This window comes from Camellia sinensis, chromosome 5 (assembly GCF_055761805.1).
Source record: "Camellia sinensis isolate YWXY chromosome 5, ASM5576180v1, whole genome shotgun sequence".
Taxonomy (NCBI): Eukaryota; Viridiplantae; Streptophyta; class Magnoliopsida; order Ericales; family Theaceae; genus Camellia; species Camellia sinensis.
This window is the reverse complement of record NC_138965.1, coordinates 85,421,210-85,493,298: the sequence shown is the minus strand read 5'-3', so window position 1 is coordinate 85,493,298 and position 72,089 is coordinate 85,421,210. Positions and strand designations below refer to the sequence as shown.

General features: G+C 44.6%; 1 protein-coding gene and 1 long non-coding RNA gene across 3 annotated transcripts; both read left to right on the top strand.

Annotated features, from left to right (window-relative positions):
- The first annotated feature begins 19,982 nt into the window (after positions 1 to 19,982).
- LOC145790135 (uncharacterized) lies at positions 19,983 to 23,798 on the top strand. 2 transcript variants are annotated; one of them, XR_014328784.1, is made up of 3 exons: positions 19,983 to 21,354; positions 22,434 to 22,542; positions 23,491 to 23,798. It is a non-coding gene; the product is annotated as an uncharacterized LOC145790135 (long non-coding RNA). The 2 variants fall into 2 exon arrangements; XR_014328785.1 differs by lacking the exon at positions 19,983 to 21,354 and adding an exon at positions 21,785 to 21,941.
- A 33,179-nt stretch (positions 23,799 to 56,977) lies between these two features.
- Positions 56,978 to 58,119, top strand: LOC145790134 (uncharacterized). Its single transcript, XM_082867967.1, has 3 exons — positions 56,978 to 57,206; positions 57,289 to 57,387; positions 57,597 to 58,119. The coding sequence occupies exons 1-3, from the start codon at positions 57,096 to 57,098 to the stop codon at positions 58,035 to 58,037; spliced, it is 651 nt and encodes a 216-aa protein (XP_082724093.1). The 5' UTR covers positions 56,978 to 57,095; the 3' UTR covers positions 58,038 to 58,119.
- The last annotated feature ends 13,970 nt before the right edge of the window (positions 58,120 to 72,089 follow it).

The window sequence follows — 72,089 nt, the reverse complement described above, 5'->3', positions numbered from 1 at the left end:
CTGTTTGCACCTGTTCTTGAAATGCGCGCCAAGCCTCGGAAAGTTGCTGATTCCTGATTTTGCTGCAACAGAGAGCAGGAAAGGGGCATAGCAATGTATTTTCACAAATGTATGCATGTCTCGATCCACGTGCCACCAATCACGCATACCGAGGCATGATGGCCGAGGAGTCGAAATGCACAACTCAATATAGAATGAATGCACATGAAAACACAACAAAACCTAACTCCATCATGGATGATCCGGAGTGTCGGTGACTGGGAAATTGAGACACATTCCGTCACTCAGAGTACGAAATGCACCTCGTTTCCCGTGCCCGGGCTAACTCCTATTCCGAACATGATGCAATATGCATGACATGCAACTAAGATGCAATCCTAACATACACCATGCTATGAAAGTGAGATGCCTCGAAATGCGTGCACGCGGGCATGCAAACCGAGAAAATGACATAATGCAATCTAAGATACAACCTAGTATGCACTATGCTATGAAAATGAGATGCCTCGAAGTGCGTGCACACGGGCACGCAAACCGAGAAAATGACAGAATGCAATCTAAGATACAACCTAGTATGCACTATGCTATGAAAATGAGATGCCTCGAAGTGCGTGCACACGGGCACGCAAACCGAGAAAATGACAGACACAATGCGAATGACATGAAAATGTGATATGGGCTTATACCAACATGAGAGAGCCTCAGCCACACTCACATAAGAGGCCGATAGATGAAAATGAAGTGCCTCGAAATGCGTGCACACGGGCACGCAAACCGAGGCAATGGCATGCGCAATGCAATGGCATGGAAATGACATATAGAATGCAACATGGACTTATACTAATATGAGAGAGCCTTAGCCACACTCACATAAGAGGCCGATGGATGAAAATGAAGTGCCTCGAAATGCGTGCACACGGGCATGCAAACCGAGGCATTGGCATATACAATGCGAATGACATGACAATGTGATATGGGCTTATACCAACATGAGTGAGCCTCAGCCACACTCACATAGGATGCCGGCGGATAAAAATGAAGTGCCTCGAAATGCGTGCACACGGGCACGCAAACCGAGGCAATGGCGGAATGTGATGTAATGACATGAAAACATGATATGGACTTATACCAACATGAGTGAGCCTCAGCCACACTCACATAGGATGCCGACGGATAAAAATGAAGTGCCTCGAAATGCGTGCACACGGGCACACAAACCGAGGCGATGACAAAATGCGATGCAATGACATGAAATGATGATGTGGGCTTATACCAACATGAGTGAGCCTCAGCCACACTCACATAGGATGCCGACGGATAAAAATGAAGTGCCTCGAAAAGCGTGCACACGGGCACGCAAAGCGAGGCATTGGCATACGCAATGGCATGGAAATGGCATGCAATCATTCTAATGGAATTTCAGCACTAAAATATGGGGGAAAACAATCCCGAAATGAGGCGAAATGACGCCAAATGCATGGAATTGTCCCGAAATGCGAATTTAGGCACCCGAAATGGCCTATAGCTATGCCAAACATGCACAATATGGACATGCAATGCAAAGACAGAAGCTAGACAGTCCCAAAAAGGCACTTTCACAGTTATAAACATGGCCAAACAGCAAGCATAGGTATGGCAAAAATGGCATGCAAGAATAGGGGCCAAGAGAGGGGTAATGAAGCAAGTGATATAAGCAAAATCCAAACTGAAAAATTCCCTTCTACAACACTGAAGAGGGACCAAAAATATGAATATTTACAGTATATGGAAGCCCCAAAATCAGTATACAAACATGATAGAAATGTGATGCAAAATGAGGTTCAAAAGTGGCTATAACATGAGGTATGCAAAATATTCACCAAACAGCCAAAGACCCTTAATAAAACATGTAGAATTGTCCAAAATAGGACTATTTTCAGAACTGTAAAATGGCCAAAAACAAAAGCATGATAGGCTAACTAAACATGCAAGAATGGGGAATAAAAGAGAGATATAACATGAAGTGGCATATGGAGGTCCCAAACCATGAAAGGACCTAAATGAAACATGAATAATGGACCAAAATAAGCACTTTTTCAGAACTGTAAAATGGCCAAAAACAAAAGCATGGTAGGCTGCCATTGCATGCAAGAATGGGGAAGAAAAGAGGAGTATAAAGGTAAGTACAACATGGAAGTCCCAAATGGTGTTGAGCCCTTCTTCAATGTTGAATAGGGGCTCAAAATAAGCCTAATATCAGTTTAAAACATGCTCAAAAACAGATTACTCATGGGCCAAAAATAGCATGCAAGATTATGACATATAAGAGGATCAATGAAGCAAGTGCATCATGGAGGGCTCAAACAGGGTTGAGCCCTTAATGAAAAGTGAAGATGAGCTCAAAAGAGGGCCCCTTTAAGTTAGGGCCGGAGCTTGAAACAAAAAGCATATAAGGCTTACAAATGGATCAAGAAAAAGGGTCAAAGAGGAGAAATGTTACTCACCCTTGAAGACTAAAGCTTTTGTTGCTTCTTGGACCAATTTGCAGCTCCTTTAGCCTTTGAGAAGCCTTCCTTGTTGCTGGAAATGAGGTGGTGATGGTAGAGCTTGGTGGTGTAGAAGAAATGGTGCTTAGGGACTTAGGAATTTTCAAGGAAATGAGAGGTATAGAAAGGGATTTGTGTATGGAAGCTTGAAGAACAATTTTCCTAACCCCTACAAGTGAAGCCACCAGCTGGTTATAAGGGCCAAAAAAGGGGGTGTAAAGGTGGGGGAAAAGGAGAGCAACTTTCCCCCACAAAATATCCCCCGGATATTGATATTTTCTGGGGGATAAAGCTCCACAGCTGTAAAGTGCACAGTGCAAGGAGCTCGGCCGGCCTGTTACTTTTGCTGCAGGTGGCCGGCCGGCCACACCCCCTAGCCGGCCGGCTAGGGGTCAAAAGGGTCAATCAGATTTAGTGGCCGACCACTAACTGATGGTGTCCTCCTATCTGTATACAACACAACCCTGTGGTTAACAGTCCAAGAAAGTGGGTCCAAGGGGTTCAACATTAGCTCGGAAAGAGGGGTTCAAAAGGGTCAGGTGGAATTACTGGCCGGCCACCAACTTTTAGGGTCCTCTCATGTGTGTACATCACAAATATGTGGTTCAAAGTTCAAGAAAATGGGCCCAAGGTGTTCAACATTAGCCCGGAAGTGTGAAAAACGGGCGCCGGAGGGCGTCGGAGGATGTATAACTGGTTGCTGCAACAATTGCTGGCCTCCCACCCTTCAGTGACCTCTCCGGTGATAAAACAGAGGTACCTGCCAAAAATGAACGAAAACCGTTGCAAAACGAAAGTTTGGGGGCCAAAACGCGCAGTTCGAGGTCCCGAAAATGGGCTGTTAAGCATCGAAAGTGGCATTTGGCCACGAAGTGGGTTTCTCAGACCCCAGTGTCCCTCAAAAGGGAGAAAATAAGGAGTATGCCAAAAATTAGAACAAACGGAGGTGGTTAGGCGGTCCCGAACCGAGGCACACAGCCAACGGTCCCGAAAAACCGGAAATCGGACTCCGAAATGGGCAAAATGGCCTACGGCCACAAAATACAGCCCACGGCCACTGAGAGATGGTCTACTGGACCTCTCCCTCCCCTCAGGAAAAGAAACAGAGAAAACCAAGTCTGGTTCGCAAACCGAGACAAGGCATAGAAGAGGGTTCGGAAGTCCGGAGGCAGGGCTCACGGCCGCAACTCTGAAACTTCTGAACGAGCACATTATGCAACATCACCAAGCGCTCAATCAGTGACATCTGAGTCTTAAGGTCGGTCAAAAATGGGGTGTCTACAATCGACAATGATAGAGAGCAGCCAAGGAGAATTTTCAACCGCAGTACGAATGCTGGCACAAGCAGTGCTGCAGCTGCCAGAGCTTCAGATGTGAGCATGGTCACCACTGCCCCCACAAGAACCCTTACAGCTACACCATTCACCGGTGCGTCCGGAAGCAACTCACAAACAACCAAGTACCAACCTCGAGGCCAAAGAACATTCACCCTATTATACATGCCCCTGTCCAAAGCTCTGAGGGTTTTAATCAGGAATGGGCACTTGTAGCCCCTAGAGCGGCAGCCATTGCCAGAAACACTTCCCCCTCCCATAAACCAGCCAAATATTGCGCTTTTCACCAGCAACATGGTCACGACACCAACCATTGCTTTAGATTGCATCACGAGATTCAGGATCTCGTCGACAACAGGGTGATCATGCCTCCGGAGAAGTCGAATGTCACAACCAACCCTCTCCCACCACATAACCAAGCCCTACCTCCCAAACGCATCCACTCAATCCAAACTGGGGCCGTGTCATATGACCCTAGCAGATGTATCACCCCATCTCACCTACCTAAGCCGGAGGTGTTCATTCCTGATAGCACTGACTTGTGCTTGTTGGACATCTCCCGAGCGCAACCTGAACCAATGGTGGTGATCATCGAAGATGGAACAGGGATGATTTGGGAGGAAAGTGGGACTGATGATTTAGGATTTGAGGAAATTGGGAGCTGCGCTGAGGAGGTATATGATCCGAGTGCCTACATTGCGTCAGCAGGCCAGGTTAGGCCGAACCTGGAATTGCCAATGGGGGTAGAAATTTGTGTAATACGGGTGAAGGGACTTGATCAGAGGATACAATCAACTTGTTTGATTTTGAGGAGTCAGCAGGGGTTACAGGGTGGCTTGACGACCAACCAGATATTGTTGAAGAATCTCAGCTGGAAAAGGGCCCGTCAAGGACATCAATTGTGGCCGGAAGGGCCGGGGATCAGAATGCATCACCGGAGAGCGCTGGTGCCAAGAATTTCGCTCGGGACTTGGGCATTTTGAATGCAGGAAATTTTGAACAGCAGGCTGCATTGACGCAGTTAGAACTGGAAGGGATCAAAGATTCTGAGAGAGCCAGGAAGGCCAAAGCTCCTATGGGGATTGAAGGTGCTGTGGGCATAAGAACAGAACGTGCTGTGAGTACAGGAACGCAAGGTGCTGTGGGCACAGGGACTATTGTAACGGAGCCGGACAGGTGTCTGTCGGTTGCCGAGGGCATGTGGTGGGAAGACGATGACCTATGTCTTGCCCACATCGATGAGGACTGGGGAAATAACCAGCCGGATGATACCTGGTACATTGGTGAAGTTGACCATATGACTAGGAGTGGGCGGTATTTCAAGCCCCCGTACCTAGATCAACCAGAGGCGTCCGGGAAGGACAAAGAGTCAGAGAAGTAGAAAGAGAAGCTACTTGAAGAAGAGGCCGTGCTGAAGCAGTTGAAAAAGATACAAGCAGACATCTCCATCTGGGGACTGCTTATGGCTTCACGTGTTCATAGACAAGCTGTCTTATCAACAATCGACAAGGCCAAACTCTCAATAGACACCACACCTGAACATCTAGTGGGATTGATTTTTCTGGGAGGGGCTTCCCCGATGTTGACCTTTTCCGACAAGGAACTGCCGCCTGAGGGCGCGATTCATACCAAATAGCTCTACATCTCTGTGGAATGTAGAATCAAATGGATACCGGTGGTTCTTGTCGACACAAGATTCGCTATTAACGTGTGCCCGTCAAGAATGACATATGCAATCGGGTTGAAGCCCGCGGATTTTGTGCCAACAACCCAAGTGATAAGGGCATATGATAACACAAGAAGAGAGGTGATGGGGACTGTGAAAATTCAGACTCAGGTTGGTCTAGGACAACACGAGATTGACTTTCATGTCTTGGACGTTCCCGCAACCTTTAATTTACTCCTAGGGCGGCCGTGGCTGCACCAGGTGAAGGCAATCTCTTCCACCCTTCATCAGATGTTGAAATACCCCCACGGGAAGGGGGTGGCTATTGTTTTTGGGAATTCGTCAATCCATCCGAGGCCAGAAGTGTCTACACCGGTTTTGGAAATCGAGCATGGCACGGAGGATGTGTTCCTATCGGGTTTTACCCTAGCCGAGGCCCGGGTCGTACAGAACATCTTAGCTGTTGATGAAGGGTTGTACGTTAGTGACCTTATGAACAAACTCCAGCACGTCCCTGCGATGGAACTAGGAAGAAGTGGCTGGAAGGGCATTGCAATATCGGCCGAAGTGCCGCACAACCCACATACCTTTGGTTTGGGTTATCTACCTACCAAAGAGGATTGGGTGAGGAAAGGCAAGGAAATAGTCAGGAGAGCCAGAGCAAAGCAAGCAGGGAAGCCTTATGAATTAATGCATCGACCCATCCAGGGTACCCTAAATGGACACTTTGTCCAGGAGGGGGAGGATTTTCCATTCCGCGGCTTCCCAGAGCCATGGTTGAATGCAGAGAAGCTGCGCTTGCCACGGTTTGAGACCTTCTTTGACTTGCAGTTATCCGGGGATGATGTTGCCAAGGAGCAGACAGACCCGTCAGCCGAAGTTGAGCAGTGTGGGAAAGTGGATTCTGAGAACACCGAGATTAAAATGGGGGTAGCACTGGCTTGTCTACTTTCAGATCCTCCGATCGTACAAAAGTGCTTGGGGGATAACTTCTCGATGTCCATGATCGAGAATGAAACGGCTGCGAGCCCACCTTCAAACATTTTGGATGCATCCATCGCGCCCTCCCTCATCTGGCAGTACGAGGAGGGATTTTTATCAAGCAGCACCGGGTCAGGTAGTGAGTCGAAATCTGATTCCACCGAGTCTGTGGAGTCGGAATCAGGTTCCAGCTCGTCTGAGTCTAAGTTCGGTATTCCTGGGGGTGACAACCCGGATGCCACAGTCCTGTCTAGGTTGTCTTTTTCTTTCTCTTTTGAGTCTGTTGTAACAGAGGAATCGGACGATTTGGAAGTAATTAAAGAGAATGGAATGGTTGTGGCTTCTGAGTACTTTTCTGTGCCTTTGATTTATTGTATTAATCAGGACTTTCAAAATTTTGATAAAGACGACGAGGAAGAAATTCCTCCGATTTTACAACATTTAATTGATCAAGAGCAGGAGAGATTTGTTAAACCCTTGGTTGATGAAATCACTATAGTTAATATTGGTACTGAGAAGGACCCACGGCTGGTCCAGATCGGGTCCACGTTGTCTTCGGAGGAACACGAGCGCTTAGTCGTTTTATTAAAAGATTTCAAAAATGTTTTCGCGTGGTCCTACGAAGACATGCCTGGAATCGATCCTGAGATTGCACAGCACCGGATCCCTCTTAACCCAGAGGCCAGACCCATTAAACAGAAACTCAGAAGGATTCGCCCAAACTGGGCTCTCAAGATTAAAGAAGAGGTCGCCAAGCAAATTGACGCAGGGTTCCTGCTAGTATCTGAGTACCCAACTTGGCTGGCCAACATAGTTTCGGTGCCAAAGAAGGATAGCAAGATTCGGGTATGCGTAGATTTCAAGGATCTGAACAAAGCCAGTCCGAAGGACGACTTTCCTCTACCATATATTGATGAGTTAGTGGACTTCACAGCGGGGCATGCATTGCTCTCATTTATGGATGGCTTTTCAAGCTACAATCAGATTGTGATGGCACCCGAAGACCGGGAGAAGACTGCTTTTACCACCCCATGGGGGACCTACTGTTATAGAGTGATGCCGTTTGGGCTGAAGAATGCTGGAGCTACATATCAACGGGCCGTGACCACAATATTACACGACATGGTCCACAAGGAGGTTGAGGTGTACGTGGACGACATGATTGTCAAGTCCAAAGAAAGAGAGGGTCACTACATCGCCTTGCAAAAGTTCTTCCAAAGGATCAGAGAATTCCGATTGCGGATGAATCCTCAAAAGTGCACGTTTGGTGTTACAACAGGAAAAATGCTGGGGTTCTTGATTACACAGAGAGGTATCGAAGTCGACCCTTCCAAAATCAAGGCCATCTTAGAAATGCCACCACCAGGGACTAAAAAGGAGGTGAGAGGCTTTCTGGGTAAAGTGCAATTCATAAGACGGCTTATTTCAAAACTAACCGTGACTTGTGAACCATTTTTTGGTCTCCTAAAGAATGGAAAGAAGTTCCAATGGGACGGCCGATGCCAAGCTGCTTTTGAACAGATCAAACAATACTTACAGAACCCACCTGTGTTGTCACTTCTTGAGCCGGGGAAACCGTTGATTTTGTACCTTTCAGTAACTAAAACTACAATGGGCTGCATGCTTGCACAGGAGTCTGAGGACAAGGTGGAGAGAGCTATCTACTCCTTAAGCAAGATGATGTTGGATTACGAAACCTGTTACACTCCGCTGGAAAAGGCTTGCTTCGCCATGGTATGGGCTACCAGGAAGCTGCGACACTACCTGTTAGCTCACTCTATAATGTTGGTTTCAAGATTAGATCCCATTAAATATCTGTTCGAGAAACCAGCGCTTACGGGTAGGCTAGCTCGTTGGTTGCTTCTGCGTTCAGAATTCGATCTGATGGATGTGACTCACAAGTCAGTAAAGGGGAGAGCGGTAGCGGAGTTCCTAGCCGATCACCCAGTTCAGGGGGATGAAACAGTTGAGTACTTATTCCCAGACGAGGCTATTTTGCATGTTGAAGATGAGTTTTGGACGATGTATTTTGACAGAGCATCAAACTAGTACAGGTATGGGATAAGGGTGTTGCTGATAGCACCCGACAATTTCCATATCCCTTTAGCATTTAAACTCTGGTTCAAAGTCTCGAACAACGAAGCAGAGTATGAAGCATGCATTGCTAGTTTAGAAGCCGCCCTAGAACTAGGGGTAAAATGGTTGGACGTCATCGGGGACTCGAACCTTATTGTATCTCAAGCTAAAGGACACTGGAAAGTCAAAGAAGAAAAGATGAGAATTTACCACCAGACCTTGGACTTGCTAATTCCTCGATTTGAGAAACTGAATTTCGCTCATCTGTTAAGAGAAAACAATAGGTTCGCAGATTCATTAGCAACTCTATCTTCTATGATAGACATCCCTTTTGGAGTCTGGATGCGTCCGATCATCATTGACCAGAAGTTTGCACCGGCTTACGAGTCGATTGCTACCATAGAAGAGATTTAAGATGAGAACCCCTAGTATTACGATTTCTGGAGCTTCTTGGAGAAAGAAGCGTATCCACCAGGGGCAAATGCCAAAGACAAGAGGGCAATCTGAAGAATGGCTACTCAATTCATCATATGCGGAGGAAAACTATATAAGAGAGGTCATCTGGGAATGCATAAGCTGTGTGTTGAGGTTGAAGAGTTGAAGCGCCTAACGGAGGCCATCCATGGAGGAGAGTGCGGAGCACACATGAACGAGGTGATGCTAGACCGAAAGATCCTTAGACAGGGTTACTACTGGTCCACCATGGAGGAGGATTGTATCGGTTTTGTTCGGCGATGCCACAAATGTCAGATCCATGCAAACCGCATGAACATCCCGCCATCAAAGTTGTATAATATGACTTCGCCATGGCCATTTTCAGTTTGGGAAATCGATGTGATCGGGGCTGTCACTCCAAAGGGGTCCAATGGGCATGAGTTCATTCTGGTCGCGATAGACTATTTCACAAAGTGGGTTAAGGCCCAATCTTATGCGGTGTTGAAGGCTTCACATGTTGCGAAGTTCATCAGGAACAATATCGTATGTCGCTATGGGGTCCCGAACGAGATCATTTCAGATAATGGTTCCCACTTCAAGAAGAAAGTGATCGACTTGTTGGAAAAATACACGTGGCTTTTCATAAGTCATCCACATATCGGCCGCAGACCAACGGAGCAGTTGAGGCCGCCAACAAGAACATTAAACATATTTTTTGAAAGATGGTGGAAACCTACCGCGACTGGCCAAATAAGCTACCATTTGCTCTGTGGAGCTACCGGACGTCAATTAGAACTTTTACTGGAGCGACTCCATATTTATTGGTTTATGGGATGGAAGTCGTTCTACCTATCAAAATTGAAGTTCCGTCATTACGAGTACTGGCTGAGTGTCAGATAGCTGAGGTAGATTGGCAGTAAAGCAGATTTGAGGAACTCATGCTCTTTGATGAGAGAAGGCTAAAAGCACTGTACCATGTTCAAGGTTATCAACGAAGAATCGCCAGGGCTTTCAACAAGAAGGTTAAGTCCAGAAATTTGATGGAAGGAGATTTGGTGCTCAAAGACAACTGAGCCCCCATCCATGACCCTAGGGGCAAGTTCAGACCCAATTGGACTAGTCCCTACATCATTAAGTCTTTCTGGTCGGGTAGAGCTGTCGTTTATATGGACCTAGGTGGCCTAGCGTTCTCCCAACTGATCAACATGGACAAATTGAAGAAATATTACCCCTGAGAGGCTCACTAGGCCGAAAACCCAAAAGGGAGACCTAGGTAAAAGTTAGAGCATAGAAAATTTAAAATTATAAAAACTGAGCTCGCAAGGTTGAAAATCCGTAAAGGGCGGCCTTAGCAAAAGTTAGAGCGTAAAAGGTGAGGGTTAATACACGAGTGAACCTGAGCCGAACTACGTAAGGCTTGATTCCCATCTTTGGGATACGTTGGCAACTTCATTCTGAAGTCCAGCCATAAACACTTCCCCGATCAACTTTGTCCATGTGATCATGTTTGGTCATCTTTGTCTATTAAGCATTCAAAAGCTCGGTCGTGATCTCCGGTGCAGTGTTATTTAGACTAGGGGTAACTTTCCAGTTGCTGGGATCCGGGGTTGTGCATCTCAGTGACAGATCTCAGGCGTGTCCAGTTCTGATCCATATCAAAAATGGTTCTGAAAAGTTTTAATAAAAGTTGATTTTGCTCAAATTAATCTTTTTACAACTTAGACCATTTTTGGACCAAGCGGAAAATTTTCAGTACCCACAACTTTCAATTTTATTGATTTCAATACAGAGTTCTCCTTCTCTTGCAAACAAATTGAAGTTGCTTTTGGTTACGTTCATAAAGAAAACTTAAAAATTCTGATTAAAGCAAACAAATCTGGGGCATAGTCAGGTGTTCCTGCGTCCCTTCCCAGAGCCAGTCGAAGCCTTTGATGCCAAGCTGGGCCCTATCTGTGCCTCTTCATTGAGCCAATCTATGCATTTATCAGAGAGGGTGCAACTGAAAGTGGGAGTGGGGGCCAGAAGCTCTCTCGTCCTCCATGCCGTGGCATACCGAGCTAGCTGTGCGTCTCAGACTGGAAATACAGCTGGGTACTCCATCCCCTCTGTCGGGCAAATCTGATCATGGCCGAACTGGCACTGGAACCGAAAAGGAAAGTAGAACACGCAGTGTGTCAGGGCAATCAACTGAATCCCGGCCTGCCGGGACATGCTGTAACTCATTGCCGATAAATTGAGCCAAGGACAACGCCACGCAATACGGTCTGCGGACAAACTGCACATCCAGTCGAACCACCATCCCTCATCAAGGGCATCGACTAGACGTCGCAAGAAGAAGTAGCCGTGAGCTGAGTATGCTGGGCAAGAGTCTACATCCTGCAACTTGTCCATCAACCTGACTTGGGGAGGGATTGAAAATGAAAGAATAAAGAATAGAGAGGTGTACGTTGAGAGAAAAGTGAGAAAAGGGTTTTGAGAGAAAAATCAAGCCTGAAGGCCGAGTGATGTGAGCAATATATATGTGAGGAAGGGTGGGAACATTACCTGTAGCAGTAGTGGACTCCCCGCAAATCTGGTCATTTCCCGGCAATGGAAAGCATCCAATCCTATCAACGTCTCGGCCAATGTCATGGCAATACAGCTCTTGCCCTCTTTCAAGGCTTGGGCAACTTCGATCAAACGAATGCTAGACCCTCCCGAGCCTGGGGCAAGCAAGAAATGGGACAGCATGCACAAGCAGAGCGCATGTCACCGAAAGCCCTGCCAATGATGGTCACCACGGTCACCAGCATTGGAAAACCGACGAATCCACCTCGGAATGTCTAGCATTCCATCACAAATCAATGACCGAGCATCACGCATAGTGAGCCCACATATTCGTCCTAAGGCTTGGGCGTGGCCGAAGCGAGCTAGGGCAAGATTTCTTCGTTGCGCTCGGATTCCATCAAAGCTTGGAAATCTTCGAAGGTAGGACACATCTCTTGCCCGCCAACACTAAAGACATGTGTTACCGGGTTCCAAAACCTCGCCGCGGCATGGAGAAACGGAAGGTGCAATGGAGTGCGACTCAGTGTGAATAGTGCATTTATGCCAAAGCCTCGGAAGTTTAACTTTTCCGAGCCGTCTAAGGTAGCAATCCAAGTTATGAGATTTTGGATGAGAAATGCCTCCATTTTGAGGTAAAACTGAGATGGAATGAGAGAACCACGAAGCTGGAACATTTATGGAGGATAAGGCACTGTTTGGGGGACAAGTGTCAAAAATCTAGAGGTCATCATGCCAACTGGTCGGCCGACCACTTTTTCTGGTCGGCTAGCCACTTTTGGTGGTCGACCATAGAGAAAAACTGGTTTTTGGCCTTTCCCTTGTCTCTTGAAGAGAGCTCCTAGCCTTTCCATGTGTTGGGAGTGTTGAAGGTCCGACTTCACCTCTGTTTCGGATGCGTTTCGTCGCCCCGTTTGTCTAAACTATATCTGCTTATCGAGTTATTAAGTTTTGTTTATCGAGTTGTTAAGTTTTGCTTATCGAGTTATTGAGTTTTGTTTATCGAGTTGTTAAGTTTTACTGAGTTGTCGAGTTTTGTTCATCAAATTGTTGCTCTTTGTTTATCAATAATTGTTGAAGTTTGCTTATCGAGTTATAAACTTGCTAAGGCTTTGTTGTTTCTTAGTGAGTTAAGCTGTTTAGTTTGCTATGTTGGCTCATTACCTGACTTGTTGATGTATGATGCTCCATTTCCATTCAATCTCATTTTTTGCAAAATGATGCAATGCGATGCTAAGAATGCAAAATACAACACTTTTTGAACAAAAAGCTATTTCATTCCATCATAGCTCCTTTTGTTACAACATTTTACAACGGGGTACAAGTTTTAAAGAAAATAAAACTGCCTAAAGCTGATGTGCTACAACTGCTAGTAAAACAAAAAAAGAAAATAAAGCAAGAACATCTGTATCAGTGTTGTCAGGCTCAAGATCGGGAGGCTCTCTTCATCCTCTTCGGCTGAGCAGCCTCTGCACCACCTCCACTAGCACCATCATCCGAATCAGAGCTGCCGTCCTCAGAAGCCTCCCCGGCATCACCTCCACTCTCAGAACCAGAGCCAAAGTCCTCCTCTCTACCTGCAGATGTCTCCGACTGAGGATGCATAGACTCCTTTTCCTCGCTGGACTCCTCATCATCTCTGATAGGCGCTCTACGCCTGCCTCAGCGGCGAGTCGAGCCCCCTCTCCCAGCTCCTCGAGAAGGACTGGATGGCCCAGCCTGTAGCGGTGGCATCTAAAAAACAAACAACAACAAAAGAGGGCAATTTGAATACATCAGCCAAAGTACGTACATCAGATGCAGATGCTGGAATGTTGCGTAGAGTGTGTGCTTGTAGATGTAGTATGTGAATGTGGTGTGTCAGATGTGCTCTACACATGCAGTCAACCAATGTAATGGAATGTTCAATTTCAGTATGTCATCAGAAGTATGATAAATGCAAAGAAATTGAAAAGTACCGAGATGCCGGCGATGAACAACTGCGTCCCTCTCCGCAGGACCATGCTCTCTAGTGAGGCCACCACTCCGAGTAACCCCTCGCAATACTCTCTGGGAGGCTGCAGATGTAAGTGCAAGTCATCAGTGAATGAATGAATGTCTAAATATCTGAGTGATAAATCAAAACTATAAAGCATACCGATGGTGAGTCAGGGTCACTGACGTATCAATGATCAGGCAATGAAAGCTCCAATGGAATCGGGTAGTATGTCCCATACCGCCAGCCTGTCAGCTCGGTCGGAAGATCTGGCCACCCAGCATACTGATATGTCGGGGGGATCTCTCTAGCCCCACCCCTCGATGTTCCGGCTCCGCTGGTCGAAGGAATGTCTCTAGCTCAAGTGCGACTCGAGGAAGTCACGTCAACAGCCCTTCTCCGGGGGACACGGACATCTGACAGCAGAGGCATTAAGTATGTATGGCGATAGGTCGCGTAATCTCCTTCCTCCAGCAACAGAACTGCGTCAGTACCCAACATAAGCTCCTCGACCTCCTGGGGAGTGAGTATCTCAGTGGATCGCATGTCATCTGGAGGTGCTAAAGGGATACCTTGATCAGGGTTGCCCATTGTCTGATGCATGAAGCGATCCCCCAGGAACCAGGCCCTGCCAACTGGCCCCTCAAATAAAGTCCTGTATCAAGAAGAGGCCCACGCCCCAGGGAATCGGTACCAGGCATCTCCTGGCAAAGGTGCCCAGGGCTGCCAAGAGATCTGCGGATAATAAGTGCATAAACTGATTAGATGTTGTAAATATGCAAGATGAACCAAAGTTGAAAACATGACGAACTGAGAGTTTTGGATTACCTCCGTCGGTCGTACAGTATCGAAGAACTGGCGGAGATAGGGCAAAGTCTACTGAGTCCTCGGTCGACACCGACCCTCAAATCTGTGAGAGTAGGGGATCTTAAGAGGTGCCTCCGCCTCGAGCTCAGGGGCCAGCGTCGGGAAGTATGCATAAACCCATAGCTGTTAAAGGCAAGACAGCGGCTATCAAAACACAAAATATACTGAAAATACTAAATACCGAGTGCAGAATGTGGATGCGAAAAATACAAAATGCTGAGTACGGAATGCAGAGTACATAATGTAATGTGTGCCGTGTGTATAGTGTACAAATAATGAAAAGCGGAAATGTAAATCAAGAGGGAAGAATGTACCTCCCAGGCTCTCCAGTAGCCACCCACTATTTTCCCTCGCAAGTGGGAGGTCGCGCTCATATAACAGTAAAGGGTAGCAAGGCCGACGCCACCCCAATCATACTGGTTGACCTGTGATAGGTGTACCAAAGCACTGAGCAGATAAAGTCCAACTGTGTTCCCTCTGTCGGAGAACAGAGCGGTCCTGATGAGGAACATCAAAAAACCCCGGGCATACTGCTCTATCTCCTCGACGGTCTCAAGCATAGTCCCCTTGAACCGCATAGAGAACCAGGTGTATCTGACTCTACCTGGCGATCTGTCTATTGGCAGGCGGGCTCCCAGCAAATAAATCCAAGTCGCCTCCCACTCACCCATGTCTGCGTCATAAGGGACCGGTCGGCCGACCACGTCAAGTCCCGTCAACATAGAAAAGTCATACGGGGTCATCGTCATGTCCCCAGTAGCTGAAAAGTGGAATGAGTTGGTGGTGTGCCACCATCTCTCCACAAGCGCCTCCATGAGGGTCCTACTCGCCGGGTAACGTGAAATCCCTGCGCGGAAAGGTCCAAATCCTGCCTCGTCCACAATGTGGCGTACAACATTTGAGAGCTTCGCATACCACTCCCTAGCAAGGATCGACCCATAGCCCTGTGTGGAACGGGAAGATACCTGCATTCGGAATGAACAGATGTGTTCAATTTCAGAATAAAATGTATGAGCTGCGTGCAAATGAAGTAAATGAACTGTGTGTTCAAAAATGAAGTAAATAAGCTGTGCGTTTAGAAATGGAGTAAATGGGCTGTGTGTTCAGAATTGAAAGGTTTGAGCTGCGTGCAAACAAAAATGTATGGGCTATGTGTTCAGGGTTGAAAGGTCTGAGCTGTGTGCAAATGAAATGTGTGAGCTGTGTGTTCAGCTGCGTGCAAATGAAATGTGTGAGTTGTGCGTTCAAACAGAAAAGTAAGCTGCGTACCCGGAAAAGAGCTGTGTGCCTGAAAACAAGCTGTGTGCCCAAAAACGAGCTGTGTGCCCGGGAAAAAGCTATGTGCCTGAAAATCTACTGTGTGCCTGAAAACGAGCTGTGTGCCCGAGAATGAGCTGCGTGCCTGAAAATGAGCTGTGTGCCCGAAAAACGAGCTGTGTGCCAGAAAAATGAGCTGTGTGCCAGAAGAACGAGCTGTGTGCCAGAAAAATGAGTTGTGAGCCAGAAGAACGAGCTGTGCACCCGAAGAACGAGCTGTGTGCTAGAAAAATGAGTTGTGTGCCCGAAAATGTGTTGTGTGCCTGAAAATGAGCTGCATGCCCAAAAATGTGCTGTGTGCCCGAGATAAACTGTGTGGTCAGGATGAACCATGTGTTGTGTTGTGAGTTGCGTGCCCAAATAGACAGAAAACTATGTTGTGAGCCACGTGCTAAAATGACCAGAGTATTTCTATGTATGATCTGTGTGCCAAATAGACCAGGTGATGTGTGAAGATGTTCGGAACGAACAGATAAAATACATAGCGAAAGCATGAAATGTGCAAGAAATACCGAATACATTGCAGAGAACGTGGAAGTAAGGTACGTACCTCTCGCGCCTGGTAGGATAAATGAGACGCTGGCTCCCGTACACTACAAGAAATTGCACTTTTGGCGACGACGTCAATTTTTCATCGCCAAAAGTATATTTTTGGCTACACAGTGATCAATTTCGTTGGTAAAAGTATACCTTTACCGACGCAATTTGTTGCCGTCGCTAAAAAGGCATAACATTATTTTAGCGCCAAATTTTTTGGTTGGCCCCAAAATTTCAAAACTTTTACCTACGAGACTTATGTTTTAGCAACACAATGAGCGTTGCTATTAGTGTGCTTACTTTTGGCGACGACAAGTTGGTGTGGGCAAAGAGTTAACCATTGAGCGACGATAACACTATTCGTCAGTAAAAGTTTTGCTAGTGGAATGATGTGATTTACTGATTTGTGTTTTTTATTATAATTTTTGAAAGAGTTTTAAATATTTTAGTTACTGAATTGTAAAATTAAAATGATCATTGAATTAGATCACAAAATGTACCCATTGAGCGCAAACGCACTCTTAAGTTGAGATGACTAATTTGAGATAATTTAAACTTTTTCAAAGAATATGGTTAGATTATCAATTTCAATACGTTTGTTTTTATTTTCAGAAACTAGTTTCAAATTTTTTTTCCTGAAAAACTAAAAAAAAAAATTGGGTGAAAAGAAAAACTTATTATTTTTGTATACTTTTATCTTTTAGGTTATAAATACATTTTAAAATTTTAAAAATATAATTTTGATTTTTATTGCTTTCAAATTATTTTTAATTTTTTCAAAAAAAAAACAAATCTAAAACTTTTTTTTTTTATTTTTTTAATGTTTTAGGTCATAAATACTTTTTAAAATTTTAAAAATATAATTTTGATTTTTATTGCTCTGAAATTATTTTTAATTTTTTTTTTAAAAAAACAAATCTAAAATTTGTTTTGAATATTTTATTTTATTTTGTTTTATTTATTTTTTTGGGGTAGAGCAGGTGCTGATCGGCAGTGGACAATTCCCTCTTAAAATTCCTTCCTTTTTTTTTCCCTCATCAAATCTCCCCAAATCAATCTCCACGATTTCACTCTTGCACATCCTTATCTTAGAATTCGTAGTTCTCTCTCCCTCACAATTTCACTCTTGATCGTAGGGTTTGTGCCATTTGTTGCTGCCGTGCGAGATCGGTGCTTCAGTCTGCCCTTACTAGTTTGTTCCCTTTTGCTTTGTATCTCAATGCCCCTACTTCTCTCTCTCAATTTCTTAAATGAATCTATGTTTGTCTATTTTCACTTCTTCTACTACTGGCTTGTGGAGATTTTGGGGTTCTCTGCAAAATGGCTTGCTGGCCCTCCAGCCAACAAAAAAAAAAAGCATAGAGTTATTGGCAGGTGGTTCTTTTTACCATATTTCTGTGTTTAGATTTTGAATTTGAGGATAGATACAATAATGTGATCAAGAAAAGTAACACCAATGACTCACTTAATTATTTGTTGGATTAATTTGATACATATAATTTAAGATATTCATGAATCGAGTTTTGGGAGTCTGACCTCTAGTGCATATATTAACCATCCATTTAGTCAAGTTATGTTAACACCAATTTAAAATGCAGTACCTATGGACTATTGATCCTTCGCATGCATTCCTGGTTCAATTCCTTATGGGTAATTTAACTAAATTTGACTTGAATTAGTTGAATAATTTTTTTTCTTCTTGTCCAATTCGTTATGTCTAATTGATGCATATGAACACAGACCCATGTAAGATTTTGCAATTTGCAGGGGGATATACTTAATGATTTATTTGGATTTTGAAGATTATTAGTAGTCCATAAATCCTGGATACAAAATGAAGTTATTTTATTTTATTTTTTTTACTATTAAGTTTCTCAAGCATGTGGTGGAAAGAACTTATATGTTATTTTATTTTATTTTCATAATTTTTTCTCCTTCCCATAATATTTGAAGAGTATATCAGGTTCTCCAGAACTGTTGAACTAATCTTTGCCAGTGACATGGAAAAGGAAGGTTCAAATTGGCAGTGAGGAAACAAAAGAAAAAAATATGATAAAAATTAGTGAGAAAACAAGTGATGAGTGGTATCCTAGTATGGTGTCCAGTACAAGAAGAAAAAAAAAAAGGGTGCGAAAACTGAGAAAACAAGTGGACAAAAAAAAAAGAAGAGAAAAATAAAAATATGATGGATGGTATCTTATCATGGTGTTTAGTAGCTTAATTTAGTCCTTGTGGAAAGTACTCATCTTCGAGTCAACTCTTCCCTAATTTTGTTTAACAAATTACCTTAAAAAATACGATAAACAAGCATGTGAGAAGGGATTGTAATAAAGATTAAAGACCATGAAATCCCAGAACAGTTGGATAAGTGATTACTTAGCTATGAAGCACCATACACTTCAACAAATGGGTATATACTTTTGGTTTTGGGGCTTATTGCTGGTTAAGATTATTTTTGCTAGGTATACCCATTTGTTGCTTCATCATATAGAAATAGTAGAAATGGAGATAAAGAAGAAAATTGTGCTGTAATAATGTAATTGACTTCTTTACAATGTTTTTGACATAAAAGACACCATAGTTGTAAGTTTCTCTGCAAGGAATTGTTAATCTTTATCTATCACATTGTTATTGCCATCAGACAACATATATTTTTTTTTATTTTGTTGTTTTCTGGAATTTATGAAGAACACCCAATTTGAAAATTAATGAGATATTGCATTGATATTTGGAGAGAAGAATTGGGAACTAAAATTTTGCTTATAAGTGGATTTAAACAAGCAAAACAATAAAATGCAAGAGTAGAACCAGAGTTTGTATTGATGGAAGTCATTTTGACAGAGAAACTCTTAACAGTAGGATCAGTCCATGCACAATAGGACCACTGACATACAAAAACAGATTCTTTTATTATTTTCGTAAAATTCTGTAACAGCTTGCATTGTTACATTGGTTGGTTGCATTATAAAGAGTAAGGTTCATCTTTTTGTGCGGTACTTGAATGTTAATGATACGGTTTTAAATAGGGAAAATTACATATACCCCCTCGAGGTTTAGCAAAATTACAAATACCCCCCTGAGGATATACTATCTACTCTAAAAAATTGCAATCATGAATCATGATGCTTTATTGAGTTGACTTGTTATTTTCATAACACACAGTAGTGGACTTCATGTCTCCCAATATTCCCATGTGCCTATTATATTTGATACTTAGTGGTTGATGCTTATCTTCTTGGTTTGATTTAAAGTCCTATTATGGGGCTTTTGTGGTTAATATGAGGACTTTTCCTTGGAATGACATTTAAGTTGTTGGGGCTCCATCCAAGGTGACCTTTTTCTTTGGAATGCAGTCTATAAGAATATTCTTATGATTGCCAATCTTATTAGGAGGTTACGGATTATTGTAATTTCTCTCTCATTTGACTTTATGCATTGTAATGTTGCTGGGGTTTTGTAGGGGCTGATTTTGGCTTTGTTTGGAATGGAGTGGGTTTTCCATAGAGATGTGGTAGGGATCATGCTTGGATGATGGCGGAAGGGTGTGGAAGTGTATGCAGGAGATGACATTTGGCTCCTCTGTGTTTGCTGTGGCTTTTATGGAGGGAGGTAAAAATGAGGGTGTTTCAACGTGTAAAAAACCTGTGTGGGATTACGAGTTTTTGTGTGTGTGTGTGTGTGTGTGTGTGTGTGTGCGACTATTTTGTTTAGTTGATTGAGTGGGAAAGTTTTTCTAACCTTGATCAATTTTGTAGATTTTGTGAATTTTCTTTACTTGTGTAAGAATTTAGCAGTTTTTCCTTTGTTTTTTTTTTGTTTTTTCTTTTTTGGGGGCGGGTTTGTTTTTTTGTTGTCTTTTATATCTATATGTCTACGATTATCATAGTTTAACCTTTCTAAACATGGCCAGTATCCCCTTTATTCTTATATTTAATACAACTTGCTTTACCTATCGTCATACAAAGGGGCCAGGTATTGTTGCGTGAACCTACTTGTCAACTTTATCTGGGGTTGCGGACTTCAAATGTTATCATGATTCATGAGTATAAATACTAAATCAACCCTTGCCATTGTTAAGAGTGATTGGTCTGTACACCCAGTTGTACTAATTTTTTCATCACCTTAGACGAATAACCAAAGACCTGGTATGGGTCAACCAAACAGTAAACAATCATATCAAGGAGTATGATAATTTATGTTATTTGTTTAGAGGGGTAATGGTCGAACACGAGTTCATCTTACTAACACTTTACAGTATAATTAACTTGTCTACACTTGTTTGCATATTTAATGATGCGAACTTTTACAGTAGTGTTTGTTAGTTTATTTTTCTATCTCGAAACTCTATTTGACTTTTTGTGAACCATGTTTGCTTTTTTGGTAGGTTCATCACACTGCTACTTATTTGCTACAAGTTGCACTTAAAATCAAATCAACCCATGAAAGGTTGAGTTAGTGGGAGGGAGCTCCAATGGAGAACAAGTGTGGGTGTTGGGCAGTTTTCAGGAAGAGTGTTAGAAGTACTTGCGAGCCTTCTGCTTCCAAAGACACTCCCAATACTATTCCTAGAACTAGTCTTGTTTATGATGCAAGTAATCATATGTAATTATATATATGTATGTATGTATACCTATGCAGATTCATTCACATATTGCAGGCATTTGGTGTTGCTCCGATTCTCAATTTTCTTCTGTTATTTTCAATTTTTACATGTTGGGTTTTTGCTAGTTGTTTGAACCAATAATTGATCCAATTCTTCTGGTGAGTACTCCATGTGTTTGTAGAAATGGTCAAAGCTATTTTCATTGTTCTGTTATGATATTTACTTCTTCTTTCTCCTTTTCCACTCTCTCTCTCTCTCTGTCTCTGATATCCTAACCAATCCAACAAAGCATTCTTGAAACCGTTATTAACGAATATATCAAGTCTTTTGCTTTACTGAAACTACTATTAAAAAGGATTTTTTTCCACAGGAGTATAATGTAAAGCTTTCAGATTTTGGTCTGGTAAAAGCCGGGCCCCAAGGAGACAAAACGCATGTTTCTACAAGGGTTGTTGGAACATATGGCTATGCTGCTCCAGAATATGTAATGACAGGTACAAAGTCATAACTATTTTAGATAACTTGAGCTAATTGATTCCTGAGATGGATCTTTTGTGACAAATCTACTTTATGTCAGAACAAGATTATATTTGAGTAGAAAAATACAATAGGATCAACAAGGGTGCAAATAAAAAATGTGCATCTAAGGTTTTAGTAGCAGTATTGGGAGATGAATCAGTATTGATCGCCGTCTAGCTATGTTAAGAGTCTTGAGTGAAACAAAACAAGAATTAGTTTGAATTTTAGCTCAGGTCATAGAGGAGCAGCATCCACAAAGTAACCACACTATCTTATTATTACCAAGTATTATCTGACATTCTAAGTTTTAGTCTTGTTACGACTAGATGAATTTATCATCAATTACAGGTATTTTTCGAAGGCTGGATATTCTGTTATCTTTCCGTTATCTTTTTTACCCTTTTTTTTTTGGTCCCCGAGAATGTCTTCTATACATTTCTGCTAGAGTAGTCGAGACTGTAGGGCTAGTTATGCAGGGGTTCCTTCCAGCCTTTTTGTAGATCTCTTCCGGAAGATCCATTGGTTGAATGTTTTGAGGTCAGCGAGGAGCTTAATATTCAAGGTCTGTTGTTTCTGAATCTCTTGGCTAAGATAATTCGTATGTAGTTTTCTGTTTGGCAAGTATGACATGTTCACAAAAAAACACCAAACATGCAACATCATGACACAAGAGCAATATAACTCATCATGCAGGCCTGTCCCATAACATATAACATAACTCTAATGCTTGATGTCTTTTTTCTGATCAACAATGAAAGAAAAAAAACAAATCCACAATATCTTTCATGGATGGTTAACAATCTCAATATTTTAATTGTGCATTACTCGGGTATTTTATTGTAGGAATGAATATATATATATATATATTTTTTCTTTTCTTTCCCCACTAGCAGATGGTGAGGGAAGGAGGTCAATGTTTCTGATCTTGTTTACTGGCACCTTCATTATAGAAGCATTTTGTTGACTTTCTCACGACTAATTTAATGATTTGAGTGTAATAAATTTTCCACTAATGGTTCTGAGTGAAATGATTCAACTTTGTTTCATATTTCAGTGCACCAGTCACATTCTAAAGCAGTGAAGAGAGCCATCAGTGAACATTGTGGTGTATGGACAATCTCAATGCTTAGTTACTTTTACTTTTTCCAGCGCATTGGTATAAGGTTAGCTTGGTAAACATTGTGGTGTACTTGAATTGAGTGTTTTTATATAACTTACTCTCCTAGTGTAAACATGACAACCAGTGAATTAGTTTGAATTTTTACTTAACTTCTGTTAACCTGATGGATTAAATGTTACTAAGAATTGTATAGTTTTGAGGGCTTTTTGAACAATTGATGGATGACAAACATGGTGACGGAAATTCCTATTGTTCTTAGATCCTGCTATTCTGATTAGGCAGGTTTCATGATACTTCTCAGCTCCACTTGGTGAATTTCTTTTAAAAACTCCCTAGTTTCCAATTAAAGGCTTGTTTTGATTCAGTATTAGTTCTCACAATAATTTGTTACCTATATATGGTTAAGCATTCTATCGGTTGAATTATTGGATAGTGGCCAATATGAGGACCGATATAGTTCAATGTCATTTGTTTTTCTGCCTATCATGGGCACTAGATCTCTAATACACCTCAGATGATATGAGTGCAATACTTGCTGTGAAACTAAGGAAGACAATGGGTCTCATAATGTGGGTGAAGTTGCACTTGTTAGGCATGCATGTTGAAGGGAAGGTAACAACTAGTATGTTCTTATTTTTAGACTAGACTGTGGTGTATTCATTTGACCTTCAAACATATTTAGGGGGATGTTCAATTCTCAAAATGTAACTTTTTACATTAGCAGTAGAGGATTTAGAAAAGGATAGATCTTGGTATTCTTCTCTCTCTCTCTCTCTCTCTCTCTCTCTCATTTTTTTGGGGTTGGATGAGCATAGTTCATAGTTTCTTTTGCTATTGCAACAAATTACTTTATTTGTGCAAGTTTCTTTGAAAATTGAACGTTCTGGTGTTGTTGCCTCTTATTACATGAGTTTGATAATTCTATGTTGTCATTTCTTTCTTTTCTAGATGCTTGAAGGTTTTCTAATCTTTCAATTATTTCATATGTTAGAAAACCCGTCCTGTGTGTATGAGGAGGAGCCAGTTGTTGCTTATGCCTTGGTGGAAGTTATCTCAGCAGCTGACCTCAAGCCTTCAGATTTAAATGGTTGGCTTAAGCTACAACATTTACCTTTATAAACCATAGCAAATATTCCAAGTATATGCATAATAACTGGAAGTCTGGAACTGTTTTTCAGGATTGGCTGATTCATATGTAAAACTTGGTCCTTACAGATTGAGGACTGACAGAAAGTGAACCAACATTTAGACAGAAACTAATTGTCGTCTCCAAATTTGATAATCGGCTCAAGGTACAAGTGCATAACTTTTCTTTAGTGGTTTTGTGGAGGTTGGGATACACACATTTAATGACTGATGTTTTGCAATACATAGCTTTGCGATTGGTCTTTTTAAAATTTTACAGCATTTGTCTTGATCTTAAAAGTTATGCCATCAAGCAATAGAAAGGCATGAATTCTCCACGGACAGCCCTGGCTACCGCAGTGAGCAGAAATCCTTGTTCTCTCATTCTTCTCCCGTACAAGCTGAAACCCTTCTTGAGCAACATAGTCCCGTAAGGCATCTCTAAACATGTCAATACTAGGAAATAGCATGCCAACCTCGTACTGTCTTTTCTTACCCTTACCCTTTCCCTTACCCTTACCAATAGATTGAGATCCATCACTATTATCAGATTCAGAATCTGATAACATATCATCACTTCCACAATTATCATCAGACAATGATTGACAATTATTGTGGCTATCATCATCAATACTTTGTTCATACATGGGAATCCCTTCTTGAGCAACATAGTCCTAGTAAAATGACAATTCCAATGGTTGAAGTCTTATCATATAGGGTGTTTCGACTCCATTCATGAGATTGTCTCAAATATAAAATGGGTGAGTCAAAATCTTTAAGGTGTGGAAATGGTTGGTGATTATTAAAGCTTGTTTGGTGGATACTTTTGGGCCATGATGCCGTGTTGCGTTGAATCTGGTGCTGATTGTCTCTGTTCTGTGTGCTCTACCTCTGATGCAGCTTTTGATTGCTGCGATCTGTTTGTCTTGATTTCTAATTTGGTTGAGTTGTTTTGTTGCTGGTTTTGTTTGATTTGTTTTCTGACTGTTCTGGTAAATGAGGTAAACTGCTGCATCAATTCTGATTTGGTTATATGATTTTGCTTGGGTTGCTGAATTGAAATGATTTTTTGAACTGGTGATGATTTGTGTTGAATCAGTTTGCTGATCTGCTTTACTAATCTGCTATTCTTCTGGTGCTGCTGTGATGTTGCTGCTGTTGCTGAGATGTTGTGGTGATGCTGCTGTGATGGTGTTTGTTACGATGAGGTGCTACTGTGTTGTTGTTGGATGTTTGCTGGTGTTGTTGATGTTTGGAAGGGTGCAGGACTTTTTGTCCAATCTATAATAGATCAAGTTTTCATTAATGGGGGTTGTCATTAGGTGTAAGTTCGGGCTACTGCTGGTGTTTTGGCTGGAAGGGTATGGAGCAGGTATGGAGGGGGTATTCTGTGTGATTTCATATCAATGTTATTAGTTTGTTATAGTGGTGCCTGGGGGATGCCTCTTGTAAATCTGTAAATCTTTTAAAAAATTATAAATGAGTTTCAATTATTTTTGCGACTGCAAATTTGTCGTTGTTAAAAAGTAAAGCTTTCTCCACAAATAACTTGTCGATAAATGTGTAGCCAAAAGTTTATTTTTTCCCACTCATATTGTGTTGCTAAAAGTGTATTTTTTGCCAATGCCAATTTGTCGTTCCCAAAATTAAAGCTTTATCGACAACCAAATCGTTGGCTAATGGAAACATTTACCAACATAAATGTGTCGCTAAAAGTTACTTTTCCCTCACTCATATTGTGTTGGTAGAAGTGTGTTTTTTGCCAATGCCAATTTGTCGTTGCCAAAAGTAAAGCTTTAGCAACAAACAAATCGTCGGCAAATGGCAACATTTACCGACGTAAATGTGTCGTCAAAAGTTTACTTTTGCCGACGCATATATTGTTGCTAAAAGTATATTTTTGCCCATGCAAATTTGTGTTGCGAAAAGTGCCACACAATCATCATATTTGAATGACTTTTACCAACGCAAGGTAAATTGCCGACGATGGATAGAGGCTTTTAGTGACGACTATGTTCGTCGCTAAAGGCATTACTTTTACCAACGCAATGATAATTTCGTCGGCAAAAACTTTTGCCAACTCACTTTTGCCTACGGGTTGCCAACGTAGCTTTGTGTGTCGGCAAAACTCTTTGCCAACGAATTTTCCCTTTTAGCAACATATTTTGTTGCGTTGCAAAAAATGCAATTTCTTGTAGTGGTAGCAGTAGGTCCACGGGTGCTCGCCGCTCGAAGTCGGTGAAGTGATAAAAGGTGGTAAGAGGTAGGACGTGCTCCTGAGGGTGGTATCTCTCCGGGTCGAAAGGCCGAATCCTCGGAGGCAGTGACATGATGTCCGGCTCATCCTTGGCATGTGGAGAACCTCCCCCATGATGGAAATGATCCGCCATCCAAAGAAATCTGCGAAAATGAGCAAAATGAGCCAAAATCGCAAAAAGTCAACTCTCGGGAAAGGAAAAAGTCAACAAAAGTCAACTCCTGAGAAAAATGTGTCAAACTTCGAGACAAACATAGCTCAAGTGGTGAAAATGGAGAAAGAAGCTCCGAAATCAAATTTTCATCGGTTCAAAGTGAAGAAAATCGAAAGTTTTCGCGAAATAACTTCGCGTGGGGCGTTGGAAAACGCATATAAAGTGCAGATTTGAGGGGGAAAATGGTCTAGGGAGCAAGAGGAGCTGATTTCAACAATGGGTGTGTGAGGAAAAGTGTTTTGGTGTTGAGTTCTTAAAGATCCGAACCTAAAAGGACAAAACTACCCCAATTTTTGTAAACTGGTCGGCCGACTAGTTTTTCTGGCTAGCCGACCACCTTGTGAGCAAAAATTGGTCGGTGGCCATTCTAGGTGGTCGCCCATCGCCCCTGGTTGGTCTCCAAGGTCCCTTGGTTCTTCCTGTGTATTTTGGTGATGATTGGAGTCCTCGGCTCTCGAGAAAGTACAAGAAAAGTGCACTTTTTGGCGCGAGATGTCTCTGCGGAAACTTCAATTCAAGTCTTCGACGTGTGGCTCGTCGTTACTCGCCAAGAGCAAGGTGTATCCTTTTTGAGTACGTTGCGACCCCTCCGAGAGGTAAATCATAGGTCACGTTTGAGTTGGTCTCTTTAAGGCTCGTACTTCTTTACTCAGCATTTTGTTTCGAGCATGCTTTTGAAGTTGTATTGTTATGCACACCACTTGCATTGTTGTGCACGTTCCACTGGTATTGTCATGCACCCATACTTCACTTACGTCATCATGCATGTTTCGCTTGCATTGCTATGCACTTTTCCATAGGCATTATACATATCCGCATTCGATATAGCGTTGAACATATGTTGCTAACTATGTTGTACCTGTTACGTTTCTCTTTTTTGCAGTCACAATATTGTATGTATAGTTCTTTCGAGGCTGGTGCGACTAGACGATATTGTATGTACGGATCATTTGAAGCTGGTGCGACCAGATGAACCGGACGGTATTGTATTGTCCGTGTGAGACGTAGCGAGAATTATACAATTCTCTCACATCCTTTCTGCATGCGATGTAGTTTGGTCTGTATTCGCTTGCTCAAACTGTCGCATTCATTGTGTATGATTGCTTCGCTACAGCTGTCTTTGCATAATCATAAGTTATGTTCGGCTTCTTGCATTGTCACTTGCATTTTGACCCTACCCGCAGGCACATTTCTTTGTTATCTTGCCTCTTGGTCTAAGTCTTCGGCCTTGTCAAAAATGAGTCGTCTCTGGACTTTGACATTCACTCCCGTCACTTATGACTTTCGAGTTCTGTCAAAGAGGGGCAACTGTAGACACCCCATTTTTGACCGACCTTAAGACTCATACGTCATCGATTGAGCGCTCGGTGATCGCGCATGTTGTGCTCGTTTTGAGGTTTCGGAGTTCTTGGCCGAGAGCCTCACCTCCGGACCCCAGGACCCTTTGTGCTTTGACTCGGTCTGCGGACTAAGTTTTGTTTTCTCTTCCTGGAGGGAGGGAGAGGTCTTGTAGACCATCTCTTAATGGTCGTAGGCTACTTTTCGTGGTCGTAGGCCACTGTTCCCATTTGGAGACTAGTTTCCGATTTTTCAGAGCCGTCAGCCGTGCGCCTCGGCTGAGGATTGCTTAACATTCTCTGTTTGGCACGATTTTTGGAACACAGCTTGTTTCCTCTGTCCAGAGGGACACTGTGGTTCGAGAGACCACTTTTGTGGTCATACGGCACCTTTTGTGCTCGACATCCAGTTTTCGAGGCCCTCGGCCGCGCGCTTTGCCTCCCGAACTCTCGTTTTGCATCCGTGTTGGTTCATTTTTGGCATGAACCTTGTTTTCCTTGTTTGGGAAGTGGTACAAGGGTGGGAAACCAGCTTTCTCCTTGGAAACCACTTTTCTCCCCGCCAGCCGATTTTCTGGTCGGGAAATTGGTTTTCTTAGTCTTTGGGCCACATTTTCTGGTTTCCCACCCCACCATTGGCTTGCTTTCAATATGGAGACCACCTTTTTCCCTGGCCAACCACCTTTTGTCTAGGAGACCACTTGCGCTGGTCAGCCGACCAGGGAAAGTGGTCGGCCGACCACTTTTTTTGGTCGGCTGGTTTTCCTCTATCTTGTCAGGCTGTGTGGATGCCAGCTGTACTAGCTGGAGGGCACAGATTGTATCCTCCATACACGTGTATGGAGGGATTGCATCCATGTTTAGCTTCTCCAAGAAGCTTGAATTCTTTGCTTCTTCTATAAGAGAGGCTCTCCCTCTCCTTGAACCAGGTTCTGAAATTTGCTAAGGCAAAAATATATCTTTCTCTCTATATCTCTACATTTTGGGTTCAAAAGTGTGTTGTTCTTGACCTATTGCACCACACCTCATTGTCATACACCTCTACCATTGATCTAAGGTTCTTGGAGGGTATTTTCAGAGGTTGAAGAGCCGGTTTTTGGTCCCAAAACTTGCCGGTTTTGCTGAGCTTCAAGGGTAACTCATTTTCCCTCTTTTTAAGCTCTATTTTGATCATTCTCTTAGCCATACTTGCATGCATATTTAGGCTTTGTTGTCAACTAAAAAAAGCTTCATATTTAAGTGTTTTTCATGTTTTTTTAAGGCTCTTTTGGTGTTGAGGGTCATCTACCCTCTTGCATGCTCCATTTAGCCTTGTTTTGTGCCATGCCATGAGATCTTTGTGCTGATCTTTGCTTGGCCTTTTAGCCACTGAAATCTAGTGGATTTTTAGTGGTTGACATGTGGTTTTGAGGGCCTAAATCAGAGAGGGGAGACCCTTTCTCTTTTGGCCTTGTTTGTTTGCATTTTTAGCCCTTCAAATGAGTACATACTTTCATACTTTCAAGGCTTAGTTCAGTCCCTTTTTGGTGACTTTTGGGACCTACCTAGACTCTGTCTATGGCTGGTTTGGTCACCTTGTGTTTGCCTCTTGCATGTGTAGAATAATCCCTTTCATCGCTTATCAAAGTAGCACCTCATTCTTGCATGTATTGGTCATGTTTCAGTGGGTTTTTGGCCATCTTTTGGCATGCCATGATTCTATTTTTGGTTGGTTTGGTAGCCTCTCATATGCTTCATATGCTTGTAGTGTGAATCATGTTTACTAGCTTGAAATGCATGTTGTTTTGGTCCTCTATTCTAGCATATTTTGGCCATGATCCAAACTAATTTTGTTCATATTTTGGGCTGCCTTAGCTCTGTTTTGAGGCCTCTTGGTCGAATGATGCTTTCTATGCATGCTTGTAGTGTAATAGCCTTGCCTAGCTTTGAGTTTTTAAGGTCCCTTGCATGCCTAACTTGAGGTATTTGCATGTTTTGGCACTATGAGGAATGATATTTCAGAGCTTATTTCTTGGCCATATTCTCATGTTTGTCACTCTTTCAATGTGCTTGAGAGTTGCATCATTATGCCCCATTTGTGAGCCATTGCATGAGCTTCATTTTTGTGCCTTTCAAGCCATCATCTTAGTTCACTTTTGCCCCTATTTTGGCCTGCATAGGGTCTGTTTGGAGTTGGTTTGGCCATTTGAGCATTGCCTTGCATGCCTATAGTGTAATACACTTCACTAGTTTCGGTGCTTGAGCCATTCCACATGCATTGTGTGAATTGTTTACATCATTTGGAGTCATTTTGTATGCCATTTCAGAGTTGGAACATGTGTCCTTGCACTCCATATTTCATCCTTTTTCAATGCATTTGGAAAGTTGTGTTTTATGCCTCAGGATTGGGGCCATTGCATTGGGCATGTTTGCATGAGTTTTGGAGCCTTGTCTTCATCATCCATGGCCACTGATTTGGGTGTGGCTGAGGCCCATCCATTTTGGTTTAAGTCCATTTTGCATTGAGTATGCCATTATAGTTCATAGTGTTGAGTATGCCATGTTGTCGCATGATTGATCATTGCATTGTGCATGCCTTGTTCATCTCATTGTGTATGTTAGTTTCTATGGGCATTGTGTATGCTAAGTGTCATGTGCATTGAGTATGCCATTTTTAGTTCATAGCATTGTGTATGCTAGTTTATGTTTGAATGACTTAATTGCATTGCATTGAGATTACATGCTAGAGTCGCATTGGTGCATGCCATGTTATTGGTTGCATTCTGTTTGGGATAGGAGTTAGCCCGAACACGGGAAATGAGGGATGTCTCGTACTCAAAGTGACGAAGCGTGCCTCGATCCCCGGTCGCCGACATTCTTGACTACCCATGATGGAGTTGTTGGCTTTAGGTGTTAATATGTGCATTCATTTCACATTGAGTCGTGCAATCCGGCTCCTCGGCCATCATGCATCGAAATGCTTGATTGGTGGCCCGAGGGTCGAGGACTACACTCCATTGAGCTTATGCAATGATGGGGAGAGTGGTCGTGCACACATGTGTTGCAAATACTTTGTCGTGCATCTCTCTTTCCCTTTGTTGCAGAAAACCAGAAACCAGGAGAGGAAACTAGTCGGCCGACTAAATTTACTGGCAGGCCGACCTCTTTTTTTGGTTTCCACCACAAAAGGTGGTCGGCAGGTGGTCTCCCATGCCCATAAGCTGGTCGGCAGCCTTCCCACATATTCCCAGGGTGGAGTTTCATCTCTCTGGAGCTTTGTGCAAGTTTCTGAGATCAATTGCAAACAAACGCGAGTTGGGGCGTCGCGAAGGATTTTCGAACGAGGCAACTCGAGCATGCATGCATCCTTTGTCATCCAAAGCAGAGCTGAGGCAGCCTATTCCATTTGGCTTACGTGCTTATTTAAATTGCTTACTTAGTTAATTGGTTGATTAATTAGAGTTGTGTAATAATTAGCTGTAGCTTGTTATTCATTTCATGTGTAATAACTAGTTTAATTAGATAGCTTAGGTTAGCTAGTTGGTTTTGTGTTATTTATTCGGACCCTCCGTCGAGAAGGCGAATTTTGTAATAAACGTGCGTGTGTGTGATGCATGTCTTCTAACCCCACGTCTTTCTCCCTTTTATTTACCAGCTTACGATGGTTAGTTTGAGGGCATGTTTCAATTAGCATCCTTATGCTTCGCATGTTTGCATTCATTCATCTGTCTTGCATGCACCGGGCTTGGCGTATCATACTAACTGCATTGTATTTCAATTCCTATTTGAATACATGTATCAAATTGCATTTCACATGACATTTTAGAATAGCCGAGCCTATCTTAGTTGCATTTTGCATGTGTTGCATTAGGCATTCTCGACATAGCTAGGATCATGCATTGATTTCTAGCATAGCTGTTGTTTTGGCTCAGAGTACGCGGTAAGTGTTTATGCTTTAGCATCCTTGCATGTGTGTGAGTGACTGTCATGATAGCATGCTTGCCATGAGGCTAACTGCTAATGTGATATAACTGCCTGATTTCCTGTGGGTGAAGGTTGGATTACTTGAATTGGAACAATTCATTGATTGCAAGTTTTAAGCCCACTTGAGAGTGGCAAATCACCATATTTTCTAAGCCCACTTGAGGGTGGCAAAATCCACATTTTAGCCTACTTGCGAGTAGCAAACCCCATTAAAAAACAAACATGAGATGTTTTGTTCCAAATCAGGCGATCCAGTCTATACTTGTATGTTGTGCGCATCACATAGTAATTCTAGGCTAATAAACCGGAATAAGAACGCATGTGCTTTCAAAAACAAGATATCATGTTTAGTAGTGCCCGATCTTTGATCGGGCGAGCGGGGGTGCTCATTGCATGACCTTCTCCAATCGTACCCAAGTTCCCGAGACGAGGCAACTTTGGTGATGACGGACACGTGGCCTTAGGCACGAGTCAAGGTTTCCTAAATTCCCCCAAAATAAAATATTTAGGTGGCGACTCTGTATCTGGCAAAGCAGTCCATGTTTGGCACTTCTTTCAAAAAATTAGTTTTTCAAAACGATTTGCCAGATTTGGACTCTTTGGTGATTTATCAATCTTGTATTTCACTTTGCGAGATCAGATTAAGAACCGTGACATTTGAGTCCGAGCTGTAGTGAGCCCAATGGACAAAACGAGATTTTCCCGGGACGTTCAGGCGAGTCTACAGTTTCTGGCGACTCTGGTGGGGACGTTAGAGAACTTGACTCAAACTCATGATATCTTGTTTTGACTACACTTATGTGTCTCTTTGCATTGCATTTGCAATGGTGCGCCTAGGACACCATGTTTGCCATCTGCTATTCCTGAACGGTTTGCCGGAGGCTCGCTTTGAGAAACGTGCCATAAGGCTAACCGGTTACGGGCTTTGCCACGATGGGAACACAAACCCCGATTTTTACTAGGGCACCCTTTTTGACCATTCGACCTAGTGCATATTCGGAATCCATAATGACCATCCCAAACGAAGACAGGTTGCTTACCCGATTATAGGTTGTTTGAAACCGCTGTGTGCATAGCGAAACCCTAGCTCTTAACAAAATAGGACAAGGAAACCCTACCCCAACATAGGGGTGTTTTGGTTTGCACTTGTTTGTTATGTGCTGTTAGAGTGTGCCTCTACAGGTTGTGTATCAATTTGCAAGTTTGGGTATCAGGCCTGAGGGCATCAGTATATTGAGAATCAGTTGTATCCGCGGGTATCAGATTCAGATTTGGGGCAGTGGTTTGGAAACAATGATCAGTAGTTGAGAACAGTATATTCATCTTACAAATGCCAACTGTGTGTTGTGTTTATTTAAGCCGTTATGTTGTCCGTTTTTCTGGTTGTTTATTTCCTTATTATGCTTTATTTATCTTTTTGCTTGGTAGTTTAGCACAATTGCTACCGACCAAGCAGATATTCCCCAAGCACTTTGGACTAGAGGCCACAGACTTCATCGATCTGAGGATCTAATAGACGGACAATCATTGTTCTACTCTTTACCCCCGGTTGCTAGACGGAGCTCATTGAGGCACAGTGTATAGGTACCGCGGTTCCCAGATCAGTGGTCCCTGAGCAGTCAGGTTGAGATCTCCGAGTCTACTGCAGAGGCAGATATACCGGCAGTTCAGTAAGATCAGCGCAGTATAGGAGGAATGGAGGAAATAATGCATCAACTCCAAGAAAGAATGAAAACTATGCAGCAGGACGCTATTCGTCAAGCAGAATTTGCCAAACAACAGGCTAAGGTCATGGCTCAACAGGTAGAGTTAATTGCTAGGCTACAACAGCAAATCGGAGCATCTGCTTCACACCAAGCTCCTCCCCCACCTAGAGTCCCAATACCCGGGGAAACGGCAAATGTCCAGAATGTCCAAGAGGATACAGACATCCCAACGGGGCCACCTTCGCCCCCGATTCTACCTCAACTATCCAAGGCACCCACGCCTATCAATCTATCAGATTCTCCCTTCGAGTTCGAGGTGGACCCCACGGCATTAAAAGTGAGCAAGCTTGAAAAGTTGTTCAAGAAATCTCAAGGTGTGAAGTCAATTCCGAACATTGAGGATGGGTATACCGATGCGGCCGTAACTTTACCGGACCAGTTTAAGATGCCACATATTGACCACTTTGATGGATCTGGGGATCCCATGGTGCATTTGCGGCTATTTTCGGACATACTAAGGCCAATGGGCCTCACCGAATTACAAAAGCTTTCTTTATTCGGCCGGACCCTGTCAAGTGTAGCGGCCATTTGGTATGCAAAATTAGAAGATTCCGTCAAGAGGAACTTTGAGGAGATACCCAAACTTGCAACTAATACATGCATTCCAGCAGAGACACATTCTAACAGCACATAGCAAGCAAGTGAGAGCCAAAACACCCCTATGATGGGGCACAGTTTCCCTGTCCTAGTTTCGTTAGGAGCTAGGGTTTCACTACGCACGCATGCAGTTTCAAACAATCCTATATTTGGGTGAACAACCTGTCCTAGTTTGGAACAATCTCTATGGCTTCCGATATACAACTAGGTCAAATGGTCAAAAATGGTCAAAAAGGGTGCCTCAGCAAGACCACCTAATATACCTCTCGCTCCTAACACCGAGAAGTGAAAGGAGGATAACATGGTACAGCGGTAGTCCAGATCCAAGGTTTGTGTTCCCATCGTGGCAGAGCCCGCAACCAGTTAGCCTTATGGCATGCTTTTCAAGCAAGCCTCCGGCAAACCGTTCAGGAATAGCAGATGGCAAACACTGTGACTTAGGCACACCTATGCAAATGCAATGCAAAGAAACACATAAATGTAAATAAAACAACATATCATGAGTTCGAGTCAAGTTCTCAAAATCCCCAGCAAAGTCGCCAGAAACTGTAGACTCGACTTTCTTCGCGCCCCCTTTCGGAGAGCTCGAATTAGTCCTACAGTTCGGACTCCTGTCACGGTTCTGAATCTAAACTCACAAAGTGCAATGTGAGACTGATAAACACTAAAGAGTCCAATCCGGAAAATCATTTTGGAAAATCGATTTTGAATCAAATAATGCCAAAACTGGACTACTTTGCTAGATTACAAAGTCGCCACCTAAATATTTTGTTTTTGGGAAATTTAGGAAACCCTGACTCGTGCCAAAGGCCACGTATCCATCATCACCAAAGTTGCCTCGGCTCGAGAACTTGGGTACGAGAGGGGAAGTTCCTGAAATGAGCACCCCCACTCACCCGATCAAAGGATCGGCCTCTATTAAGCATGATATGGTGTTTTATAAACACATGTGTTCTTATTCTGGTTATTTAACTAACATTACTATGTAACACACACATACAAGTATAGATTAAGTCACGAGATTTGGAACAAATCAACTCACGTTTGTTTTCGAAAAAAAATGGTTTGAAGTTGCAACCCTCAAGTGGGCTTAGATATGCAGATTTGCTACATTTAGGTGGGCTTAAAACATGGTGGTTTGCCATTTCGCAAAGTGGGCTTACAACATACATTCGTTGAATTGTTCCAATTCAAGCAATCAAGCCTTCATCCACAGGCATTCATGCAATTAATCACTTAAGCAAATAGCCTCATGGCAAGTATGCTATCATGGCAACACTCACACTCATGCAAGTATGCTAAAGCGTAAAAGCTTACAGTGTACTCCAAGCCAAAACAAAAGCTAGTTAGAAATATGCATGAACCTAACTATGCGAGATGCCTAATGCAACACATGAAATATGCAATAAGATAGGCTCAACTACCTAAGATGGCATATGAATGCAACAATTTGATAACATGCTTTGAAACACGTATTCAAATAAGTATACTGAAATACAATGCAGTTTGAATGATGCGCCGAGCCTCGGTGCATGCAAGACAAATGAATGATGCACACATGTGAGCATAAGGTATGCTAATCAAAACGTGCCCCAATCTAACCATCGAAAATGGTTAAATAAAAGGGATAAAGAAGTGGGGTTGGAAGACATGCATACATGCTCGCACGCACACTTATTACAACACTGTGGCCTCTCGAAGGAGGGTCCAAATGTTTAAGCTAAGCTGCACTAAGCTAAGCTAATTATTACAAAACAATTAATTAACCATTCTAGCTAATTAATTATTACAAACCAATTGAAACTAATTAACTAACTTATTCTAAGCTAATTAATTACAACAAATTGAAATTGAAGAACTAGTTACACAAACTAATTAAGTACAACACTCGAACTAAATAATTAGCTACGCTAACTAATTAAAGCAATTAAAATGGCCTCGAGGGTGAGGGACGCATGCATGTTCAGTTGGCTTCCATCCGAAAATCCACCGCCTTTCCTTTGGATGCCTCTATTTGCACTTTGCTTTGATCTCTGAACATTGCACAAATTTCTGGACTGCTTCTGCCCCAACACAGGAACATTTTGAACAACTTTTCCACTGATGGCCGGTTGGCTACCATATATGGATGTCGGCCACTACTACTGGCCAGTCGGCCACCCTTTCCCTGGTATTCTCTCTTTTGCTACAATAGAGAGCAAATAGAGGCAAAACAGTGTATTCTTAAACAATATATGTACTATTACTTTCCTTATCATTTCTCAAGCTTAGAGGAGTGTAATTCTTGGCTCTCAAGTCACCAATCAAGCATTTTCAATGCATGATGGCCAAAGAGTCAAGCTTGTACAAAGTCAATGAATGCACAAATAAGACTCAAAGGACCACCACCCTATCATGCACGATCAAGGGTGATGGTGACCAAGAAATGTGACACGTTTCATCACTTTGAGTATGAAACGGCCCACATTTCTTGTGTTTGGATTAACGTGCGATCCAAACACACGCAATGTAACACAACACAACATGCTTAACTTGCTCAAGTTTTACTTGTCATGTTTTGTTTACTCATTTTAGCATTACCAAGTCATTCTTTAACTGGTTAACTCCAATGTGAGAGTCCTCTAATTGGAAAGATGGCCTAAACCACAAGTGTCTTGAGCACGAAAGAGGCCTCATGCTGTTAGTTGGGAGGAACCCTCAAGAGAGGGTTCAAGCCATTAGGCATGAGAGCCTCAAGTTCACACTCAAGCCAACAAGGGGCTCAAGACCACTTTCAAAACAAATTGAAAAGTGAAGAATAGAGGGAGGTTGCAGACTTTTCAGTGCTGAAATGGCATGAAAAATGGCAATAAATCATGCAAACAACACATGCACAACATGTTCAAAAGGCAAAGGCATTAAACTAGTGAAGAGCATTACACTAAAGGCATGCAATACTAAGCTCAATTGATCAAACCAACTATGGACAGAGCTTAAACATGCCAAATCAGTAGCTAAAACATGTTGAGATCAAAGCATTAAAGGCAAAAAAAACATGCTCGCATGTTAGCTCGCAAACAAGGCACAAAACACAACTCTCAAAAGTAATGAAAGAATGAGATAAGTGAGAGTGTGACAGAGATATATGCACTGAAATCACATGTTAAATGATGCTATATCATGCAATCATCTCAAACAAAGCATGTTAGAGGCCTTAAAACACTAAGCTAGTGAAGGCATTTGCACTACAACTATTCAAGACAAGGCTCATATGATCAAAGCAGCTCAAAACAGGTTAAAGTAAGCCAAATCAGAGCCTAAAACATGCTGAGATCAAGTCACAAAAGGGTAGAAAAACATGCTCACATGTTAGGTTATCTACACTTGCAAACAAGACACAAGAAGAGGAGGCCACCCCCTCCTATTTTGGACTTCAAAACCAAGTTTTTGCCACAGAAATTCCCCTGGAATTCAATGGTTAAAAGGCCAAAAAAATTTGCTTCAAAAGCTTTGAAAAAAGGCACAACACTTTAGCAAACAAGCTACAAAAATGGTGGACCACCCCTTACTCCAAAACAAGCCTTGAACCACCATTTGTAACCTTAAAAACAGAGTTTTTTAGAGGTTAAAACCAGCCTCAAAACAGCATGCAAAGGTGGCCAAACAAGTAACTAAAACAAAGCTTAAAAGGGGTAAGCCTTATACCTTTGAAGCACAGTAACAAACAACAACAATTCTGAACTAAAACCACTCTTAGAAGCTCAAACAAGGCCTCCAAGAACCTCAGCTCCAAGATAAAGGTGTTTGGCTAAGGGTCTTAGTGAAAATGTGTAGGGAGCTCTCACTTTCAAGCACAAAATAGGAAGAGAGAGAGGATTCTAGAGAGAGAGAGAGGAAATTTGCACACAAACTTTGTAACCCCTTAAATGGGGGAGAGACCCCCCATTATACAGAAAAACAAGCCAAAGGCTTGCCTTCATCCCTCCATACACGTGTATGGAGATGAGCATCAGTGAACAACAGTTGGCACAACTAGCAAATAAATATTTGAAAAATGATAAAAAGGGTCGTCGGCCATCATTAGTGGCCGACCAGCCATCAACATAGCCGACCGGCCACCATTGGTGGCCGGCAGGCACAAGTCATGGCCGGCAGGCTAGGGGGATGGCCGACAGGTCTCCCTCTCCTCTAGAAGTGAAGCAGCAAGCTCTTGGCCCACAACCAAGCGCAAAACAGACAAGATTAGAGGCTCCTAAGCAAGGCGCTGAGCCGAGACCTTTAGGGACTCAAAACGAACACGAGAAAACACAATCATCGGGTGTTCAAATGATGACGTCTAAGTCTTAAGGACGGTCAAAAATGGGGTGTCTACAGGTACCCCTCTTTGACCGAACTCGGTAGTCATGAAATGACGGGAGTGAATGTCAGAGCAAACCACATTTAATGCAGAAAGGATGTAAGAAAATTATACAATCTTAACTGCGCCTTATGCAGGAAAGGCAAAGAACAACATAACCCTTGGGTGCACCCAAGGTGTGAAACAAGATCCTAATGCGTGGCACATGCAAAGAGAGAAATGGTGTGAACCCAGGGACACACCCTAATGTTCCGAACCAAAGGGAACAGTGATAACAAATGAAACACGTCCAAATATTATGCAATCAAAGCAAAAAGCGGTATAAGCATCGGAATCTGTCCCGATGCATTTAACCAAAGCATCCTAGTGCGCCGCGCGCGAGAGGGAAAAGGAAGCGGAGTAAACACGGGAGAGTTGTATAAACATCGAAGCACGTCCCAATGTTTCTAACCAAAACAGTGTGATATAAGCGTCGGGATACGGTCCAAACACTTCCAATCGGAAGGGAGGTATAATTGTCGTGCACACAGTCCAAACACTTCTAATCGAAGGGAGGTATAAACATCAGCCACACAACCCAATGCTTCTAACCAAAGCAAGGTATAAACATCAGGCACACGACCAAATGCTTCAAACCAAAGGGGTGGTATAAGCGTCGGACACACGTCCCGAACGCTTCTAACCAAAGGGGTGGTATAAACGTCAGACACACGTCCCAAACGCTTCTAACCAAAGGGGTGGTATAAGCGTGGGATGCATATCCCAAACGCTTCTAACCAAAGGTGTGGTATAAGTGTCGAACACACGTCCCAAACGCTTCTAACCAAAGGGGTGGTATAAGCGTCGGACACACGCCCCAAATGCTTTTAACCAAAGCGGTGGTATAAGCGTCAGACACACATCCCAGACTCTACTAACGAAAGAGGTGGTATAAGTGTCGGACATATGCCCCAAACATTTCTAACGAAGGGGGTGGTATAAGCGTCGAACATACGTCTCAAACGCTTCTAACCAAAGCAAGGTATGGTGTAAGCACTGGGCATACCCGAATGATTCTAACCAGAGCAAGGAGTGGTGTAAACACCGGGCGTACCCAAATGTTTCTAACCAAAGGAAGGGATGTGGTGTAAACACAGGGCGTACCCGAATGTTTCTAACCAACAAGGAGTGGTGTAAACACCGAGCGTACCCGAGTGTTTCTAACCAACAAGGAGTGGTGTAAACACTGGGCGTACCCGAGTGTTTCTAACCAACAAAAGAGTGGTGTAAGCACCAGGCGTACCCGAATGCTTTTAACCAAAACAAGGGTGTTCAAAGGGCAGGAATAATCTTACCCAGAATTCCTCTAAATGAACAGTACATACAATATAGTCTGGTTGCACCAGCTTCAAATGAACCGTACATACAATATTGTCGGGTTGCAGTAGCTTCAAATGAACCGTACATACAATATCGTGCCTGCACAAGAAAGAAACTTTGACAAGTACAATACAATAGGAACGCACGTTCTATGCAGGATGAATAACCATGACACAATGCTTAGAGAGGCATGCTTCATGCACATCATGGGAGGAACAAAACAGAAGCATATGACAGATTCGGGGCAATTTTGGCATTTCACCATGGGTCTTTAAATATAGGGTTCCAAACCCTATTTCTTCACTTCTCCCTTGCCGAAAAACATTTCCCCTTTTGCTCTAGACCATTTTCCCCTTTCGATCCACATTTTATACGCATTTTCCAACATCCCACAAACGTCCAATTCGCTAAAACCTCTTTGCACACTCCGTTTTGAACCCCGATTAAAAAGTGATTTTGGTGCTCTCTTCTTGATTTCCATCACTTGGGGTTTGTTCCCCCTGAGTTACCCTTGATTTTCGTGCCCTCTCCTGAGCACTGGCCTTTTCTTCCATATTTTCTCTCTCAGAGTTGACTTTTTGTTGACTTTTGACATTCTCGCCCATTTTTCACATTTTCGACCATTCTCTCATCCTTCTTCGAGATGGCGGACGACATCCCACACGATGGAGCCCCTCCGGGGATAGAGATGCATCCCGAGTTCAAGCCATTGCCACTCAGTATTTGACCGTTCGACCCAGTGACGTACCGTCCTGAGGTACACGTGCTACCTTTCGATAGCATCCACCAGTTCAGGGGGTTTGCGCGAGGTGCATCGGAGGACCTCCTGCTACGCGAGCCGGAGTCACATTTATCTCGCGGCACCTCTGAGGTATATATTTTCTCTTTATTCTCCGCAATGTAGGATGCATTCCTTGTGTAGCTCACACTGCCTTTTATCTGCTCTTCCCAAACACAATTGTGCACTGTATTTCTTACGGTGCCTTGCATCTTCTTGTCCTGGTTACAGGGGGATTCACATGCCTTTCGAGGATGTGGGACCACCTCCGTGAGGAAGTGGTATATGTAGCTTCCTGACGCCGTCCATCACATCATCGACGAGGCCGGCTTCGGCACATTTTGCATGGGGCTCTCACGTCTCATTGCGAGCCTGCCTCTACTGGGCGCTTTAGTAGAGAGGTGGTAAGATACCACTGATTCCCTCCACTTCTCTACAGCAGGGGAGATGACGATGACTCCCTTTGACTTCTCTATGCTCACCAACATAGCAGTAGGGGGTCGTCCGATTCCTTATAACACCAACATAGGCGAGTGGGAGGCCGCTCAAGTCTACCTGCTGGGGATTCACCCACCCATCTCCCGATCAGGGATGGTGCGATATACCTAGTTCGCTAATCATTTTCGATGGACGACACCGACAACCCGCAAGGAGACCGAGTACTATGCCCGGCGGTTTCTCATGTTCTTGTCTGGCACTACTCTGTTCGCCTACCGGGCGAACACTGTCGGGCTATACCTCATGAGTGCTCTGGTGGACCTGTCTCGCGTCTGATTCTACGACTGGGGCGGCGCAGGCTTGGCCACATTATATTGGTACATGAGCTCCACTTCTTGCTGGAGCAGGCATCTGCTAGGAGGCTATTGGAGAGCCTGGAAGGTACACCCTACCCTTCTGCTTTACACTTCTGCTTCACATTTCCTGTACACCACAACACTGTATACTGTCCTGCATACCATCTACTTTCTGCTTTACATTCTATGTACACTACACACACTGTCTGCTTTCTGTTTTATATTCTCTATACACTGCACACACCGTATACTGCATTGTATACCATCTGCTTTCTGCTTTACATTCTCTATACACATCAGATATACACTCACGGTTATCCTTCCACCTTCTACAGTTATGGGTGTACGCCTATTTTCCGAGGCTCGCCCTAGAGCCAGAGGTGGAGATATCACCTATGGTGCCATACTCTCACAGATATGACGAGAGATAGCAACGGAGGTCTCGAGAGTCATTCTCATTCTTCTGCCGATTCCTCAACACCGTGACCGCAGTAGAGGTAACTTAAACCTTACAAACATTCCAGCTTTACTTCATACTGCATGTACAATGGCAGCTAACAGTCTGTATATTCACTATTTACAGATCACCTGGTAGCCATGGACAGTGATGCCTGACGGGGTCAGAGATCAGTTTTCCAGCGCTCGGGAGGCTTTTTGATTTCAGATCTTGCTCGAGAGCCCAGCTTGTCAAGCATGGTTCTTAGGGGAGCAATTCTTGTGATAGAGCCTCGGCTTGCCTGAGCCAGTAGTTCCGATGCCGCCTCCCACATGCATAAGGGTCATAGAGAGGTACACCATGTAGGAGATGATCGACTTCACCAGAGGTTGCGACGCTGACTTCTTCAGGCTTGAGGGCGATTACACTGCCTTCATCCAGACATACCTCATGCTGCCTCTGACTGGGGCCCATGGAGGTGAAAGAGCCAGAGTTCCAATGGCAAGGGAGAGAGCGGGAGGATCCAAGGCATCCCAGGCTCATCATAGAAGAGGTTCTTAGGTGAGATAGAGGGCAGGGTGGCCAGAGCTGCCCCTACACTGACCTGCTGGGGATCCAGAGGGGAGACTTATCAGATTGCCATTGAGCTTGCACCAGCTTGTCATGAGCTTGTCAAAGTTCGAGGCCCAGCCTCGGTATGTTCCATACTTCACATTTTGCATATTCAGTTCATTTCAGTTATGCTTTGCAGACCACTAATCATCTCAACACATTTGCAAGCTTCCATAGAGTACAGCGAACTGGCTCTCGAGCTAACGGCTTCTTTGATGGGGATGGTTCAGACTAGTCTAAACCTTTTCAGTCTCTACAAGATTTCGGTAAGTTTTTTTCAGTTTGCATTTCATGAACTTTTTTGCTGATACATTTAGCATTTCAACTGCAATCTGCCCTATACTAATCTGAATACATTACATTGGCAACACTGCATTGATACACTGCTCCCACATACTACATTCAATACTATACCCATCTTTGCATCCAATATATACCATAGCTGATGTATTTGACAAACTGTCCTTTTCAAGTCTCTTTTTAGATGCCAGCCCCATTGGGCGTCCCAGCGGGAGTTGTAGCAAGACCTTCAGTGCCTCCCTCGACAGCAGAGAGAGAGAGACGAGGGACTCCGGCTCAGAGCCGTGGCAGAGCTTGGCATACTCATGATGAGAGTAGTCCACCATAGCCTATCCCTAACGATGATGAGACAGATGAGAACAAGGAGCCAGCGAGCCCGCAGTCAGAGTCATCTGCAGGTGGAGGCAATGATACCGTCTCAGGTTCTGAGGGTGGTGGCGATGTTGAAGAGGGCTACGAGAAGGAGAGTGAAGGCAGCTTTGGATCGTGCTCCGGCTCAGATTCAAACAATAGTGCCAATGGGGATAGCTCTGAGCCCATGCCCAAGAAGAGGACGAAGAGAGCCTCTAGATCCTGAGATGGATGGCACTAATTCAGATGCTTTTTGCTTTAGTTTTCTTTTTACTAGTAGTGTTAGCACATTGTACAGCCTTAGGCAGTTTTATTTTTTTGTAAAATTTGTACTCTTTTAGAAAAGAAACCATGATTGGAATTTGATTTAAAAAGTGTCAAACTTTGCATTCTCAACATTCATCGTATCGTACCATTTTACACGAAAACAGGATTGATGGAAATTGAAAATTATACTGGCAATTACTTAATCAGGTAATGAACCAACCAACACATAACAAACAGAGTAAAACAACTCAATGAACAAAACAACAACTCAACAATCAAAACAAATACAACTCGACAAACGAACAAACAACTCGATAAGCAAAACAATAACTCGATAAGCAATTCGACAAAATTCTTAAAGAGAGACGGAAGAAATGCACCAAGAGTGGAACAAAACACAAGTTCTTGGCATTTTCAACTCATGGAAGGACCAGAAGGAAAAATAGAAGGCCACCGACCATAAACAGATGCTGCCGGCCATAAAATTGGTTGTCGACCACTAGTACTGGCCAGTTGGCTACAAAAGTGGCTGGTCGGCCACCCATTTAGGGAACTTCTAGATTGCTGCCACATGTCTTCCACTCAGCACCTTATCTCCTACAAAAACTCCAGCTCCATGATTTCTTCAATTCAGTTCTATTTTTACCACAAAATGGAGCCATTCTTTTCCGAAAAACTCTCAACTTGGATTGTAACTTTAGATGGCTCAAAAATTTGAATTTTTGAGGTTTTGGGATAAATGCACTATTCTCGCTGAGTCGTATTTCACTGTGTTTCCTGTTCCTCCATGCCGCGGCTAGGTGTTGGAATCCAATTACACATGTTTTTAGCTTCGGAGGACAAGAGATATGTCCCAAAATCGAAGAGTTCCAAGCTTTGTTAGAATCCCAGCGTGATGAGGAGATCTTGCCCCAGTCCCGATTTGGCCACATCCAAGCTTTAGGATGGATGTGTGGGCTTACCTTGCACTATGCTCGATCTTTAGTTCATAACAGTGAACTTGACACTCCAAGCTTGATTCATCGGTTTTCTGATGCCGGTGACCGCGGCGACCGTATTTGGCAAGGTTTTCGGTAGCATGCCCTTTGCTTATGCATGTCGGCCCATTTCGTGCTTGTCCCTGGCTTTGGAGGGTTTTGCATTCGCTTGATTGAAGTTGCCCAAGACTTGAAAGAGAGCAAGAGCTGCATTTGTTCGACACTAGCCGAGACTTTGATAGGTTTGGATGCTTTCCACCACCGGGAGAAATTCAAGTTCGCCGAAAGTCCACTACTCTTGCAGGTAATGTTTCTGACCCTTCTCACATGTGTTTCTCACATCACTCAGCCCTCGAGCTTTGTTTTTCTCTCAAAACCCTCTCTCACTTTTCACTCCACGTACACCTCTCTATTCTTTGATCTCTCTTATTTTTCAAACCTCCCCAAGTATGGCTGATGGATAGGTTGAAAGTAGTGGACTATTGTCCTGCATATTTAGTGCGCGACTATTTCTTCCGCCCACGGCTAGTTGATTTCCTGAACGAGGGATGGTGGTGATACTAGATATGCAACAGGTCTGCTGTTGACATTGCTTGGCATTGCCCTTGGTTTGATTTGACTGAGATGAGCTGCAACATGCCCCGCAGCCTGGCATTTAGTTGGTTGGCTTGACACACTGTGTCTTCTACTTTCCATTTCAGTTCCGGCGTCAATTCAGACATGACCAGACTTGCCCGGGAGAGGGGGTAGAGTACCCAGCTTCATTTCCGACCCGAGGCACACAGCTAGCTCGGTATTCCGTTGCTTGGAGGACAAGAGAACTTCTGACCCCCGCTCCCAATTTTAGTTACACCCTTTCTGGCGAGTGTATAGCTTGGCTTGAAGATGAGGCGCAAACCGGGCCTACTTTGGCATCTGAAGCTTCCACAAACTCTGGGAGGGGGCGCAGGAACAACTGACTCAACTATGCCCCAAGTTTATTGCTTTAATCTGTACTTTCAAGTTTTCCTTTTGAATGTAACAAAAAGCAACTTTGATTTGTATCAAGAGTCATAGAACTCTGTATTGAAATCAATGAAATTGAAGGTTGTGGGTACTGAAAATTTTCCTTTTGGTCCAAAAAATGGTCTAATTTGTAAAAACATTAATTTGAACAAAATCAACTTTTATTAAAACTTTTCAAAACTATTTTCGATAAGGATCATAACTGGACACACCCGGAATCTATCCTTGAGATGCACAACCCCGAACCAATAACTGGAAAGTTGCCCCTTGTCTAAATAGCACTGCACAGGAGATCATAATTGAACCTCGGGATGCAAAAATGACAAAGATGACCAGAACAATCACATGGACACAGTTGATTTGGAGGTGTTTGTGGCTGGACTTCGGAATGAAGTTGCCTACGTATCCCGAAGATGGGAATCATGCCTTATGTAGTTTGGTTCGGGTTCACTGCAGTTTTGACACTCTCGTTTTGCACTCTAACTTTTGCCAAGGCCGCCCTTTCTGGGTTTTCAACCTTACGAGCTCAGTTTTTCTTATTTCAAATTTTTTTGTGCTCTAACTTTTGCCTAGGTCGCCCTTTCGGGTTTTCGGCCTAGCGACCCTCTCAAGGATAATATTTCTTCAACTTGTCCATATTGATTGGTTGGGAGAACTCGAGGCCATCTAAGTCCGTATGAATGACAGCTCCACCCGACCAAATAGATTTGATGATGTAAGGAGCAGTCTAATTGGGTCTGAACTTGCCCCTAGGGTCATGGATAGGAGCTCGATTGTCTTTGAGCACCAAATCCCCTTCTTTTATATTCCTGGACTTAACTTTCTTGTTGAAAGCCATGGCAATCCTACGTTGATATCCTTGGACGTGGTACAGTGTTTTCAACATCCTCTCGTCGAACAACATAAGTTCCTCGAACCTGCACTGCTGCCAATCCATTTCTGTTTTCTGGCACTCAGCCATAACCCGCAGCGACGAAACCTTTACTTCAATCGACAAAACAACCTCCATCCCAAAAACCAGAGAATACAGAGTTGCCCAATAAAAGTCCAAATTGATGTTCTGTAGCCCCAAAGAGCAAGTGGCAGATTATCTGGCCAATCCTTGTAGGTTTTCACCATCTTCTATAGAATGTGTTTGATGATCTTGTTGGCGGCCTCAATAGCTCCATTGGTTTGCGGCCGATATGTGGATGACCTATGAAAAGCCATGTTATACTTCTCCAACAAGCCGATCACTTCCTTCTTAAAGTAGGAACCATTGTCCGAAATGATCTCATTCGAGACCCCATAACGACAGATGATATTATTCCTGATGAACTTGGCTACGTGTGACGCTTTCAACACCGCATAGGATTAGACCTCGACCCACTTTGAAAAGTAGTCTATTGCCACCAAGATGTACTCATGCCCGTTTGACCCCTTCAGAGTAACAACCCCAATAACATCAATTCCCCAGACTGAAAATGGCCATGGTGAAGTCATGTTGTACAGCTTCGATGGCGGGATGTTCATGCGATTTGCATGGATCTGGCATTTGTGGCATCGCCGAACAAAACCAATACAATCCTCCTCTATGGTTGACCAGTAGTAACCCTGCCTGAGAATCTTCTGAGCTAGCATCACTCCGCTCATGTGCGATCCGCACTCTCCTCCGTGGATGGCCTCCATTAGGCGCTTTGACTCTTTAGCACTGACACACAGTTTATGCATCCCCAGATGACCCCGCTTGTACAATTTACCCCTGCAGATGATAAACTAAGCAGCCATTCGTCGTATCGCCCTTTTGTCTTTGGCATTTGCACCTAGTGGATAAGCCTATTTTTCTAAGAAGTTCCAGATGTCATGATACCAGGGGTTCTGATCTTGTACTTCATCTATTGCAGCGATTAACTCATAAGCTGTCACATACCTCTATTCAATAATGATTGAAAGTATCCGGACTCCCAAAGGGATGTCTATCATGGAAGATAGAGTTGATAAAGCATCAGCGAACCTGTTGCTTTCTCTTAACAGATGCATGAAGGTTAGCTTCTCAAACCTAGGAATCAGAACATCCAGGGTTTGGTGATAGATTTTCATCCTTTCTTCTTTAACCTTCCAGTCTCCTTTTGCTTGAGACACAACCAGGTTCGAGTCCCCAATGGCATCCAATTGTTTTTCCCCTTGTTCCAGGGCAGCTTCCAAGCCAGCAATACATGCCTCGTATTCCACTTCGTTGTTTGATACCTTGAACCTGAGTTTGAAAGTGTAACAGGCCCGCGGGGGGGCCTCGCTACAGCTCGGACTCGACTTTCGCAGTCACGGTTCTTAATCTGAACCAAAGAGTCCAAATCCGGCAAATCGTTTTAGGAAAACAGATTTTGAAAAAGTAGTACCAAACATGGACTGCTTTGCCAGATACAGAGTCGCCACCTAAATATTTTATTTTGGGAAATTTAAGAAACCCTGACTCGGTGCCAAAAGGCCACGTGTCCGTCATCACCAAAGTTGCCTCGGCTCGGGAACTTGGGTACGATTGGGGAAGGTCACTTCGTGAGCACCCCCGCTCGCCCGGTCATAGACCGGCCTCTACTAACCATGATATCAATTTTTGAAAACATTGTATGTTCTTATTCCGGTTATTAGCCTAGGTTACTATGTGATGCTCGCAGCATATAAATATAGACTGGGTCGTCCGAATTGGAACAAAACATTTCATGCTTGTTTATTTGAAAATGGTTTGATGGTGCTACCCGCAAGTAGGCTAAGACGTGGATTTGCCACCCTCGGGTGGGCTTAGAAAAATGTGATTTTGCCACTATCTAGTGGGCTTAAAACTCACAGTCAATGAATTGTCCCAATTCAAGTAACCCAACCTTCACCCACAGGCATTCAGGCAGATATTTCACATAAGCACATAGCCTCATGGTAAGCATGCTATTCATGGCAGTCACTCACACACATGCAAGGATGCTAAAGCATAAAACTTACCGAGTACTCCAAGCCAAAATAGGAATTTATTAGAAATCATGCATGATCCTAAGTATACAGAAATGCTTAATGCAACACATGCAAAAATGCAAACTATAGCGGGCTCGGCTATTCTAAGATGGCATATGAAATGCTACAACTATCATGTATTCAATTTGGAATTGAAAGTACAATGCAGTTAGTATGATGCGCCGAGCCCGGTGCATGCAATACAGATGAATGATGCAAACATGCTGTCATACTGTATGCTAATTTAAACATGCCCTAATCTAACCATCATAAGCAGGTAAATAAAAGAGAGAAAGACGTGGGGTTGGAAGACATACAACACACACACGCACACTTATTACAGTTGCGCCCTCACTCGGAGGGTCCGAATAAATAATACAGTCCCCAAAATAAAAGAATATTACAGTCCAAAATATTACAGAATTCTAATTAATTAATGAATTAACTAGAAAGCAAATAAACTGGCTTGCAAGCCAGGGACTGCCTTGCTTCTGGTGGATGATGCATGTCCGGACTGTCTTGCGCGGAAATCCACCGGAATGCCCCAATTAGCCTCTGTTTACACCTGTTATTTTTTGAAAAGCGTGCCAAGTCCCGGAAAGTTTCTGATTCCTGATTTTGCTGCAACAGAGAGCAAGAAAGGGGCATAGCAATGTATTTGCACAAATATATGCATGTCTCGATCCTCGTGCCACCAATCACGCATACCGAGGCATGATGGCCGAAGAGTCGAAATGCACTGCTCAATATAGGATGAATGCACATGAAACTACAGCTAAAACCTAACTCCATCATGGATGATCCGGAGTGTCGGTGACTGGGGAATTGAGACACATTCCGTTACTCGGAGTACGAAATATACCTCGTTTCCTGTGCCCGGGCTAACTCCTATTCCGGACATGGTGCAATGTGCATGATATGCATGAAATGCAACTAGGATACAATCCTAACATACTCAAAGCTATGAAAATGAGATGCCTCGAAATGCGTGCACACGGGCACGCAAACCGAGGTAATGGTAAATGTAGTGAAAATGAGGTGCCTCGAAATGCGTGCACACGGGCACGCAAACCGAGGCAATAACAGATGCAATGCAAATGAGGTGCCTCGAAGTGCGTGCACGCGGGCACGCAAACCGAGGCGATGACAGATGCAACGAAAATGAGATGCCTCGAAGTGCGTGCACGTGGGCACGCAAACCGAGGCGATGACAGATGCAATGAAGATGAGATGCCTCGAAGTACGTGCACGCGGGCACGCAAACCGAGGCGATGACAAATGCAATGAAGATGAGATGCCTCGAAGTACGTGCACACAGGCACGCAAACCGAGGCGGTGCTAAAGTGACATGGAAATGACAAATGGGCTTATACCAACATAAGTGAGCCTCAGCCACACTCACATCGGATGCCGATGGCAGAAAATGAAGTGCCTCGAAATGCGTGCACACGGGCACGCAAACCGAGACAATGCATACGCAATGCATATGACATACAGAATGCAATATGGACTTATACTAACATGAGTGAGCCTCAGCCACACTCACATAAGACGCCGGCGGATGAAAATGAAGTGCCTCGAAATGCGTGCACACGGGCACGCAAACCGAGGCAGTGATAAAATGCAATGAAATGGCATGGAAATGGCAAGTGGGTTTATACCAACATGAGTGAGCCTCAGCCACACTCACATCGGATGCCGATGGCAGAAAATGAAGTGCCTCGAAATGCGTGCACACGGGCACGCAAACCGAGGCAATGATAAAATGCAATGAAACATGGCAAAAATGATATGCAAGCATGCTAATGGAATTTCAGCAACAAAATATGGGGGAAAACAGTCCCGAAATGAAGCGAAATGACATGAAATGCAAGGAAATGACCCGAAATGCAACATTAGGCATCCGAAATGGCCTATAGCCATACTAAACATGCACAATATGGACATGCCATGCAAATACAGAAGCTAGACAGTCCCAAAATAAGCACTTTTCCAGTTATAAACATGGCCAAACAGCAAGTATAGGTATGGCGAAAATAGCATGCAAGAATAGGGGCCAAAAGAGGGGTAATGAAGCAAGTGGTATAAGAAAAACTCAAACTGAAAAATTTCATTCTACAACACTGAAGATGGACCAAAAATATGAACATTTACAGTATATGGCAGCCTCAAAATCAATATACAAACATGCTAAAAATATGATGCAAAATAAGGCTCAAAAGGTGCTAAAACATGAAGTGTATAAAATAATCACCAAACAGAAAAAAAAATGTGAATGAAACATGAAGTATAGGCCAAAATAAAACCACTTTCAGTTCGGACCAAGGTCCAAAAACAGAAGCAAAGAGGGCTATTAATTTATGCAAAAATGGGGCTAAATAGGGGATATAACTACAAGTGACATATGGAAACACCAAACAATGTTGAGCCCTTCTCCAATGTTGAAGAGGGGCTCAAAATAAGCCCTAAATCAGTTTACCACATGCTCGAAAATAAATTGCCCATGGGTCAAAAATAGCATGCAAAACTATGACATACAAGATGGTCAATGAAGCAAGTGTATTATGGAGGGCTCAAACAGGGTTGAGCCCTTAATGAGAAGTGAAGATGAGTTCAAAATATGGCCCTTTTCAGTTAGGGCCGAAGCTTGAAACCAAAAAGAGATGAGGCTTAGAAATAGATCAAAGGAAAGGGTCAAAAGGATCAAAGTGTAACTTACCCTTGAAGATCCAAGCTTTTGTTACTTCTTGGGTTGATTTGCAGCTTCTTTAGCCTTCAAGAATCCCTCCTAGGTGCTGGAAATGAGATGGTGGTGGTGGAGCTTGGTGGTGTAGAAGGAATGAAGATTATAGACTTAGGGTTTTTTTAAGAATTGAAGAAGAAGACAATGGAGTTTAGGGTTTATGCTTGGAGAAGAATTTTTCTAACCCTCATGAAGAAGACCCTCAGCTGGTTATAAGGTCAAGAAAGGGGTGTAAAAGGGGGGTCAAATGGAGAGGAAAACTCTCTCCCAAAATATCCCCCGGATACAGAAAATATCTGGGGGATATTGCCCCACAGCTGGAAAGGGTACAGTGAGGAGAGCACGGCCGGCCGCTCACTTTGGCTGGAGGTGGCCGGCCGGCCACACCCCCTAGCCGGCCGGCTAGGGGTCAAAAGGGTCAACCAGCTTTTCTGGCCGGCCAGGTATTGGGGAGGTAGCCCTATGTGTGTACAACACAACCATGTAATTGAAATTCCAAGAAAGTGGGCCGAAGGGGTTCAACAATGGCTCGGAAAGAGGGGGTCAAAAGGGTCAAGTTGACTTACTGGCCGGCCATGAACTTTTAGGGGCCTCTCAGGTGTGTACATCACAGATATGTGGTTCAAAGTTCAAGAAAAAAGGTCCAAGGGGTTCAACATTAGCCCGGAAGAAAGGGGTCAAAAGGGTCAGGTGACCTTAATGGCCGGCCATGAACTTTTAGGGGCCTCTCAGGTGTGTAGATCACAGATACGTGGTTGAAAGTTGGCAACGCTAGCTCTAAGGTATTCAACATTAGCCCGGAAGTGCGAAAAACGGGCGCCGGGAGGCTCGGGAGGAGAGATAACTGGTTGCTGCAACAATTGCTGGCCTCCCACCCTTCAGTGACCTTCCTCGGGATAAAACAGAGGTACCTGCCAAAAATGAGCGAAAACCGTTGCAAAACGAATGTTCCGGAGCCAAAACACGCAGTTCGGGGTCCCGGAAATGGGCTGTTAAGCACCGAAAATTGTATTCGACCTCGAAGTGGGTTTCTCAGCCCCCAGTGTCCCTCAAAATGGATGAAATAAGATGTATGCCAAAAATCAGAGCAATAGGAGATGGTTAAGCGGTCCCGAACCGAGGCACACGGCCTGACGGCTCCGAAAACCGGGAACCGGACTCCGAAATGGGCAAAATGGCCTACGGCCACCAAATGTAGCCTACAGACATTGAGAAATGGTCTACGAGACCTCTCCCTCCCTTCAGGAAAAGAAACAGAGAAAACCGAGTCTGGTTCGCAAACCGAGACAAGGCACAGAAAAGGGTTCGGAAGTCCGGAGGCAGGGCTTACGGCCGCGACTCTGAAACTTCTGAACGAGCACATTATGCAACATCACCAAGCGCTCAATCGGTGACGTCTGAGTCTTAAGGTCGGTCAAAAATGGGGTGTCTATAGTTGCCCCTCTTTGACAGAACTCGGAAGTCACAAGTGACGGGAGTGAATGTCAAAGCCAAGAGACGACCCATTTTTGACAAGGCCGAAGACTCAGACAAACATACAAGATAGACAGAGATGTGCCCGCAGGCATGCCCGCAGGCAAAGGGGCAAAATGCAAATGATATGCAAGAAGCCGAAGGTAACCCAATGATTATGCAAATGCAGCAAGCTGTAATGAAGCAAGTATTCGCAAATAGATGCAACAGTTTTAAGCAAGAATGCAAAGCAACAACTACATTTCATGCAGTTAAGAATGCGGAGGATTATTCAATCTCCGCCATGTCTCACACGGAGAAGATACGATACCTGCGCGATTCGTCTGGTTGCGCCAGCCTCAATTGAACCGTACATACAATATCGTGCCTGCAAAAGAGAGAAATTGCAACAAGTACAATATGCTAACAACAAATAGTTAACGCGATTCCGAAAGTTTCGACACACGCGGCGTCGGTGAGTGTATGCATCGCAATGCAAGAGTGGAACATGCGTGACGACGCATGCTCCAACACAGAGGTATACAAATAACAAGAAATGTACATGACAATGTGAGTATGCCCATGAGAATGCAAGATATGTGCATGAAAGTACAAAACGAGTATGAATCAGGGTGTTCATTCGTCGTGAAACAACGAGTACGGAAACGCGTGTTTCGGCGAGGGTAACTCGATCACGGCCTCCGATCCGCTTCCCGGAAAGGCTATAACTCATTCAAAAAGGATACACTTTGATTTTGAGGAATGATGATGAGACACATGTCAGAACTTGAAACCGAAGTCCCGACGGAGCAATTTCGCGACCGGAAGTGTACTTTTCTTGAACTTTTTCAGGTCCCGGGAACTCCGATCTTCCTCAAAATTTGCAGAGAGCTAGGTGAGCATGTGGGGAGCATGGCCGGCCACTTATCTTCCCAAGGGGGGGTGTCCAACCATTTTCCACAAAAGCTAATGGCTGGCCGGCCATTTCTGCAAAAAGCAGATGGCTGGCCAGCTATTATTAGAGGCCGGCCGGCCATGCCATTTTCCGGGGGGCATTTTGGTCTTTTTGCCTCCTTTTTGATGCTCTTTCAAACCAAGGCTTGAGGCCTATAAATGGCAGCCGAACCCCACTTCATTTCTTGCCTCTTTCAACACTTTTCTCTCCAGTTTTGAGTTTTACGCGCGTTTTCCAACGCCTCGCGCAAATTGTTTTTGTAAAAACACTTAGTTTTAAACACTTTGGAGCGATTAAATTCCGGCTTCGGAGTTTCTCTTTTGCATTTTCACCACTTGAGGTAAGTTCATCTTAATATTTAGAATATTTTTTCTCGGGAGTTGACTTTTGTTGACTTTTTTATTTCCCGAGAGTTGACTTTTGTTGACTTTTTCCAATTTTGCTCATTTTGCTCATTTTTGCTCCCCTTTTGCAGATTCCTGAAAATGGCGGGTACTTCTTCTCATGGTGGAGGTTTTTCAGGTGCCGGTGATGACTTCGATCCCATGACTCTACCTCCGAGGACTCGACCTTTCATGCCTGAGAGGTATCGTCCGGCAGTGCACGTCCTCCCTCGTGCCGTTTTCCGTCATTTTACCAGTTTCGACGAGAGAGCACCTGCGGATCTGCTTCTCAGAGAGCCGGAGCAGCATCTCTCTCACGAGGCCCGAGAGGTATTTACCTCATCTTCCGTTTTTTACATTTCGCACCCTTGCCATGCTTAAACATTTAGCTTGTGACATAGTACTTTCCTTACATCTTGAACATGTAGTTTCAACACTTGAATTTTCGAACACTCGGTTCATTAATTAATTGCGAACACACGGCCCACATTAAAACACATGGCTCAAACACTGATTTGTCGAACACTCAGCCCGAATTCGAAAGTGAACACACAGCCCACACTTTAAATGGAAGTTGAACACGCAGCCCAAACTTCAAATTCTCTGAACACGCAGCCCAGGTAGATAGTGAACACGCAGCCCACAAATTAACTGAAAGTTGAACACGCAGCCCAAAATTCAAATTCTCTGAACACGCAGCCCAGGTAGATAGTGAACACGCAGCCCACAAATTAACTGAAAGTTGAACACGCAGCCCAAAATTCAAATTCTCTGAACACGCAGCCCAGGTAGATAGTGAACACGCAGCCCACAAATTAACTGAAAGTTGAACACGCAGCCCAAAATTCAAAATTCTCTGAACACGCAGCCCAGGTAGATAGTGAACACGCAGCCCACAAATTAACTGAAAGTTGAACACGCTGCCCAAAATTCAAAATTCTCTGAACACGCAGCCCAGGTAGATAGTGAACACGCAGCCCACAAATTAACTGAAAGTTGAACACGCAGCCCAAAATTCAAATTCTCTGAACACGCAGCCCAGGTAGATAGTGAACACGCAGCCCACAAATTAACTGAAAGTTGAACACGCAGCCCAAAATTCAAAATTCTCTGAACACGCAGCCCAGGTAGATAGTGAACACGCAGCCCACAAATTAACTGAAAGTTGAACACGCAGCCCAAAATTCAAAATTCTCTGAACACGCAGCCCAGGTAGATAGTGAACACGCAGCCCACAAATTAACTGAAAGTTGAACACGCAGCCCAAAATTCAAATTCTCTGAACACGCAGCCCAGGTAGATAGTGAACACGCAGCCCACAAATTAACTGAAAGTTGAACACGCAGCCCAAAATTCAAATTCTCTGAACACGCAGCCCAGGTAGATAGTGAACACGCAGCCCACAAATTAACTGAAAGTTGAACACGCAGCCCAAAATTCAAAATTCTCTGAACACGCAGCCCAGGTAGATAGTGAACACGCAGCCCACAAATTAACTGAAAGTTGAACACGCAGCCCAAAATTCAAAATTCTCTGAACACGCAGCCCAGGTAGATAGTGAACACGCAGCCCACAAATTAACTGAAAGTTGAACACGCAGCCCAAAATTCAAAATTCTCTGAGCACGCAGCCCAGGTAGATAGTGAACACGCAGCCCACAAATTAACTGAAAGTTGAACACGCAGCCCAAAATTCAAATTCTCTGAACACGCAGCCCAGGTAGATAGTGAACACGCAGCCCACAAATTAACTGAAAGTTGAACACGCAGCCCAAAATTCAAAATTCTCTGAACACGCAGCCCAGGTAGATAGTGAACACGCAGCCCACAAATTAACTGAAAGTTGAACACGCAGCCCAAAATTCAAAATTCTCTGAACACGCAGCCCAGGTAGATAGTGAACACGCAGCCCACAAATTAACTGAAAGTTGAACACGCAGCCCAAAATTCAAATTCTCTGAACACGCAGCCCAGGTAGATAGAATTTGCATGTAGCTTATTTTACTTCATCGGCACACAGCCCGTTTCATCTTATTGGCACACAGCCCATTTATTTCATTATTGACACATATATTCATTCTGAATGCAGGGTGGTTCCCGCAGTGTGCGAGGATATGGTTCCACCATGGCGCGGGATTGGTATGCTGAGCTCCCGGAGGGCGTCAGGGATTTGGTAGACTTGGCAGGGTTTGGGCCTTTCTGTGTCGGGTTGTCACGCTGTCCTGCCAGGAGGACCTTGATGGCAGCTTTGGTAGAGAGATGGTGGGACACCACCAATTCCTTTCATTTCTCTGCCACCGGGGACATGACCATGACCCCTTTTGACTTTGCTGTATTGACCGGCCTTGATGTCGGAGGTTGGGCCATCCCCTATGACGAGGATATGGGCGAGTGGGAGGCCGCCTGGATGTATTTGTTGGGGGCTCGCCCACCTGTTGACAGGGTTTCAGGGAGAGTCAGGTATACTTGGTTCTCCTCCCATTTCCGGCGGGCGGAGATGGTGCCCGAGACTCCTGAGGAGACAGAGCAGTATGCTCGTGGCTTCCTGATGTTCCTCTTCGGGACTACCCTGTTCGCCGACAGAGGGAACACCATTGGGCTATATCTGCTGAGTGCTCTAGTCGACCTATCACAGGTCAGTAGATATGATTGGGGTGGCGCTGGCCTGGCTACCCTCTACTTTTACATGAGCGCGACCTCCCGCGGGCGGGGCGATTTGCTTGGCGGCTACTGGAGAGCTTGGGAGGTATTTTCTGTCCCCTCGATTTACATTTCTGCTCTTCATTACTTGTACATTGCACACACAGCGTACTTTTACAGTCTGCATTTTGCTCTCAGCATTTCGTACTTATATTCTGCATTGCTTTTCTCAGCTATGGGCTTATGTATATTTCCCATCGTTAGCCCCAGTGCTGGAGGTGGTGGGGATTCCCGTGACCCCATATTCATTGATATTTGAGGGCCCGCACCGGGCGAGGCCTCGAGAGACCCTGGTTCGCCTGCGACAGTACTTCGACACTGTGCGACACTCAGAGGTACTTCAGAACTTTCAGTTCTTTTCATTTTCATCTTTGACTTGCTCTGTATATTCTCGTTCTCTGATTGGTTTATACACTTATCATCCGCAGATTACTTGGCAGCCTTGGGCACCTCTGGGTTATGATCTCCTACTTCAGTATACCGGAGCATCAGGCATCTCCCGGTATAGGGTCCTGCTCGAAGGGCCAGTCGGCAGAGTCTGGTTCCTGGGGGAGCGCTTTCTGTGCCAGGTACGGGGGTATCTTTCTCAGGATGTTCCCGCGGTACCTCCAGCTAGTATGCGGACCGCTGACAGGCTCTCTTACTCAGAGGTAGTCGGCGCCATGCTGGGCAGTGATGCTTTGTTATATGTTGCGGAGGGGGACTACGCCACCTATCGTCACATATATTTGATGCCTCCATTGACAGAAGCTCGTATTCCGATGATGAGACCTGCCGGTACGTCATCCTCGGATCAGGCTCAGGCTCGAGCTACAGACATCCCTTCTTCTAGCAGGGCTGGCGCATCTAGAGGTGGGAGTAGACCGTTTCCTCCGAACCCGTCGATTCATCCTCATCTGGGATGGCCAGATATGCCTACTGAGTTGATGGCGTGGCAGTATGGGACTAGCTCTCCGATTCCGATTCCACTAGAGCCTCCGATGCCCAGTGATCGATACGCCATTGATCCGGACTCACCGCCGGTATGCTCCACTTTCGTCATTCATCATTTCAGATGTTTAGACACCCATTTGTTCACTGATGATTATGAACTCATTTTTGCAGCCATCGCGAGGGTACATGGAGGAGATGGTTGGGCTGGTGGCCACACTCGAGGGCATGGTCCTACGCAGGGAGGCACAGTTGTCTGTCGCGGGCATTCAGGTACCCTTCAGTTTTTTGGCATTTATCATACTTCTGATGACATGCTGATTTCTACTGCATCGATAGACTACTTGTGTAGAGCACATCTGACACACACCTCACTTGTACACTGTATTTACATGCACCCACTTTACGTAGCTTTTGCTTGTATCTGCATCTGATGTATATATTTGGACTGATGTATTTGAATTGAACTCTTTGTTTTTCAGATGCCTTCATGGTCCGGTCAGCCACAGACCAGGCCACCTGGGCCTCATTGGGGAGCTGGGCCATCTGGGCCTTATCAGGGAGCTGGGCCATCCGGGCCTTATCAGGGAGCTGGGCCATCCGGGCCTTATCAGGGGGAGGGGTCATCTCGGCCTTCCCGAGGAGCCGGGCCATCTAGGCCTTTTCGAGGAGCTCGAGGGGGGCCTGTCCGCAGACGCAGGGCTCATGTTGTGGAGGTGGAGTCTGATGAGGAGGAGGAGGAGGCTACCGACCGTCAGTTCGAGACATCTGTCGAGGAGGGAGGCTCCGGTTTTGGCTCGGGGAACAGAGGCGAGGCTGAGGAGGATCCTGAGGACGACAGCTCCGACTCTGATGATGGTGTGGAGGTTGTTCCACAAAAGAGGACCAGGCGTGCTTCTCGTTCCCGTTCCCGAGGATTTTGATGTTGCTATTTCCTGCTTTATTTTTCTTTTACTAGTAGTTTGTAGCACTTTGCACATTGTTAGGCAGTTTTGTTTTTGTAAAACCTGTACCTTTTGTTTGTTGTAAAGTATGATGAAATGAAATAGCTTTTGAAAAGGTGTTTGTATTTTGAACTTTTAGCATCGTATCGCATCATTTATTTCGCACAAAAATGAATTTGAAAGGAAATGTACATTGTGTAATCACCAAATCAGGTAGTGAACCGACGCAACAAACTAAACAACTCAACTTACTAAGATATAACAGAATCTTTAGCAAGTTTACAACTCGATAAGCAAAATGCAACAACGCAAATAAACAAGACTTTAACAAAAATTGCTTAAACAGAGAGCAATGACTCAAAACACAAAACACGTCCGCTCGACAAACAACTCGATAAGCAAAATGCAACAACTCGATAAGCAAAACTCAACAACAACAAAGTGTACTTCTGACGATCTGGGCATCGGAACGCATCCGGAATGAAGGCCTTCGACTCTCCCGTTGCATGGAAATGCTTGGAGTTCTCCTTCGAAGAGTAAAACAGGGCCAAGGAGACACACTGCAGCATTGCTAGCCATCCCGGGGAGCTGGCCGGCTATTTTTGCAAAAAGTGAATGGCTGGCCAGCCAGAGATATGCCACGGCATGGAGGACTAGAGAGCTTCTGGCCCCCCTGCTTCAACCTTCAGTTGCACTTTGTCAGATGAATGCGTGGATTGGCTCAAAGAGGAGGTACAATTTGGGCCCAGCTTGGCATCAGATGCTCCGTCCAGCTCTGGAAGGGGACACAGAGATACTTGATTCAACTATGCCCCAAATTTATTGCTTATTTAGCATTTTCAAGTTTTCTTTATGACTGTACTAAAATAAGCAACCTCGATTGTAATGCAAGAGCAAGAGAACTCTATTTTGAAATCGATGAAATTGAAAGTTATGGTACTGAAAATTTTCCACTTTTGGTCCAAAAATGGTCTAAGTCGTAAAAAGATTGATTTGAACAAAGTCAATTTTTATTAAAACTTTTCAAAACTATTTTCGATGTGGATCAGAACTGGACATGCCGAAAATCTGTCACCGAGATACACAACCTCAGATCCCTGCAACTGGAAAGTTGCCCCTAGTCTGAAGAACAATGTGGCACTTCAAAGCAACGGAAAGTTTCCCCTAGTTTGAACAGCACCGTACCGGAGATCGCGATAAATGCTGATGGATAAAGATGACTGAGGTGATCAAAATGGACAGAATTGATCGGGGAAAAAGTTTATGACTGAACTTCAAGACGAAGCTGCCTACGTATCCCAAAGATGGGAATCAAGTCTTACGTAGTTCAGGCTTAGGTTCGCTCGAGTATTTTCACTCTCCTTTTGCGCTCTAACTTTTGCCAAGGCCGCCCTTTGCGGGTTTTCAACCTTGCGAGCTCAGTTTTTATATTTTCTAATTTTTTGTGCTCTGAATTCTGCCTAGGTCGCCCTTTCGGGTTTTCGGCCTAGCGAGCCTCTCAAGGATAGTATTTCTTCAACTTGTCCATATTGATTGGTTGTGAAAACTCCAAGCCATCTAGATCCATCAAAACCACAGCCCCACCTGACCAGATAGCTTTGATGATGTAAGGACCAGTCCAATTGGGTTTGAACTTGCCCCTTGGGTCGTGGATGGGAGCTCGGTTGTCCTTGAGCACCAAATCTCCTTCTTTCAGATTCCTGGACTTAACCTTCTTGTTGAAAGCCCGGGCAATTCTGCGTTGATAACCTTGGATGTGGTACAGTGCTTTCAGTCTTCTTTCATCAAAGAGCATGAGTTCTTCGAATCTGCTTTGCTGCCAATCTGCTTCGGCTATCTGGCATTCAGCCAATACTCGTAATGATGGGACCTCAATCTCAATGGGTAGAACAGCCTCCATTCCATAGACTAATGAATATGGAGTTGCTCCAGTAGAAGTTCTGATTGAAGTCCTGTAGCCCCACAGAGCAAATGGCAGCTTGTCTGGCCAATCTCGATAGGTTTCCACCATCTTCTGTAGTATATGCTTGATATTCTTGTTGGCGGCCTCAACTGCTCCGTTGGTCTGTGGCCTGTATGTAGATGACTTATGAAAAGCCACATTGTATTTTTCCAACAAGTCTATCACTTCTTTCTTGAAGTGGGAACCATTGTCTGAAATTATTTCGTTTGGCACCCCGTAGCGACAGATGATGTTGTTCCTGATGAACTTTGCGACATGCGACGCCTTCAACACTGCGTATGATTGGGCCTCGACCCACTTTGTGAAATAATCTATCGCTACTAGGATAAACTCATGCCCGTTGGACCCCTTCGGGGTAACAGCTCCGATCACATCAATTCCCCAGACTGAAAAAGGCCACGGCGAAGTCATGTTGTAAAGTTTTGACGGCGGGATGTTCATGCGATTTGCATGAATTTGACATTTGTGGCATCGCCGAACAAAATTAATACAATCCTCCTCCATGGTTGACCAGTAGTAGCCCTGTCTGAGGATTTTTCTGGCCAGCATCACTCCATTCATGTGTGCACCGCACTCTCCCCCATGGATGGCTTCCATCAGGCGTTTTGACTCTTCAGCTTCTACACAGAGCTTATGCATTCCCAGATGACCCCTTTTGTACAGTTTTCCTCCGCAGATATTGAATTGAGCAGCCATTCTTCTGACAGCCCTCTTATCTTTGGCATTTGCCCCTAGTGGATATGTCTCATTTTCTAAGAAGTTCCAGATGTCGTAATACCAGGGGTTGCCGTCTTGAACCTCATCTATGGCGGAAATCGACTCGTATGCCGGCGCAAACTTCTGATCAATAATGACTGGACGCATCCGGACTCCGGACGGGATGTCTATCATAGAAGATAGAGTTGCTAGTGAATCTGCAAACCTGTTATTCTCTCTTACGAGGTGGGTAAAATTTAGCTTCTCAAACCGAGGAATTAACAAATCCAAGGTTTGGTGGTAGATTATCATCCTTTCCTCCTTGACCTTCCAATCTCCTTTTGCTTGAGACACAACGAGGTTCGAGTCCCCAATGACGTCCAACCGTCTTGCCCCTAGTTTCAGGGCTGCTTCCAGGCCAGCAATGCATACCTCGTACTCTGCCTCATTGTTGGAAACTTTGAATCGGAGCTTGAATGCTAAAGGGATACGGGAATCATCAGGCGCTATCAACAACACCCCTATCCCATACCCATACTGGTTTGACGCTCCGTCAAACTACATTGTCCAGATTTCATCTTCGACGTGCAGAATGGCTTCATCTGGGAATAGATACTCAACCGGGTGGTCGGCAAGGAACTCTGCTACCGCTCTGCCTTTTACTGACTTGCGCGTCACATACTTCAAATCAAATTCGGAGAGCAACAGCAGCCAACGAGCTAGCCTACCCGTAAGTGCTGGTTTCTCGAAAAGATATTTGATGGGATCCAAACGCGAAACCAACATTACAGAGTGGGCTAACAGGTAGTGCCGCAGCTTCCTGGTTGCCCATACCAAGGCCAAACAAGCCTTCTCCAGCGGTGTATAGCGGGTCTCGTAATCCAGCATCTTTTTGCTCAGATAGTATATGGCCCTTTCCACTTTGTCTTCTGACTCCTGCGCGAGCATGCAGCCCATGGTAGTCTCAGTTACCGAAAGGTACAGTATCAACGGTCTACCCGGCTCTGGCGGCGACAACACGGGCGGGTTCTGTAGATATTCTTTGATCTGCTCAAAAGCTACTTGACATCGGCCGTCCCATTGGAATTTCTTTCCTTTCTTCAGGAGACCAAAAAGTGGTTCACAAGTTAAGGTTAATTTAGAAATAAACCGTCTTATGAATTGCACTTTACCCAGAAAGCCTCGCACCTCCTTTTCAGTCTTTGGTGGTGGCATTTCTAAGATGGCCTTGATTTTGGAAGGGTCGACCTCGATGCCCCTTTGTGTGATCAGAAACCCTAACATCTTCCCTGCTGTAACACCAAACGTGCATTTCTGGGGGTTCAGTCGCAGCCGAAACTCTTTGATCCGTTGAAAGAATTTTTGTAAGGCGGTGTAGTGGCCCTCTCTATCTTTGGACTTGACAATCATGTCGTCCACGTACACCTCGACCTCCTTATGGATCATATCATGCAATATTGTAGTCGCTGCCCGTTGATACGTAGCTCCAGCATTCTTCAGCCCGAATGGCATCACTCTATAGCAATATGTCCCCCACGGGGTAGTGAACGCAGTCTTCTCCCGGTCTTCGGGTGCCATCACTATCTGGTTATAGCCTGAGAAACCATCCATAAACGAAAGCAAGGCGTGTCCTGCCGTGAAATCTACCAATTCGTCGATGTGCGGCAAGGGAAAATCGTCCTTCGGACTGGCCTTGTTCAAATCTCTGAAGTCTACACAGACCCGAATTCTGCCATCCTTCTTTGGCACCGGAACTATGTTGGCCAACCAAGTTGGATATTCAGATACCAGCAGGAACCCTGCGTCAATTTGCTTGGTGACCTCTTCCTTAATCTTGAGGGCCCAGTCCGGGCGAATCCTTCTGAGTTTCTGTTTGACAGGGCGGGCCTCTGGATCAAGAGGGATCCGGTGCTATACAATCTCAGGATCGATTCCAGGCATGTCTTCATAGGACCACGCGAAAACATCTTTAAAATCTTTTAATAAAGCGACTAAGCGCTCGCGCTCCTCTGAAGACAACGTGGACCCGATCTGGACCAGCCGCGGGTCCTTCTCAGTACCAACATTTACAGTAGTGATTTCATCCATTAAAGGTTTAACAAATCTTTCCTGCTCTTGATCGATTAATCGTTGCAAAACTGGGGGAATTTCTTCCTCGCTGTTTTCATCAAAATTTTGAAAATCCTGATTTAAGCAATAAATCAAAGGCACAGAAAAATACTCGGAAACCACATCCACATCATTCTCATTAAATACTTCCAAGCCGTCGGATTCCTCTGTTACAACAGACTCAAAAGAAAATGAAAAAGACGACCTAGACAGGACTGTGGTATCCGGGTTATCACCCCCAGGAATACCGGACTCAGACTCAGTCGAGCTAGAATCTGATTCCGACGCAGAAGATTCGGTAGAATCAGATTCCGACTCACTACCTGACCCGGAACTGCTAGATAAAAAGGCTTCTTCATACTGCCAGATGAGAGAAGGTGCGATAGATGCATCCAAGATCGGCGCTGGAAAGCCCGCAGCTATTTCATCTCCAATCACAGAAACCGAAGAGTTATCCCCCAAGCACTCTTGGCCGATCGGAGGATCTGATAGTAGACTCGCCAGTGCTACCCCCATTTCCAACTCTGTACTCTCAGGATCCACTGTTTCACATTGCTCAACCTCAGTTGGTGGGTCTGTCTGTGCTTCGGCAACGTCATCCCCAGATAGTTGTATGTCGAAGAAGATTTCAAAACCAGGCACGCGCTTCCCTTCCGCGTTTTGCCATGGCTCCGGGAAGCCGCAGAATGGAAAATCTTCCCCTTCCCGGACGAAACGTCCGTTTAGGGTACCCCAGATGGGCCTGTGTATTAAGTCAAATGGCTTCCCAGCCCTCTTTGCTTTGGCTCTTCCGGCCATTTCTTTTCCTTTCCTCAACCAGTCCTCTTTGGTGGGCAGATAACCCAGTCCAAAGGTGTGAGGGTTGTGTGGCACTTCGGCCAATACTGAGACGCCCTTCCGGCCACTTCTCCCTAATCCCATCCCAGGGGTATGTTTTAGCTTGTTCATGAGGTATATGGATTGTGCACTAACATACATGCCCTCATTCGCAGCCATGACATTCTGCACCACTTGAGCCTCGGCCAAAGTGAACCCCGATAAAAACACATCCTCCGTGCCGTGCGCGATCTCCAAGACGGGTGTAGACACCTCCGGCGGCGGATGGATCGATGAATTTCCAAAAACGATTGCTACCCCTTTCCCGTGAGGGTATTTCAGCATTTGATGTAGGGTGGAAGAGACTGCTTTGACCTGGTGCAACCACGGTCGCCCCAAAAGTAAGTTAAAGGTTGCGGGAACGTCCAAGATATGAAATTCGACATTGTGTTGTCCTGGACCAACCTTAGTTTGAATTTTAACAGTCCCCATCACTTCTCTGCTGGTATTGTCATATGCCCTGATTACTTGGGTGGTTGGGATGAAGTCCGCGGGTTTTAACCCGATTGCATATGCCGTTCTGGTTGGGCAGACATTAATCGCAGACCCGGTATCAACAAGTACCACCGGTATCCACTTATCTCTACATTCCACAGAGATATAGAGAGGTTTGTTATGGTTTGTGCCCTCAGGCGGTAGCTCCTTGTCTGAAAAGGTTAATGCCGGGGAACCTCCTCCCGGAAAAACCAGCCCAACCAGCTGTTCAGGCGTGGTGTCTATGGAAAGTTTCGACTTGTCCATGGCAGATAGGACAGCTTCTCTGTGCACTCGTGATGCCATTAGCAGTCCCCAGATGGAGATGTCTGCTTGTATTTTCTTTAACTGTTTCAGCACAGCTTCATCCTCAATCTGCTTCTCCTTCTGTCTCTCCGCTTCTCTATCTTTCCCGGATGCTTCGGGTTGGTCTAGGTGTGGGGGCTTGAAGTACCGCCCACTTCTTGTCATGTGGTCCACTTTATCAAGATACCAAGTATCATCTGGTTGGCCATTTCCCCAGTCTTCATCGGTGTGGGCAAGACACAAATCGTCATCTTCCCACCACATTCCGCTGGCGGCCAACAGGCATCTGTCCGGCTCCAGTCTACTCGCACTTTCAGTGCTCTCTGTCCAAATGCTCGTAGCATTGTCTGTCTTTGTGCACACAGCACTTTCGGTCCCCTCAGGGCCCTTCGCCTTTCTGGCTCTCTCAGCTTCCTCAAACTTTCCTTGCTCCAACTGCGTCAGTACAGTTGTTTGTTCAACAGTTCCCACATCCGTAATGCCCATGTCCTGAGCGGAATTCTTAACACCGGCGCTCTCCGGCGGTACAACTTGATTTTCGGCCGTTCCGGCCACAAGTGATGTTTCTGCCCCTGCCGGGCTCTGTTCTGGTTGGGCTTCCCCCACTGCATCCGGTTGATCTTCAAGCCATCCAGTGGCCTCCTCTGATCCCTCATAATCATTCCAGTTAATGGACGCGTCCTCCAACTCCTGATCATCGCGAAATTGCAAGTTAGCCAAGTCCTCATCTATGGTTGTCGGCTCATCTGCCCATAGCCCAGATCCATCCCCTCGGATCATGCACAGTTCTCCTGTCTCGGGAAATTCTACAATTAGCCCACTTCGGCTCGTTGATAGGATGTGCCTGCTCGGATCATAAGCTCCCTCAGCAAAATTCTGCCCAGTCCCAGATTTAACATACTCATTCTCTCCTAAAATCTGCCCTGCCTTGTCTTCGATGGTCACCACCACCGGCTCCGGTTGGGTTTTGGAGATGTCCACCATGCACAAAAGGTCAGTGCAAGCGGGGAGGAGCACCTCCGGCTTGGGTAGGTGGGTGGGCGTAATATAGATGCTAGGATCGTAAGACACGACCCCAGTCTGGATGAAATTAATTCTGTTGGGAGGGGGAGGTTGGTTATGTGGTGGAAGAGGGTTAGTTGTGACATTAGGTTTATCAGGAGGCGCAATTACCTGTTTGTCAATAAGATCTTGGACCTCATGACGTAATCTGTAACAACGGTCGGTATCATGACCGTGTTGTTAGTGGTATGCGCAATATTTTGACGGGTCATATGAGGGAGGGAGTGGATTTGGTAATGGTTTTGGTTCCAGGGGTTTTAAATGATTTTTCCTGATCAGTATTCCCAGAACCTTGGACAGGGGCATGTATAGTTGGGTGAAGGTTCTTTGGCCCCGGGGTTGGAATCGGTTGTTTTGTGAGTTACTTCCGGACGCGCCGGAGAATGGTGTGGCAGTCATGGGCCTTGGAGGGGGAGGGGGAGGGGGAGTGGTGGTGACCATGCCAACTTCCGAGGCTCTTGTATTAGCAGCGCCGCTCGGGCCTGCATTGTTGTTACGGTTAAAGGTCCTCCTCGGTTGTTCTCTGTCCTGGTCAAACAGGCCTTGCCTCATAACATCTTCTATTTGCACCCCCATATCATGTAAATCTGCGAAAGTAGGGAAGGGGACCACAATCATTCTTTGCATTAACTTGGGGTGGAGATTGCGCACAATCATCCGGATTTGATCTCTATCAGTGGGCCTTAAAGTCATCGTCGACGCCTTTGCCCTCCATCGGATCACAAAGTCCGAGAAAGACTCCTTAGGCTCTTGCCTTGTTGTTTCAAGATCACGGGTTGTGATCTCGATCTGAGTATTATACGAATATTGTGTGACAAAGGCCTCAGCCATCTCGTCCCAATTCTTCTTCACCTCATCCGATAAAATTGCGTACCAATGGGAAGCCACACCCGACAGGGTTCGGCCGAATAATGAGAGCTTCTGTTGTCGTGTAAGGCCCATTGGCCGCAAGACATCCGCAAACAGTCGGATATGGACCATGGGGTCACCAGTCCCGTCAAAACGGTCTATTTGTGGCATTTTGAATCTATCGGGGAGCGTCACGGCCTCCTCGGTATATCCGTCTCCGATATCCGGCATAGCCTTAGCCCCTTGGGATTTTTTGAAAAGCTTCTCCAGTTTGCTCAATTTCAGAGCTGTTTGATCAACCTCGACCTCGGATGGAGAGTCCGGGTGATTGGATGTGTGGACTTTGGACAGTTGTGGTGGAATCGGGGGCGGGACAGGCCCCGTTGGAAGGCTCGTGTCCTCTTGCAGAATTTGGACAGCCGGTACGGTATTCTGGGTGTTAGGAGGGACGTCCTGAATAACAGGGGCCTTCTCAGGTAATGGGGCTCCTGCTGGAGGAGGAATCTGGTGTGAAGCAGATGCTGTACTCTGTTGTTGCAATCTGGTAATCAGTTCAGCCTGCTGAGTCATAATTTCAGCTTGCTGCTTAGCGAGTTCATCTCGGCGGACGGCATCTTGTTGCATAGCCCGCATGGTTTCCTGCATCTGGCGCATCATTTCCTCAACTCCTGTCGGTGTTGTCATACTGCTTCGATTTGTCTGAACTACTGGCAGATTTGTCTCAAGGGGGATCTCAGTCCAACTGTCCACTGGTGGGGGATACCACTGTTCTGGTGCTCTCAATTCAGATGTACTGCGCTTCCTTTGCTTCCTTCTTGTAACAGGGGGTAGAGAATGGAACACTGGCTGTCCGTCGATTAGATCCTCAGATCGGTGGAGTCGACGACCTCGTGTCCAAGGTGCTTGGGGAATGCCTGTTGGGTCGGAAGCAATCGTGCTAAAACTGACCTAGTAAAAGATAAATAAAGCGAAAAGGAAATAAATAAACAGATAAATGGACAGCACAACAGCTTAAAATAAAATGCAAGACACACAGTCGGGCACACAGTCAAAAAGCTGAACAACATACTGTCCTGAAACACTGGTTATTATCCCTGTATCACTGTCCCCTAACACTGAATCTGATACCCGCAGATAACTGATTCTCAAATACTGGCTGATGCTCGCAGGTCTGATACCCATAATGCTGAACTGATGCCCGCAGGCCTGACACTGACAATACTGAATTGATGCCCGCAGGCCTGTTGCCCAAACTCATATACTGATACATGCATTCCTGTAGAGACGCACTCTAAAGCACATAACAGATAAGTGAGAGCCAAAACACCCCTATGTTGGGGTAGGGTTTCCCTGTCCTATTTTGTCAGGAGCTAGGGTTTCACTATGCACGCAGCGATTTCAAACAACCTATAAACGGGTAAGCATCCTGTCCTAGTTTGGAATGGTCACTATGGATCCGAATATGCACTAGGTCGAATGGTCAAAGAGGGTGCCCCGGTAAACCGGGGTTTGTGTTCCCATACTGGCAGAGCCCACAACCGGTCAGCCTTATGGTCATGCCTTGACAAGACAAGCCTCCGGCAAACCGTTCAGGAATAGCAGATGGCAAACACGGTGTCCTAGGCGCACCAATGCAAATGCAATGCAAAGAAACACACAAGTGTAATCAAAAACAGATATCATGAGTTCGAGTCAAGTTCTCTATATCCCCAGCAGAGTCGCCAGAAACTGTAACAGGCCCGCGGGGGGGCCTCGCTACAGCTCGGACTCGACTTTCGCAGTCACGGTTCTTAATCTGAACCAAAGAGTCCAAATCCGGCAAATCGTTTTAGGAAAACAGATTTTGAAAAAGTAGTGCCAAACATGGACTGCTTTGCCAGATACAGAGTCGCCACCTAAATATTTTATTTTGGGAAATTTAGGAAACCCTGACTCGGTGCCAAAAGGCCACGTGTCCGTCATCACCAAAGTTGCCTCGGCTCGGGAACTTGGGTACGATTGGGGAAGGTCACTTCGTGAGCACCCCCGCTCGCCCGGTCATAGACCGGCCTCTACTAACCATGATATCAATTTTTGAAAACATTGTATGTTCTTATTCCGGTTATTAGCCTAGGTTACTATGTGATGCTCGCAGCATATAAATATAGACTGGGTCGTCCGAATTGGAACAAAACATTTCATGCTTGTTTATTTGAAAATGGTTTGATGGTGCTACCCGCAAGTAGGCTAAGACGTGGATTTGCCACCCTCGGGTGGGCTTAGAAAAATGTGATTTTGCCACTATCTAGTGGGCTTAAAACTCACAGTCAATGAATTGTCCCAATTCAAGTAACCCAACCTTCACCCACAGGCATTCAGGCAGATATTTCACATAAGCACATAGCCTCATGGTAAGCATGCTATTCATGGCAATCACTCACACACATGCAAGGATGCTAAAGCATAAAACTTACCGAGTACTCCAAGCCAAAATAGGAATTTATTAGAAATCATGCATGATCCTAAGTATACAGAAATGCTTAATGCAACACATGCAAAAATGCAAACTATAGCGGGCTCGGCTATTCTAAGATGGCATATGAAATGCTACAACTATCATGTATTCAATTTGGAATTGAAAGTACAATGCAGTTAGTATGATGCGCCGAGCCCGGTGCATGCAATACAGATGAATGATGCAAACATGCTGTCATACTGTATGCTAATTTAAACATGCCCTAATCTAACCATCATAAGCAGGTAAATAAAAGAGAGAAAGACGTGGGGTTGGAAGACATACAACACACACACGCACACTTATTACAGTTGCGCCCTCACTCGGAGGGTCCGAATAAATAATACAGTCCCCAAAATAAAAGAATATTACAGTCCAAAATATTACAGAATTCAAATTAATTAATGAATTAACTAGAAAGCAAATAAACTGGCTTGCAAGCCAGGGACTGCCTTGCTTCTGGTGGATGATGCATGTCCGGACTGTCTTGCGCGGAAATCCACCGGAATGCCCCAATTAGCCTCTGTTTACACCTGTTATTTTTTGAAAAGCGTGCCAAGTCCCGGAAAGTTTCTGATTCCTGATTTTGCTGCAACAGAGAGCAAGAAAGGGGCATAGCAATGTATTTGCACAAATATATGCATGTCTCGATCCTCGTGCCACCAATCACGCATACCGAGGCATGATGGCCGAAGAGTCGAAATGCACTGCTCAATATAGGATTAATGCACATGAAACTACAGCTAAAACCTAACTCCATCATGGATGATCCGGAGTGTCGGTGACTGGGGAATTGAGACACATTCCGTTACTCGGAGTACGAAATATACCTCGTTTCATGTGCCCAGGCTAACTCCTATTCCGGACATGGTGCAATGTGCATGATATGCATGAAATGCAACTAGGATACAATCCTAACATACTCAAAGCTATGAAAATGAGATGCCTCGAAATGCGTGCACACGGGCACGCAAACCGAGGTAATGGTAAATGCAGTGAAAATGAGGTGCCTCGAAATGCGTGCACACGGGCACGCAAACCGAGGCAATAACAGATGCAATGCAAATGAGGTGCCTCGAAGTGCGTGCACGCGGGCACGCAAACCGAGGCGATGACAGATGCAACGAAAATGAGATGCCTCGAAGTGCGTGCATGCGGGCACGCAAACCGAGGCGATGACAGATGCAATGAAGATGAAATGCCTCGAAGTACGTGCAAGCGGGCACGCAAACCGAGGCGATGACAGATGCAATGAAGATGAGATGCCTCGAAGTACGTGCACACGGGCACGCAAACCGAGGCGGTGCTAAAGTGACATGGAAATGACAAATGGGCTTATACCAACATAAGTGAGCCTCAGCCACACTCACATCGGATGCCGATGGCAGAAAATGAAGTGCCTCGAAATGCGTGCACACGGGCACGCAAACCGAGACAATGCATACGCAATGCATATGACATACAGAATGCAATATGGACTTATACTAACATGAGTGAGCCTCAGCCACACTCACATAAGACGCCGGCGGATGAAAATGAAGTGCCTCGAAATGCGTGCACACGGGCACGCAAACCGAGGCAGTGATAAAATGCAATGAAATGGCATGGAAATGGCAAGTGGGTTTATACCAACATGAGTGAGCCTCAGCCACACTCACATCGGATGCCGATGGCAGAAAATGAAGTGCCTCGAAATGCGTGCACACGGGCACGCAAACCGAGGCAATGATAAAATGCAATGAAACATGGGAAAAATGATATGCAAGCATGCTAATGGAATTTCAGCAACAAAATATGGGGGAAAACAGTCCCGAAATGAAGCGAAATGACATGAAATGCAAGGAAATGACCCGAAATGCAACATTAGGCATCCGAAATGGCCTATAGCCATACTAAACATGCACAATATGGACATGCCATACAAAGACAGAAGCTAGACAGTCCCAAAATAAGCACTTTTCCAGTTATAAACATGGCCAAACAGCAAGTATAGGTATGGCGAAAATAGCATGCAAGAATAGGGGCCAAAAGAGGGGTAATGAAGCAAGTGGTATAAGCAAAACTCAAACTGAAAAATTTCCTTCTACAACACTGAAGATGGACCAAAAATATGAACATTTACAGTATATGGCAGCCTCAAAATCAATATACAAACATGCTAAAAATATGATGCAAAATAAGGCTCAAAAGGTGCTAAAACATGAAGTGTATAAAATAATCACCAAACAGAAAAAAAAATGTGAATGAAACATGAAGTATAGGCCAAAATAAAACCACTTTCAGTTCGGACCAAGGTCCAAAAACAGAAGCAAAGAGGGCTATTAATTTATGCAAAAATGGGGCTAAATAGGGGATATAACTACAAATGACATATGGAAACACCAAACAATGTTGAGCCCTTCTCCAATGTTGAAGAGGGGCTCAAAATAAGCCCTAAATCAGTTTACCACATGCTCGAAAATAAATTGCCCATGGGTCAAAAATAGCATGCAAAACTATGACATACAAGATGGTCAATGAAGCAAGTGTATTATGGAGGGCTCAAACAGGGTTGAGCCCTTAATGAGAAGTGAAGATGAGTTCAAAATATGGCCCTTTTCAGTTAGGGCCGAAGCTTGAAACCAAAAAGAGATGAGGCTTAGAAATAGATCAAAGGAAAGGGTCAAAAGGATCAAAGTGTAACTTACCCTTGAAGATCCAAGCTTTTGTTACTTCTTGGGTTGATTTGCAGCTTCTTTAGCCTTCAAGAATCCCTCCTAGGTGCTGGAAATGAGATGGTGGTGGTGGAGCTTGGTGGTGTAGAAGGAATGAAGATTATAGACTTAGGGTTTTTTTAAGAATTGAAGAAGAAGACAATGGAGTTTAGGGTTTATGCTTGGAGAAGAATTTTTCTAACCCTCATGAAGAAGACCCTCAGCTGGTTATAAGGTCAAGAAAGGGGTGTAAAAGGGGGGTCAAATGGAGAGGAAAACTCTCTCCCAAAATATCCCCCGGATACAGAAAATATCTGGGGGATATTGCCCCACAGCTGGAAAGGGTACAGTGAGGAGAGCACGGCCGGCCGCTCACTTTGGCTGGAGGTGGCCGGCCGGCCACACCCCCTAGCCGGCCGGCTAGGGGTCAAAAGGGTCAACCAGCTTTTCTGGCCGGCCAGGTATTGGGGAGGTAGCCCTATGTGTGTACAACACAACCATGTAATTGA

What these genes read in the sequence shown, in the direction of transcription:
- LOC145790134 (XM_082867967.1), top strand. Translation starts at nt 57,096, where the DNA reads ATGCCTACTGAGTTGATGGCGTGGCAGTATGGGACTAGCTCTCCGATT. An exon ending in TTGATCCGGACTCACCGCCG is followed by an intron (nt 57,207 to 57,288) that starts GTATGCTCCACT and finishes TCATTTTTGCAG; the next exon opens with CCATCGCGAGGGTACATGGA. An exon ending in TGTCTGTCGCGGGCATTCAG is followed by an intron (nt 57,388 to 57,596) that starts GTACCCTTCAGT and finishes TTTGTTTTTCAG; the next exon opens with ATGCCTTCATGGTCCGGTCA.